The sequence below is a fragment of the Abrus precatorius genome, unplaced genomic scaffold (assembly GCF_003935025.1).
Source record: "Abrus precatorius isolate BTA unplaced genomic scaffold, Abrus_2018 Scaffold6, whole genome shotgun sequence".
In the NCBI taxonomy this organism is placed as follows: Eukaryota; Viridiplantae; Streptophyta; class Magnoliopsida; order Fabales; family Fabaceae; genus Abrus; species Abrus precatorius.
In genome coordinates this window covers 19,135,062-19,207,150 of record NW_020874406.1, presented here as the reverse complement: position 1 = coordinate 19,207,150, position 72,089 = coordinate 19,135,062, and the positions used below count along the sequence as shown (strand labels likewise).

Genomic DNA, 72,089 nt, shown 5'->3' with positions numbered 1-72,089 from the left:
AATGGCATCATGGAGTCCTATTTATAGTGTTTGCGAGACAAGGTAGTGAATATTGTTTATTCCGAGGAAAGGGGTCTGATATGACTATGCCACTCAACCATTCAATACCATGCAAGAATTCCACTCATCCCTTTGCCAAGGAAACCCACATGTAAGAAGTTCTTAGAAGTATAGGAATTATTTTTAAAACACAAATCATAAGATGGCTTTGAACCTAACCCTAAAAGGCCAATTATGGGTCATCAAATTTTGTTTGGACGTTAAGGTTAATGGATAAGAATCAAAATGTTAGTTTCAATCCATTAGTTTAGGTGCTTGGAAGATCAAGAGTCCCCCCCTTCTGATCCAGATTACTTGAGGATATTAACTTCCTATAACACTGGAGTGGAATGGCACCAAAGACAGTGACAACCACAACAGAGCAAAAGGAAGGGGCCAGAAAATGGTGTAACTTGTTTTCTTCATGCTAAAAATCCAAAGAAACATATAGCAAGAAGCCATCAATTCAAGTGTTCCGTATGCTATGCAACTGCAAGAGTTATTTCATTTAGAAAATATCTCCAATCTCCATATTTATCCTCCTTTTACTGTTTAATTGTTATTGTTATGAGGCTTCAAGAAATGAGTTCTTACACGCGTGATTATTTTTCTTGCAAAATTATCTATTTCATTTATGGTGAATTGGATTATTTACTTTGGCATGCTTAGTTTGTGATTTATTTTAAGGCTAGCCTTGTGATCAAATCAATTACGTGGAAACGGAATGGAGAACAAATTTGACAAGAAACTTCACATCCAAGAAGTCAAATAGTAATTTCCAAATTGGTGTTTAGCCAAGATGAAAAAAAATGCCAATTGCTCAAAATTTCATTTCATTCGGATGAATTCCAATTTCCAGCGTAGAAGATTTTTTTGGCTGCTAAGTGCTGTCACTTTCTTTGCAATTCTGTTCCATACAGTAACACCGACTATGGTTGTCAGTATTGTGTGATTGAAGGATATGTAGAATAAGAAGAATTCAAGGTTGAAAGTTGAAACCAAGAGATACTTGCTGAGTTCTCACACTCAGCAGCAGAACTGTCTTTTAGTCTTCCAAACGAGCACCAAATTATGAAAAAAGGAAGCCAAAAAGGAGAAATAAGAGAAATGCATGCATGATGAATAGATGTGCACCAAAAGTTCTTTCTTATAACTTAAATGTGAAATGTTTCAATTCTATCTTTAATACATTCAAACTGGGAAGCATTTTCGTAATGAAAAGGTATTGTTGACATACATTTCACCTGGTACTTGGCTTTTTTTATATTTCTTAAAGTCAAAATTTGGTGTCGAGGGAAAAAAGGAACCAGTCACCTAATACCGAAAAGAGTCCCGCAGTTTAGAGACAAAACGGTAAGATGTGTTCCTTTAGTCAACCAGGAGAAAATATAGACAATTTCAGTTTTGAGAAAGAGTAAAGTAAAAACAGAGACAATGATCTTTGAGCATTGATTGGGGTTTAGAGAACCAGATCATGGAAATATTTTGAACTAAAAAATCGTAGAAATGCTAGAGTGTTAGAATTAGGAAAAGAGAAATTTAAACAAGACAAAATTTTTATTATTTTCTCACTCTAAATATATGAGTATAATCTTTATTTATAACACTAATATAATAACATTTAACTTATATTGAAGAATAATTAATCTATAAGGTTATAAAGTAAAAAGTACTTGTCTTTAACTAAAGAATTATGACCTTTTAATTTATATTAACAGATATACATTTCACAATTTTTTATCTAATGTAATATTTTATTTTTTGTAATTATTATTTTTAACATCTTTTTAATCAAAAAAATTTTAAAATTCTTCTGCACTTCAAGTCTTCTTATCAATCTTCTAAAGGTTTCAAACTTAAGTGGCTTGGTAAAAATATATGAACTTGATTTTGAGTCTTCACATAAATTAGCTCCACTTCTTTTTTGGTAATGATTCTCTAATGAAGTGATATCTTATATCTATATGCTTATTTCCCTCATGAATCTCTGAGTTCTTAGTAAGCTCTTATGCAAATTTATTATCAATATGAATTTTACTATTCTCTTTCTAATTAAAGCAAATTTCTTTCAATAATCTTCTAAACTAAATAGCATGACATGTGCAAGAGGTTACAGCCACATACTTAACTTTACAAATAGAAAGTGTAACAATAAGTTACTTTTTAGAATTGCAAGAAAAAACACAATTACTCATTAATAACATAAATCCAGTACTATTTTTTTTGTCATCAATACCACTTGTAAAATCACTATCACAAAATCTTACAAGCTTGAAGTCATTACAAAGAGAATAAATAATATAAAATCATTTGTAACCTTTTAAATAACAAAAAATTCTATTTGCAAATTTTAAATGAGTAATGGTAGGAGCTTCTATGAAACGGTTCACAATTCCAACTATATATAAAATATAAAGCCTTGCCACTTTCTTCTACTTTCTCCTCTTGAATCCTTAGTCTCATGACTTTCAAGCTCCGAATTTTTTACATAAATTTATTCTAATAAGCAATTTATACCAAAAATTCATAAAATCTAAACTAACTAGACTATTTAAAAGAAATTGAACACTTTAGTATTTTTATGGGATTTTCAGCTTTCTCATTCAACTATTCTATTAAAAATCTATTAGAAATTGAACTAAAATACTTAAAAAATATGGATTTATCAGTATGTTCATAGAATTGCAATCAAACATCTCAAACTTATTTAACACTTCTTTTGCCTACCTCTCTTGTCAAACAAAAATAATATTCTCCATTTGCTTCACCTTTAATCCCAAATAGTAAGACATAAGTCTCATATCTATCATCTCAAATTCACAAGATATAACCTTCTTGAAATGTTCAAATAAAATAGCTTAAGTGAATTGATTTCGCTTATGTGAGAGCAAGTTGGCTTAAGCAATAATAGGACAAAAGCTAATGTTTATCGATTTATGTAAATAGATTAAGCAAATACATAATCACTTAAGAGAAATTAGTGCACTGCTCATCGGGTAAGTATACTCATCGAAAAGTAATAAAGAGTTTTAAAATGAGTCCAAAAATAATCGTCCCATAAGGATTAGTTTCTAATTACTAAGAATTTCTTCATCTAATTGTTTGAACTTAACATATGCAAAATTAAATATTATAATTCAAGATTCAAAAACAATTATCACCAGATCTCAAAGCAGGTATCACAATACACACCTTTAGTAGAAATTATAGAGGAGGAACCTAGGGCATAAGGGTTTTCTGATTCAATCTTTTATGTTCTTTTTCTAATTAACTCTAGATTCGATTTCCTTGTGACTACTAATTATTCATACAATTACTATTAATATTCAATGGTCATGCAATATTAATAATTTTTTTTAAATTAACATCCCCAATAGTTATGCAAGATATCAATTAAAAAAAGCATGAAAATAATAGTAAAAAAAATATATGAAAAATCTATGAACTTGTTAATCTAATAACGACTGGAAGAGAAAGATTTGTTTGGTCTACCTAATCATTTGTCTCATTTTATCCTATACAAATCCATTAACTAATCAAGATACGGTCATCTGACGATATAATTAATTAGAGTTATATTACAAGTGGGCAGTTCACAACATACAATCAAGCATAGTAGGATAAACGATATTCATAAATGAAAATCAAACCTAGATTTAATTATCAAAATCCTATAAAGTCATGAACAAGGATTCTCATAACCCTATCTATAGATTTAGCTACTCATGCCGAAGAAAGAAACTAAAGCAATTGTAAACAAAGATAAAAAAGTAAACTAGAAGGAGGTTCTTGTTCTTCAAGTCCAGTCGCTTGAAGATCAAAGTCTCCCAGAAATGCCATAGAGATCACGTGTAGAAGAGATGAAGGAGTCAAGTAGAAACTCATAAGTGAAGTTTAAAAATTGGATAATAAGTTGTTGCCCCTTGCCTTCTTTTATATGGTTTTAAGCCCCTAAATCATGTTAAGTGTATGATTTGTACAGATGAGCACGACCGTGCCATATGAATGCACCATTGTGCTTATACTGGAAACATGGACGTGCCTTATCATAGCACGACCGTGCATGCTAACAAAGCATGAGCGTGCTGATAAGAGAAGACTGGGCAAGCATGATGGTTAAGCATGAGCGTCCTAATAACTGGGGACTGGCGTGCATGATCCTTAATGGCCTCATTCTCTTGAAATTGTGTCCAGAATATCTATAAGTCCTTTGAAACTTCAAACATATTCATCTCTAATAATTAACAAGGTAATTAGTGTAAAAATTCATTCAAATCAATAATAAGTACACATGAACATGCTAGAAAAGTATGTAAAAATACAAACTTATTATGCGTTTAAGTGAATTATGGTTCACTTAAGCGAATAATGCAAAAATAACATTAGCCAACAAATGTTCTAGTACTATTCACTATTATTTATGCATGATTTGCTTATGCAAACTACAATTTGCTTAAGCGCACCAATTTTGTTTAAGTAACTATGTATTTGCTTAAGTCATTTTACATAAACTAACAAACATTAGCCTTTGACTTATTTTTACTTAACCAACTTGCTCTCGTATAAAGAAGTTAGATTCGCTTAAACAACTTCAAATGTTTGAAATGATATGCCTATTGTTCAATTTTCACTTCAAGCTGACTAATTTTTGCTTAAGTCAAAATTATTGACCCCTTTGAGTGATTTTCTTATAAGATTTGCTCTATACCCTTAGCCCTAGCTTAAGCGGGTGGTTCCTCACTTAGGCAAAAAATTAAAAATAAAGTGCTTAAACAAGAAAAAAGTCACTTAACTAAACTAAACTTCTAGTTTTCGCGCAAATTAGAGAAGATACATATGCTCCAATGTTCATGACACTTAAAAACGATAACTAAAATCTATATAGAATTTTCCTGTGTTCAGTATGGTCGACTTACTAAACCTCGAAAGAAAAATTGTTAGGCAATTGCAGTTTACAAGGTTGATTATCATTACGGGGCTTTTAGCATTGGTGGGGAGGTAAATGTTGAAGTGGAAATTTGAAAAAGATGTTTTCATACACTGATTCAATTCGTCGATCGTTTGCTAGTCAATGGGATTATCACTTATACAAGAGCATCTGCATTTCAGCTCGGTGTCTTTGGGATCTCATTTTGAATTGAGGAAATTTCGGCAGATACTGAATTAGGTATATGGCCATTTCTTCTTATAACTTCTAAAAGTTGCCAATCTCTTCTTGTTTGAAACTAAATGAAATTAAGACTATCAACTGCAAAAATTCCAAAGTTGACTCATGATGATCGACATAAACCTACTTAATCACTTCCAACTTCCAAGCATCTCTCCATCAAGAGTTATTAGCAAGTACGTAAAACCATTATTTGACTGTCAACTGTAAAGCTAAAATATTATTATCTTAAAATTTACACCTAATATAAAAATATACTGAAGACTAAATTAATATGATATCAACTGAGTCTCATAAATATTTAAAAATAAAAATTATTATACTATAGAATATTGTTAAATTATGTGATGAAATGCGAAGGAAAAGTTTATACAACTATAGTACAAAAATTATTAAATATTACATGGATATCATTATTATTATTATTAATAAATGTCATGCTTTTATAAAATTCCATCTCCTGCTGTGTGTGACATTCAACTACCATAGTATACACTTATTACTGCTGAATGTGATTTTTTATATTTTCATAAATAATTAAGTATCCTTTATATAAGATAATTCTACTCAAAAATCAATATACAGCTGGAGGCTTATTAAATTTAAATTTGATAAGCGGTAATTCACATATTATTCAACTACCATCACCATTTGTCTCAGTATACCATATATTTATTTCCCTCTTGGATTTTATCATATATAAACAATATATGATTTGCCCTCATGTGAAGGTACAATTAAAATATCATATCTGGGAATTTTGGAAGCTATATTATTTGCACCAAGTAGATATATAATGAAGAAATTTTATTGAATATGTGAGGTTCACTTAGTCTGTCAATTCTTGGGTATCGTATGGTTGAGAGAAGTAGAGAAGACTTTAAATTTTGTTTTTGTAACGTGGCATAAAAGCAATGTCACCTTACAGAGAAGCCCGCATTGAAAATTGAGCGAAGGAATCAGAGCCAATTGGTTCACTTTGGTTTGCTTATGTGATGTTGAGATCCTTATGACAAATATGCCTAAAATACTCCTTTCTGTTGGCCTCACAGTCCAAACTAAGCTAGAAATAAGGAAATTACACGTGCATGAGTCAAGGTTAATTAGCATATGGGTAACTAACGACTTCTATCTTAATTAATTATCATATTATTAACTATGCTTTTGAATCAGAAGTCAAAAAGATCACAGTATGATAGCATTTTCATTCCTTGGCGTACCTTCCAACTTGTTCAAACCCCGAAAGACATGAATTGCCCTTCTTCAATTCCAATGCTAACTATAAGATGGATTCTGGTGGTTTCCAAGTTAGTATCAAACCCAAGTGCACCATTAATTCTGATCCCCTATGGATAGAAGGGTGAAGTCTTTCTGCTTTGGTGCTCTTGTTTTACTTTTACTAAGCATTAATCTTGAGTTGATTAATGTGGTTGCAGCTCGGCCACTGGATGTTACAAATCCAAATTCAGTTGGAAGAACATCTCTGTGGACAATGAAGCATTGGGGGCCAAGTCCCGGTCGGAAAGGTCATAAATCCACCGAGGATCCCCGAATTCTTCTGCAGCTTAAGGACTCCGGTCCAAGCCCCGGCATAGGACATTAACTAATGATCATTTTGTTTAATTTGAACAAACAATCACATGTAGTTCTTTCCCTTTCTGTCTCTGTTGACCTGTACTGTGACAGGATATAGTTGTATTTTCTTTCTTTCTTTCTTTCTCCTATACTCATTTTTATTGTTTCATGTCAGAGACAAAATTTGGGAATGTCATGACACGATCGAGAATGAATGCAAGAGCATGCATTTGCATTAATATAAAACTTTGTTCTCCTGCACTTTGTTTTAAGAAGAGCCTTATAAAGTAGACAGTAACACAATTGTTGAACTTTTCATGAACGGCCCACTCCAAATTTTACACCACAGAGGGGAGTATTTAGTCTTTTTTGTTGAAGGATCGGGTTTAAGATTGTAATTTTACTAAAATACTTAGCGCGATTAGACTTTTATATCTCTTCGGTCATATTCCATTCAACGTGGAACTATGTTTATTTTTCCGCCATCGTTAACAATACTACGTTTACCGCATAATGTTTTTTGGTCAACGATGGACCGACTTGGTGCAACGCCCAACTAGTTTTTGTTGAGAATAATGTTGATGTCCATGGAAGGACTTGCATTGGGCCCATCTTAAAGTTTGGGCCATGAAATTGAAAGGCCTTATTATAATGAGTTGAGCAGTAACATTGACGGACATGGCGGTGGCGGCACAACGCATCCCCATGTTGGGAGCGTTGAGGAGTCGGCAGTTGTCGGTGACAAGACAGGAGTGGGACAAATGGCTTACGCTGCCACCAGTGACTGGCGCTGCTGCGACTCTGAAGGGGAAGGAGAAGCAGCTCTCCGCCACTTCCACCACCGCACTCAAATGGGTTCTTCGTTGCTGCCCCCACCTACCCAGAGCCCTTGTCCACAAGCTTTTCCGTCTCAGACATGTTCGAATTGTCTCTCCTGCCATTCATGATCATGCTTTCAAAAGGGTAATCATCAATTCCTTTTATTTTTTTAATGGTTTCTGCAAACTCAAATCCATGTCATTCTTGGAAGGTGGCAGCTAAGGACACCTTGAACTTGGGAGACCGGATCTTACTTCCTCGGTCTGTTAAAGAAACTCCGACACACAAACATGACTGTCATCTCACTCCCCGAGAAATCAACTTTATCCGTGGTCTTGTTATCTATAAGGTTTTCGAGTTTTAACCCTTTGTTTTTGCTGCACCTCATCCTATTAGCTCTGAATTTGTTATCTATGTGCGTGTCAAAGCTAGGATCCTGCTATTCTCGTTCTCAATAAACCTCCGGGAATGCCAGTGCAGGTAACTGTCTGATCTGATGATCCCATTGGTGTACTGTTCTTCAGTTTTACACGTGAATTTTATCTCTCTTTTATTAGGGTGGCATCAATATCAAGCGGAGTTTAGATGTAGTAGCTGCTGCATGTTTAAATTATGAATACTCTGAACCCCCTCGTCTGGTGAGCTCATTATTCAGTTCCTCAATGTCTATCTTTGCAATGTCTTTTTTTATGATTCAGTTTGTTATGCCTTCTCCCTTACTAAGCTATGTACAAATGCAATTATCGTTATTTCCTCCTGAAGCTGTTACTAAAAATAGGCTTCGTTCGGTTGCTTTGATTATAAAAAAGGGTTAAACATAGTATTTGGCAAATGAGAGCTGATATTCTTTAAATTGTTCTTTTGCTAATGATTTCACATCACAATCCACCACACCTAGCTGTTTGCACTAGAGTTCAATTACAGAGGTTTCTTTTTTGTGCCCATTTAGAGTTATCACTTCTAAAGGAAATGCTGGCAATTGCAAACAATGCATCAAATGAAAAGGGAAGAATATGAGTTCTTTTCTCATTTTTACATGTTTTTATTAGGTGCATAGACTAGACAGAGACTGTTCTGGCATTCTGGTGATGGGGAGGACACAGCCAAGTGCTACGCTTCTGCATTCCATCTTCCGGGAGAAAACTTTCAGGGCTTCTGAAGATGTGAGTGATAAACTGATAATTGGTCTTCTTTATCAAATAATGCTTCATGCATGCTGAAGCCTGAAGAGCATAATAACATTCAGAGCATTGGTCATGATCACAATCCCAAATTGCTATATCTGTTTCATTATTTTTCCTGACTTGGTGCCATTTTATCTTTAAATAGATCGGGAAAGAAAAGAGAATCCTACAAAGAAGGTACTGGGCGCTTGTCCTTGGATGTCCTAGACGTCCTAGTGGGGTGGTCACTGCTTCACTGGGTAAGGTTGTATCTGTGTTGGAACGAACTTCTTGACTATTTACCAGAAGCTTTAGTTGGTTAATGCTCCTAACTCCTGGCAGATTTCACGTGCTGCAGCCATTTCATGCTCAGAATTTTCGTAGTAGTTGCATGTATATAATGTCTGCACAAAGGAAAAAGTTTTGTACTGGATCATAGCTTCTTGAAACTAAACCATCTAATCTAGCATTTGAAGCATTCCATAGTATATGCTGTCTATAATCTCTAAATTTATCTAGTCCTTCACTATAAGAAAAAATGTCCAATAATATTTACTCAGATGGTGGAAAATGTTATGTAATTTCATTTAGTCTTTTAATGCCCTAGTGGGTAGCTGATCTTCTGATAAATCCTTTTTCTAGTCATTGTTTTAGTCATTGGCTTGTGAACCAATGAACAAATCCAAAACAAACTTATTAGTTTCCATAAGGTGTGTACGCATGGATTGCCACCAACCCTCTGACATAACATGGCATGAATTCTTAGGCCTTACAGTTACAATATATAATAGCCTATATAAATTAGCTTCCTGTACTAAAGTAAATGGGCATTGATGTGATGAGCTATAGAAAGCTCCTTATTTATTGCAAAAAAATGTTGTAATCCTTTATTTGATTTCAGGTGGTGGTTGACAATGGGGGATCTGATCGAATAACTATTGTTGACAATTCTACATTAATGTCGTCACAGCATGCAATTACAGAGTACCGAGTGATTGGATCATTGTCACGTGGTTAGTAATGAAACTCAGTTTAAATTCTAAGGTTATCAGCAAATCTCCTTTGAGAATGATGAAAATGAATTTAAATCCCCCCCCCTCTCCCTCCTCCTCCTCCTTTTGCATTTGATGTTTTGAACTTAAATTAGGACAATAGTTACATTCCTACGGGGTAATTAAATGTCATTAGTGATCTAAGAAACAATAATTAACATCACTGCTTATAAATTTATATTGCAATGGCAAAAAATGCATGCTTCCAAGGTTTATCTGCGGAGTTTATCTCCTCAGAGTTGGGAACCCCCTACTTATGCCACCTCAAATAATGCAGGTTACACATGGTTGGAGTTGTCCCCTTTAACTGGTAGAAAACACCAGGTAACAAGAACATGGGCAGAATCATAACCAGCTGACCTTGTTGTGACACCTTAAAATGTTCAATCAATTCATATGCCCCCTCGTAATTTCTATTCTAACTGTGCTTACTAATGCCACAGCTTCGAGTCCACTGTGCTGAGGTGTTAGGTACACCAATAGTTGGGGACTACAAGTATGGAAGGCAAGCACACAAGAAGTGGGGACATTTTGATTCGTCCAAGTCTAATGTGGAGGAGTCACGTGAAGAGCTTCTAAAGGAAGAAACACTCCCCTTTGGCCTTAATATGAACAAAGGGAGCATCTCTGAGGAGCATCCTCGTTTACATCTTCATTGCAAACAAATAGTGTTGCCCAATGTATCTCAAGCACTGCAAAATGTGCAATCAGCTTCTGATTACGATCTTTCAGTGGTGGAAGGACTTGAATTGGTGGTGGATTTTCCTCCATACATGCAAAGAAGTTGGGATGTCACAAATTATTAACATATAAATGCCACAGCTTTTCTAATTCACTTGATTCCATCAAAGCAATTTCTTAGTTTTTGAGGTTGTGCTCTCACTCTGGACAGTACCCTGCGAGAAATGTGGATTAATGGTTGTGATTCTTTACCGCTAGTGTATGAAATTTTGTGAGCATTGAGCAACCAATTTAAGTGCTCAGTGTGCCTCAAATGATATCTATGATCTAATATGAAGTTAGTCATGTGGAATACACACACAGTTTAACAAAAATTTACATAAGAAATTTATTATTTTTTATTAGGTACTATGATTTCAAGTTTTCTATATTTTTAAAACAACTGAGTATTGGTTTAATTATTAACTAATGAAAATTTCATGCTATACATAGATATTATGAAAATAAAAAAAATGATTTTAAATATAAAAATATTTTATTATTTTTCAAATTTCTAACTTTTAAAACATTTTTATCATTAAAAAATTAGATTCTATTATATTATATAAGACTAAATTTAAGAGATAAAATTTTTAAATTTTAAAAATATATTAAATTCAAATTTTAAATTGAGATTAAATTAAATTTTGAAGTTAACTGAAAATTAAATTTAAAAACGCTGAATGAAGGCATCTCAATTTTCTGGTTTTTTTATTTTTTTAAAAGTTATTTATTAAAGTATTATGATTTCAAAACAATTTTTCTTTTTGACTATTTTTTTTTAAGAAAAAGTAGTCTCAATGATCCTAACATGTGTTAAGAGTCTAACAAGTCTCACCTGGAGTGTAAGACTTAAGATCCCGAGTCTTGCATTACGAGTGGCGAAACTGTTTTAGGATTAAATCTTGTCATGTGTTACAGTTTGAACTAATGTCGTCTTTGACATAGGTAAAATTAGCATTACACTAGTGTAAAGTGTAAAATATAACAAGGAAGACGATCATTATTCCATATTTAAAATTTTTTAACCAGCATTTAAGTATAGTCGTTGATTGTAATAAGATGAAATATTTTATATTCTCCTAGTATCATTTTCATTGAAACTATAATCACAAACAACTATTATTAATATTTTTTGAATATTAAGCAATGCAATTATGAAGGTATTTGGATTGAAAAATAAAAAGAAAAATAAATACAAAGCTAATTTATATGAATGGCATATGTTATACAATTTTATTTTATTCAATTGCATTAAATTAATTACCAATCATATAATCAATTATTATTTTTATCCAATAATCATGTAATAATGACAATTTTCACATCTATATGTTATTCTTATGATAATAAAAAATAACAAGATAAATAAAAATATTAAAAACATTAAATTTATTAAACTTAATTAACTAATTGAAAGTATAAGTAATAAATTGATCATATTAACTTTTAAATTTAAATTATTTCTCAACTTCATTAACCTATTAATAGTTCAATTGTCTATCAACTGAGTAATTAGAATTTATCCTTGAGTGACAATTCAAAATAATAATAATAATAATAATATTTACATCATAATCATAATTAACAAATAATATCAATATTATAAAATTAAATTGAAGTTTAAAAAAAGTTACATCATAACAAAAATAAAATAAAATTCGTCTTTGATATACTATTAAGCATGATTTTATAATGGAAAAAGAGATAACGAGAGAAGGAAACAAAAGAAAGAATAAGTCAAGTGTGTGTAAGGCTATTCATATAATAATTAAAGAAAAATTAATTTAATTAAAAGTATTTTTTATTATATTTTAATTTTTTATATTATATAAAAATTATTTAATAAATAAAAGAAAGAAAAATCGTTACTTATAAAAATTTTAAAAAAATTAGTGAGTCTCACTTGTGTTAGCAAGTTAACACACCCACTTAACTTTAACTAAATTAAATAAAAAAGTTAAATAATAAACAAATTATTTTAAATGACACGTAAAATTGGTTGTATTAAATTATTAAAATCAAATAATGTTGATATACCCGTCTATGATGCATAATTAAAACATTATGTTTCATGTTTTACTTGTTACCAACGGGCTATGTAGGGGATACTAAGATTTGAGTGTTAACATAAAAAATTTTAAAGAACTCATTGAATTTTTCTATTTTTTTATGTTTCACTTTGTTAACAAGTATACATGGATACCAAGAATTAAGTGCCAATTTACAAAATTTTTAAAAATCTGTTTATAAACTTGTTGTTAATTTAAATAAAATAAATTAATTAAGCAATAGTAAGTTGATAATTTAAAGAAAAAATTTAAAATAAAATAGAAAAATACACGTCAATACGCATCAGTAAATTAAACAAAAAATCAAATAAAATTAAAATGTTAAATACCCATCGTTAAATTTTACGCATTATAAGACATATAGTAGTGAACAAATGCGATTATTTACTTTCTATGTACTGAGGGCCTATCAAACAAATTCATTATCATAAATTGAATGATATAGTAAGTGATAATTTGTCAAAAGTTACATCAATAATTATCGATGGATACACACCCGTTTGTATTTTTTGCGAATATCTCACGAATTTTTAGTAGTGTTTTTTCTTAGCAATAATTACATTTAACTATTAAGAAAATTTTAATTTTTAATTGGTATTTGTTTAATTCCTTTAAAAAATATTTTTTAGCCACATTTTCTATAACTACTAATACATTGAAGTAAAAAAATCTCTAATTATTGTAGTAATTTTATTAGTTATTTAGTTAACTTGAGATAAGATTATTTAAGTGTAGTATAATTTAGATAAACCCTAATTTTTAACATGATTTTCTGGATAACGTCAGAGAGTATAACGGGCGAAAGTATGTGAACCTACCTTGTTTTTAGGTGGTTCAATCTTTGGACGAGAAATGTGGCAGCTTTAGCAACCGTAGGATATAAAATGATTGCCTCACTCTAAATATATTATATTTGGCCAGAAAGATTGATAGAAAAGACTACCTATTCATTTTTAAACATTTTTATTAATTTATTCATTGTAATATTTGTATTTATTTCTTATTCAAATAAATAAACATATTTATTTATTTAATAAGTAAGATATTAATTTGACTATTTAATATTGTAAATATTTTTAAAATAAAATATAAATATATAACATAATTTTTTATTAATTTTAATAAATTACATATTCATCGGATTCAAAACCTTTAAGAAGACACTTAGTTTAACATATTAAAAATTTATAATTATTGCACTTGAATTTTTTATTAAGAACAGACTTAGATATGTGTAAAGTTTTATTGTTGCATAGTGATGGTAATGTATTTGCAATAGGCGCAGAGTGGACCTTTGTATTTTTTTAAAGAGGAAAACATGAAAAATATCATATATGTGACTCTATATAGGAAGAGTAAGTTTACAACTCCAACTTAGACAATGATTTAGAATGAACCAAAGTATCTGGGTAAGAGCTTGTGATGTTTGTGTTTCATAATCTTTAGTTGGTGATATGGTTGAAGGCAAAACCGTACCAAATCTTCAACAACAAAGGTCAACTTTCTATGCTGAGAATCATAAGTAGCTTTTATTCATCGTTGGGCCTAGCAAAGTTTAGTATGAGCATCATAGAACAATGCATCTCTTTCTAAGAGTGCTATATCAACTGCCTCAAGTTGAATAGACCCTATAGAGTATGACAATAGTTGAGGAAGTTCTCAACCATAGACTAGTTGGAAAGAGATTGTACAAGAGTAGTATGGTATGATATGTAATAGCAGTACTCAAACTAAGGGACCCAATCAATCCATTGGCGCAAACGATCATGACCATTAGGGAGGTAGAGAAAGTACATTTCAATGGTACGATTGACAATTTATGTTTGACCGTTAAATTTGAGGTGTTAAGTAAAAGAGAATGTCAACTTGGAGCCAGTAAGGGAAATAGTTCTTTCCAAAACAAACTAAAAGAAAATCTTGTCACAATCTGAAACTATAGTTTTAGGAAGACCATATAATTGAAACACCTTATCAAATAACATGGCAGCAACAAATATAGCACTAAATGGATGAATTATTGGAAAAAAAAAATGGGGTACTTGAAAGTCTGTCGACCACCACCATAAAGACTATTTAACTCTAAGCTCTATGAAGTCTTTCTACAAAGTCTATAGAGATACTGACCCAAATTTGGTGAGGAACATGAAGGGGTTGATGAAGGCTTGCAAGTTGTAAATTTTTTCCATTTGTGGCACTAACATATGGAACAATTCTATACAAATTCTAATGAAATGTGCTTCATTCCTTTCTAATAAAAATCCTAACGAAGTCATTATAATCTAGCTCCAATTCCCTTGCTTCAATATGTTTCTTTAGGTAGGATAATTTAGGGGAATTCATATTCTCTTGATGAAGAGTATCAAATATTGCAGCTTGAGAGAAAGAAACTAGCATGAGTTGAAGGAAATTCTCATCTCTTCTAGATAAGACACCAACAACTTTATTCAATTTTTTTCACTTTATATTCAACTCAGAAATCAAACCCATAAGCTTGCAATCCACTGTTGAGACATAATTAGATGTTATAAAAGGTATTCGAGGCTAAAATGATTCATGCAAATGACGTAGTGTTGACCTTATCGGTGGAGTATCCAATGAGTTACTATTTTGGCTAACCTAATCAATTCGCAATTGTATGCTACCAACTTGAGGTGTCCTTTTGCAATTTTAGTGCTAAAAAAAGGCAATGTAATGCCCTTTTTGTTGCAGTATAGTACCAAACCCACTACCACATACATCATATTCAACTACAAATTCTATTCAAAGTTTGGTAATTTAAGAATACAGGTTGTGGAAAAAGCTTTCTTTAAATGGTTAGAGGCAAGGTTAACTACAACATTCCATTGAAAATTTGTCCTTTTTAAAAAACTTGCTAGGGGGTAGTTATTTATCTATAATCTTTTATGAGTTTTTTTGTAATACCTTGCTAACCTAAGGAATCCAAAAAGAGTCTTAGTAGATGACATGTCCTAGATATGGTTCTTGAACTTCTTTAAAAACAATATATTAGTGCACAACAAATCAAAAATCAATCACACATGATACATTTGTTTAATCCATATTTTACTGTAAATTAATATCATAAAAAATAAACTAAATTTATATAAATAAAGTCAAAATATCCTGTTCATCAAATTTTGAAAAGTTAAAAAAGCATTAACAAAGTTAACGACATAAAAAAATTATAATCATATTAAATTATTTAAGAGACGATATTACATGTTAAAAATCTAAAGAATTTTAAAATTAACATTATTATCACATGACATGACACTTGTCTAGCCTTAAAAAAAAGGTATAATTTTGACTTATATCATAACTCATAATATCAAAAATATTTTTACTTACATCAATGAAATTATTTTTATTTTATAAATTAGTTTTACAAGAGATATTCTAAAATTTTGAAACATATCAAAATTTTAATATTATTATTTTTAAAATTTTATCCTGACGTGACAAAAAAATATTGGAGACACAGTCTAATTATTTTAAAATAATACTTTAATAAATAGTTTTTAAAAAATAAAAAAGCCCCAATTTTTATAATTTAGTTTTATTAGGCACAAGAGCAGTTTTTAAAGGCACCCGGCAAGCACCCAAATTACGTGGCATTTTACTGCGAAGTGACGATCTAAGGATCCGTCGTTTCAAAATCTGAAAAAGTTGGGCCTGAGGCGCCCTTCATATTTTCGCTTTCAACGCATGTCTTTGCATTTATTTAAAATAAAATAAATCGGAAACATAGAGAAGTGAGACTGTGAGAGGGAGACAATGGTGGATACGAAGTTTGCGTGGTTGTTGGAGAATTTGAAGGTACAGGATCCATGGCTTCCCCCAAGCACATGGGAATCGATACCTTGTGAAAGTGGACTTTGCTCTTCGCCTTCTTCTAAATTGAGCCAACCTCTCCATCACCTCTCCACTCTCTCTGTAAGTTCCACTCTCTCTGTGATTTACTTGTGCTAGTGCAATGCATTTTCGAGTATTTGCTCTCCTACTTATCTATGCATTTTGAACTGGCATCGGCGCATTTCATAAGGGACTGTGTGTTTATTTTGATAATTCGAAAATTTGGCCCCAGGAATCAAGTTTGGTGAGGTTGGTGATGAATGCTATGCAAGGGGCAAAATCATCCCTTGTTAGTATTCAAAAGCTATCTTCCATCTTTTGTTCTGATCCAGCTGACAGGACCTCCCTCCAGATTCCGAATCTCTGGAATCGAGCTTCCAGCACTCATTCTTTGGGAAATATACTTAAAGCTATAGGTTGCACCGGGTCTCTAGTTTTTCTTCTCCGTACATTTGTAGATTATTTTACAAATTTGAATGTCGACAACAGTTTTGGACTTGGTCATGATAAATCTGATGTTCGTCAAAGTGAAATTCATCAAGAGGACAGAGTAAGAGTGGAAGAGTTCCCTCCCTTCAGTCTTGTTAATCAAGCCTTTGCTGTTGCTGTGGGAAAAGTCTTGGAAGGGTACATCTGTGGATTGGACACAATTCATGCATCTGTATTTTTAAGGCGTTCATCAAAACATGTGGATTTGCCGGTATCTGGCTGTTTGAAGAATGTAGTGCATTCTGAAATTACACTGCTTGAATTTTACCTGCATACGAAAGAACTAAGGACTCAGATTGAGGCACTTGCAAGCATATGTAACGTACAAAAGTGGGCTCTTCGCTTTTCAGATACTGCCTTTGAGGACCTGATTACTGAAGCTACTTCTGAATTCCGTAACTTCTGCAGAGGGGGGAATTTATTAACATTTTTGTTTGCACAATTACAGGTCAGCTTATTTGAATGTGAACCTATTCTTAGAATATATGGAAAAATACTGCAATTTCTTCTAATCTATTCAGCTTTCTTGAATTTAGGTTGCTGATCCTGCTCACTGCACTCTGCTCAAGTTTCTCTTTCTTCAGTCATGTGAACCATATTGTGGGTTCATTAGGTCATGGATTTTCAAAGCAGAAATACATGACCCATATAAGGAGTTTATTGTGGAAAATGTGGAGTGTTTACTTCCTAAGTCACATGTTAAAGCTGGATATTCTGTTGAATTCCCATTGGCAAGTGTCAAGGTAATTCTTTCCTGTGCTGACCTGCACGCAATTTTTGTTTGTATTATAGCTTTGTATTGCCTTGTTTTGCTGAATTCTCATGGTGGGAACTTCCTAACAACAGGTGCGAGATGGAGTTCCCATTCCTGGATTTCTCAAAGACTTCTTGGTTCCTCTTGTGAGGGCTGGTCAGCAACTTCAAGTGCTGTTGAAATTGCTTGAACTGTGCATTCATGTTGCTGCTGGAGAACGTAGTTCTGATGAATTTCTACCCTGCTGGAGTGGCTTTTCAAGTAATAGTCTGTCTTATTCTTCTTCATTGACTTTCAGCAAAGATGTTATAGAAGCCACGGTGCTTGCAAGAAAAAAATATTATAAAAGGATGAATGAAAAAATTGAAAGCCTTTTGAGCAGCTTAGAAGTTAGATATCAGCAGGTAATCATATTCCATAGCTTTGGTTCCACATACACGTGCACTTTTTACTTCTGTTTACTTTCAGTTATTTTGCAATAACAGAATTATTAATTTAAAATGTTCTCTCGCAATCACTAATGTAGAACCAAGAATGCAAGAAGTAATGGAGAAAAGGCATTCAAGTTCTTCCAAAAGCCTGCTAGGAAACCCACTTAAAACAAAGATATTGGTGGAATGCCATAATTGTGGAAAAAGAATTCTTGGATTATTTTCTGACAAAATGCATCAAATTATTGATTTGTAATCACTCTTCTGGAAAGACATGTCCCTTCTTGTTTTGTATAAATTATCCCTACAATTTTCTGCTTCTAAATGTTAAGAAATATTAAAATCAATCTTGTACTTCCTCCTAATATCTCTTAACTCATAAGCATATAGGGAGTGTTGGGTCTTGACTGGTGGTATAAGGGTCTTTATGAACAATTGGTCAGAAATTTGATTCTTGTTGCCCTATTTCTTCTAAATAAAAGTTGAATTTCAGCATGCATGAAAATAGGTATATGCATTGTCCACTCTTCAAGCCTAAAGGGGTCTTTCATCTGGCTAATTTTCAGAGATGTAGTAAAGCCATTTGTGATCCTTCACCTAATATCTATAGCTTAAGCTTTTAGGAGACTTGGTCCTTGACATAATACAAACAAGTGGAATTGTACAAAATATTTTAACCAAATATTTTTAATATTTGAATCAGAGGTGGTATTTTTCTTTTTTACAATGCTATGATTTAGGAGACATTGAGAGTACAATATTTGTTCTTTCATATCAAACTTAGTATTGCTGGATTGCAGATATAGAAATCAAATTTTATATTTTTGTGTACTGTCATTTACTGTGTATTTCTTTAACCTTCTTGATGCCTTTATCTTACCATCTTGATGTTATGTAGTCTAAAGCTGAAATTGCAGTGCCATTTGCTTTATTTTAGATTATTATACAGTAATTGTTTCATCATAATCCCATCTGCACCAATGATCTTGTTATATCTTTATTTTGATCAACAATAAGTTTTTGGAAAGGCTGTTAAAGGAAAAAGGAGCATAGAAGTATACAATAAGATGGAGACAAGAAAGAAGACTACTTTTCCCACTGTGAGCATGTGCTTATTTTTTCTCTTTTTTCCTTCTTTCTTATGTATGAAGATTTTCCTTTTGCAGGTAGCTACGCATGCTTCAGTACCTTCCTTTGATAATGATGGAGGTACTTTAGACAAACTGGGCCAGATCATGTCAGAAGACAAATCCACTGGTTGCCCTGCAGCAGATAAAAAAAGTTTAAATATGTAATTTCTTACTCCTCTTATCCTTCAATTCCCACCACCCGTGAAATGTTATGAGCATAAAGATGCATGTACTGAGTTGACATGTTCCTCCTTATTTGCTGCTCACTATCTTTGTTTTTCCCCTGACAATGTTATTTCCCTTTGTTATTGCTTCATTGATGTTTTATAGATATTCTCAGGGTCATTGATAATTTGGGCTCTGATGTCTCAAGTACAATAGACGAGTTCACTTTGCTGGAAGATATGTGTGGTTTATCTGAAAGTTCATCCTCAAACAGCTCTGAGGAGCAATTGGACTGTGATCAGCTTAGTGGCTGGTCCTGTTCAGTAGTTGGGCAACAAAATCATTTATCTGCTTTAAGCTTCATGAAGAGTACAACCTTAAATAATTCAATTCAAAATTCCTGTCGTCATGAAAAGTCAGGCAGTGATTCACATGTAATCTGTGATAAAACAGATGCCATTGATCATTTGGTGGAGTCCTTCAATGATGAAGTGATATTGAGTCACATGTCTAATCCTCCAAGTCCAAGGAATTCAAGCTGCTCTAAACTCAGTATGCAGTATAGGGAGAGTTTGATTGACAGTTGTTCAGCAATGGGCCACTTATTGAGAAATTCATTTGGTAATGATGGAACTGTTGAGCATAAGGTGACTGAAAAGCACCTGGGATACCTGAGATATTCTATGTCATGCCATGATGTTATTAATATTAGCGACACTTCAAATGGGGAGGCCACAAGTGAGAATCAACTAGACAATATTACACTTGCTTCAAATTTGTATGGTTTTCAACCACAGATAAACAGCCATCAGTGTAATCAACCCAACATTAATCCCCTTAGTATGAACCCTATGTTGACAAGAATTTCATTTCTTCACTTGATGGGTAGAAATGAGGAAAAATACAAAGCAGATCGTGAACAACCCTTGCCTTACTTCAATTTTTCTGCTGTAGAGGACCCTTGTAAGGTTTATATGGACAAGTTACCCATCAACTCCAGATGTAGAAGTGCATCTTCATTTATACTAGACAGTAGGGCATCGGTTTGTGATGATAAGAATAATGAATATGGAGAATTTGTCCATGGTAGAGAGGATGGGTTGGCTGATGCTCCCAAATTATGTTCAGATGCTTCACTGGACTTGATGGACCATACACATAATGTTTTAACAGCTGTATCTGGTGGGAGCAGCTGGGAAAGATTGCTGGGTAGTTTTAGGAAAACTGTCAATTGTGATGGTACTCAAAAGAACATTTTGTTGTCAACATTTGAGATTCCGCTTGATATTATAATCGACAAGTGCTTACTGCAGGAAATCATGCTTCAGTATCCTTACGGCCTTACCTTTATGTTTATTCTCTTTTATGTTTATAACTGATTGATTAGTTCATGTATGGTGTTTCTTTTTCCATTGCTATTGCTTCTATTTTCTCTGGATGATACATAGATTAACTAGTATGATTTTATCATGAATACCCAGTTCAGTATTGAAATCTATGTCTGGTTTTTGAACCCCATCTTACTATTTGTCAGTACTGTAAATGGGTCAATGCTACCTCAATTGGCTTCTTTACCAATGAAGTTTACGCATGCCAAAGTACTGGAAGACAGGGGGGTTTAAAGAATTTTTAGTGTCTTGGTGATAGGAGCTGTTGGAATGGGTTGCAAAATTCTATGATCGGGAATCTAAATACCATAAAGGAAATCTAATGTTGCTAATTTATTTGAATATTTTAAAATCTGAGAATGCTTGATAATGTACTTCAGTAATTCTCCAACAGTAACAAACAGATCTTGTCTCATTAGGTGGGACATGCTACATGGATCACTTGATGCCATTTATAATTTCTGCCCTATAGTAATTAATGTGCTTCAAGTATTACTGTCCTAACAAGATTCAAGTTATGCAGCAATCCTGTATAAAATATGCTGTGGTGGATAATGCTAATTTAGTGGCCATGTTGAGTTATGTGTGAAAATTGATAGATGAAACAAGGTGGAATAATTATTATAATTTATACTGTTCTTGTAATTGCAGATTGTGATGGTAGATTGGGTTACATGATTTGAGCACATGATGAATTAGTTTGCAAGTCTTCAATGGCAGTCCTTTGTCTTTTGGATACAAGTTTGTAGGATCTCTTTAATTAACACATAACAACTTATCTCAATTTTATTAATAATTTCTCAGATGATATCTTTTCTGGATTCTAGGTGATTTTTTTGCATCTTTTTTCATTTTTATCTTAATCCACAATTGAAAGTTGAGAATTGAGGTGCTCAATATATTGCCTTTAGGAAAGTATTCTGTACTAGTGTTGCCCGTCCTTAGAGATCTCAGATACAATTACGTCAGCAAGCTAGCCATCAATGTGCTTGAGGAAGTATTTAAGTTGCGGGAGCATCTCTTGGCACTACGGCGGTACCATTTTATGGAGTTAGCAGATTGGGCAGATTTGTTTATCTTGTCTCTTTGGCATCATGTATTCCTAAATCCTGATTCCCAATGAGTTGTGTAATATTTTATAGCTATGAGTCTGACTATAGTCTTTAGTACTGCACATTTACTCATTCTTTGATTACTTGAAATCACAGAAGTGGTCTGTTACCGAAGCTAATGAGAGAGTTTCAGAAATTCAAGGTCTTCTTGAGTTGTCTATACAGAAGTCTTCTTGTGAACAAGACACTAACAAGGATAGATTGTTTGTGTACATGAAAGGACATGGAAAATTGCCTCTTTCTGCATCTGCAATTGGTACTTTCAAACTACTACAGAAAGGGGATTCCCCTAGTTGATACACATTTTTTACTCTTTCTAAAGGCCCAGTATTTTGTTTTCACTCCAACAAGAAGGAAAGAGAATATCATTATTTCAAATTAACTATTAGGCCAAATATACTCACTTCCTACTTTTAAGGATTTTTTTCATTTAAATATTATGAATTTTAAGTCAGTTTTCATTTAGTTCTTATATTTTAAAAAATTCAGGCCATTTATATAATTAAATGAAAATGGCTTCAGTTTCCATGTGAGTGTCTTTTCTAGAATGTTAATATACTCATTTCCTGTACAAATAACAACCATGAACCACCACAGCAATAATAAACTAATTAGTTCTTTTTCTTTATTAATATTGCAATTGCTGTTATTTATTCTTTTCAGTTTCATTTCAAGTTTGATAAGCTCCCCCCCTGCCAATTCTCCTCTCTTTGGAGGTGGTGGAAATGTAGATTATGAAATTATGTGTCTAATATTGAATTTTTATATAATGGCAGGGGTCCGTTCTTTTGATTTCTTAGGACTGGGTTACCGTGTGGATTGGCCACTCAGTATTGTTTTAACACCTGCTACATTGAAAATATATGCTGATATATTCAGCTTTTTGATACAAGTGAAGCTTGCCATTTTTTCATTGACTGATGTATGGTGCTCATTAAAGGTGTGATTTCTTGCAATTCTTTCCTTTGTTCTTTTCCTGGTGTTTATTATTACAGATCTGCTGTTATTATCCTATATCTTCCATAGTTGTCAATAACACACGATAGTGGCGGTGCGGCCTTGGAGTGTTTTTGATGGGTGCGGCCCAAAACACGGCCTGTCACGGCACAATAGTGGCACCATAGGGAAAGATACCAACTTTCCTTTTCTAACCTCAAAACAAAAGGAATTTTAGGATTTTTTAAGGGTAAAAAAAAAACTTTTAATCTTTTAGAAGTCTTGAGGTTATTTTGTAAGACTAAAATAGTCTTCTCAGTTTTCAGACCTAACCTCACTTTTCCCCACATTTTTTCTTCTTCCTTTCTCTCAACACTCTTTCCTCTCATCTCTATTGCTGTTCTGTTTTGCAACTAGAGACACATGACAAAACTCCACTTTTTTCTTCTCCCCTTCTTTGTTCAACCCTCCCTCCTGTCATCTCTGTCTCTGTTATGCTTTGCAACAATCTCAAATCCAGTAGAGTCACTAATCTCCAATTACTTCTCTGGCAAAATCTACTTCCTTCTCTCTATTCTATGATTCTAAAGTCCTGCCTCTGTTATGTTCTCCCGGAAAATCCACTCTTTCTTCTCTTTGTCTTTTGTTGATAATTATTTGTATGCTATTTATGCATTTTTTAGCATTATATACATAATTATCTGCATATATATATATATATATATATATATATATATATATTAATCCATATAAAAAACTTTAAAATAACAGTTATCCTGCTATGCACTATAGCGCTTTGAGGGTCATCTGTTATGCACCGCTATCTGAGATTAACAACTATGATATCTTCCAAATATGTGTCTGATTTTCTGCTTATATAATGGATGGGCTGACAGATTCTCAATAGAAGTCAGGAAATAATAGATTCATGTATAACATGATAAAATGAGTATTTATGGGAATTAGTATTTAGGAAGTTACTCTTATTTAGTCTTGGCCTGGATATTGTCCCAATTAAGTCTATTAAGAGTCTATATAAAGATATTTTGCATTCAGCATAAGAGATCATTATGATACAGAACTTCTATCTAAATTTTTCTCTTCATTGTTTCTAACTCAATTTCAGAATAATATTGATCACTTAATTGGTCAATGATAGTTCAAAGAGTTGTTGATGAGTAACTACTTATAGCTGTAATTTTTCAAAAATGGAAATATTTGTATCAACTATCTTTTTTTGTGTCCCCCCAACCCAACATATATATATATATATTCTGCTCTTGTTCTCTTTTGCCTTGCGTGTTTCTTCATATTTTATCACAGATAATTTTGTCACAATGTTTGAGAGCCTGCAATTTAAATAGTCTTGTTCAGAGTACAATCAAGACGAGGATTGAAGAAGAATGATGATTTTATTGACTACTAGAAAGAATAGGATTACAAAAGAATCCCCCAAAGCTTACAGCTCCTAAACAGAGAATGAAATTCTCCTCAAAACAATTAACAGAACCAATAATGCCTCAATCAAGAAACTAACTCTCTATTTATAGAATCTGTTAGCGATATTAACAAACTAACACACACTTGACTCTTTTCTACCCTTCCTCTAAAAATAAACCTTCCACACTTTAGGTCTTTTATTGACATCAATCATACGTTCCTCTGCCACGGTTTTAACAAGTCTGCACTGTGCATACATTCTAAACTATACAGTCTAATATCCCAATTTATTTGTGTTGCTTTGAATTGCACTTACATTCTGGATTTTCAAGGGAATCTAAGGGATTTAGGTCATGTGATGGAACTTATTTTCTTTCAAATTTGGTGAACAGGATTTAATGCATACAACCACTAAGAATTTGAATTCAGAGCTACACCAACGTGACATAGGGCATCTTAATATATTGATGAAGATGAGGTATACGCTCAGTGATTTCTTTTCTGAATGTCTGGGACGGGTGCATTGTTTCTATTTGGTATCATGGTGTTTCTCAGATTCTGCTATCAATTCATTCTCATGGATGGGAAGGACTTTGGATGTTCAGACCATGTGGTCTGGGTGAGGGCTTAGAGATACAGTAGTTAGCGGTTTTTTTTTTCCATGAACTAAAAAAGTGATACTTAATGAGCACGAAATTTAACTATTTTCTCAAAAAGATTTTAAATATTGAAGATGAACTTCTTTTGTATGCATGTTTTGTACTTCTAAGTATCCTTTGTTTCACTTTCAATGACAGGCACCAGATCAGCCATTTTGTAACTACTTTGCAGCAGTATGTAGAGTCACAATTATCTCATGTATCATGGTGCAGGTTTCTTCATTCCCTTCAGCATAAGGTTTGAGGCCAATGCTTATAATTGGTATAGCTATTTATTTAGTTATCATTCTCTGTGCATCTTTTACTTCGGACTTCAAAGTATAATTTGTTTTCAGTGGAAAACATTTGTTCTGTTACTGCTTATGCATTCCATGCAAGCATGTTATAAATCATGATTGCTTAGTTGAAATGAGAATATGACCTTCACTTGCTACCTTCTGGTTCTGGACAACTTTTCCAGCTACATGTATATGGACAATTTCCCATAAAAGCATTTCACTTTTGATTCCTTAAACCCCTAAGGCACTTGTTTGTATTCTCCCTCCATGTGTTGTGTGTGTGTGTGTGTGTCTATATTTGTGTAGAACTTTATATTGGACAAGAGAATAAGAGAAAAATGATGAAAACATCTTGCACATTATGTGTTAGGTTGCATTTGTATCATACCTGTCACTTCTAATGAAATTCATCATGAAATGAAAGAAGGGTTACATCCTTATCAATACAATTCTGATAAGGAATCTAGCAATGATCCTGTAACTTCCAGGCTTTATGCTTCCTACTACTTTGGTATAGTTCTGCTAGTTAGATTTAGGTTATGTTTGGTAAAAGTAGCTTGTAGCTTATTTAGGAGCTTGAAGCTTGGTCAATAAGCTTGTAGAGTTGTTTGGTATATATAAAATGAAAGGAGCTTGTAGCTTTTAAAGCTAACTTTTCAAAAAGTTATCTAGAGAAGCTTTTAGCTTTTGAAAAGGCAACTTATGTACATATGTTACTCTTATTGTCTTTTTATTTTCTTAACCTTCATGATAGTTCCATTCATTTTTCTTTTCTCTATTTTTTTCATTTGTTCGCTTGTCTCTTTTATCCAAACATATTTTATATTAAAAAAAAAATATTGCTTAAAATAGTTTATGTTCAAATATATGTGAAGAGAATTTTTTTTCTATATAATTATTTATTTAATTAATTGATTGATAGCAAATAAATAAAATAAGTTATATTTAATTTTAATATTATGTTAATATAATATTACGTGCCCTTTTAAGTCATTAAATACAAATCAATTTTTTACATAGTTAGTTTGACAAATAATTTTAATTCTATAAGTTACTTATACAACTATAAACTTTTAGTTACAAGTTCACAACTTTCAACTAGCTAACAGCTAGAAGCTAAAAGCTCGTAGCTTTCAACTCATTTTACCAAACATAGCCTTAAAGATTTCTGCAAAAAGACTTTGTAATTTGGTTTGAGAAGAATGCTCAGTTCTTTTAAAGGGTATCTCACTGCCTCTCTATCTTTAATTGGATAGGATCAAAGGAAGGCATCTTTGGCCTCTTAGTGGAGTTCTGCTAATAGTTACTCCAAGAGTTATATCTTCACAGAACTCCTTAGTCCGTTGAGATTGGGTTGTGGTTTTACTTTTTTTTTATTACCTCTTGTATTTTTCTATATCTGCTAATGGGGACATTTTATTCTGCTTGTGGTTGTATTCTGTTCTCTGTTCTAATTCTTTTTCTTTTAAAATAAGTAAATATAAGTAGTAACAAAAGAAATTGAAAAGTATTTTGTTCTCTGTTCTAATTCTTTTTCTTGTAAAATAAGTAAATATAAGCAGTAATAAAAGAAATTTAAAACATACTGAAACTACAACTTCCACCCCCGAGTTAGTAATGTAAAGAACCAAATAACTCAAATATCCAGGAACAGTTTTTATCTCTAACAAGTAGCTCATCAAATGAAAGACATATATAAAGCTCATATATCAAAAAATACTATTTTTCATTATTTCTTTACCCTTTCACCATGTGATTCTTTGATTTTTGTATTTGCTGTATGCTTGTATCACCGGACGGTTTGACTGCTCAAGACTGTCAAGCAGCTGCAGTTTGGTTAATGACTTTGTTTGGATATATAATGAAAGTTGAATAAGGGCAGCTATTAGTTAGTTAGTTAGTTAGTTGGAAGGGATTGGTTATACATTGGGGGAAATAGAGATTAGAAGGATTCATTCTGTGAATTTGGTAGATTGTTTGTTAAAGGGGAAATCATTTGATATTTTGTTTATTATGCAGGAAGCTTTTAAGATGCTTATGTAGGAACTTACACTCAAACAAAATTTAGGGTTATCTCAGCAGCATCTCCGCAATAGTTTTCAAATGTTATAGCAATACAAAAATTAGAACTGCATCAGGGTTAATCAAAGATGAACTTAATAGATCTGGATGTCCATATTTTTCCTTCTATCTCATTCAATTATCAGTTTCATAGCTTTCTAGTTTCTGGTAACCTAGATGGCTGGATGCCTTCATAATTTAATTGCTTTATAAATGTTTTAGAACTAGTGGGATAAGGCTTGGTTGTTGTATAAATGTTTTAGTTATTCCTGTCCTGCCATTTATTACGCAGGTGAAAGATATGATGGATCTTGAGTCAGTGCACATGGAATATCTTGCTGATTCCTTATGCATGTAAGTTTGCATTTATTTGTCGTTTACTAGTCATAGAATAGTTATTAGAAAGTCAATTTAGGGCCAACTTTTTTTTCTGGTGATAGTGAATACTATGGTTTATGTCAATTTTGCATGCACATTGATGACCAGTGTAAAAATGGTCTGTAAATTGTGGTAAATAGCATAACTGTTAGTGTAAGATTTCAAACTTGTATCCAGTTGGTGTTTTATGTGTTTGTGTATATATATTTGTGACAGATGTTTCCTGTCTGACGAAACAAAGGTAGTTGGCAGCATTATTGAGGGTATTTTGCAATGTGCACTCGATTTCCGGTCTTGTCTTACAGTTGGTGCTTGGAATGCTGGATTTGATCAGGAAGATTTGTTAGGAAAACTTTCTAGAATCAATATATCCCAGGTAAACTAGGCAAACTTAATAGAATCACTACACATTCTTGTTTGGTACATTTATGCTTTAGAAAATATAATTATATGAAAATACTATCCGTAGATTGTTCTTTGATATTTTAGAAAGATTTTGGGCATTTGGCATCTTCTGTACATAGATATTAAGTGATTATTCTTAACTACCTTGGTATCCCTGGGAGTGCGAATGTCTTTATGTAGTGTAAAGCAATATACATGCTCCCATATATTCGAGAGGGCCTTCTCAATGTTCTCATTAGTTTTGGAGTCCGATGCCCTCAAAATAACCTAAGTTTTGCCGAAAGGCCTCTTGGAAACATCCCCACGTTAGATAAGATCATAATGGAAAATTCTATCTGGAACATGTTATGTTAGGTATGCTCTCTTACAAATTTTCCTAGACTCATAGTAAAAAATATATTGACCTACTGTTTGAATTAACTTGCAGGTGCTTTCTATAAAGCAGAAGTTTGATAGAAGTCTAAAAGAATTGCAAATATGCTATATTAAGGAACCTAAACATGGGAATTTTGGGCTTTCTCGTTTCTGGGATTATCTAAACTATAATGAATATTATTCAAGTGTCCGCAATGAGATGGGGTACTATGTTGTCTGAAATTTGTAGCTTTGACGATGAATGATGGCATATTGCACGGTGAGGGCTAGGAAGTCAGCTTTGACATGTCAACATTGGTGTGGCCGGGTATTCTTGACTGTAACATATTAGTTTAGAAGAACAATTGAATTTGCGGAAGAAGTGTCTCTGGGAAGTTTTGCTAATTCATGGATGTTAGGAACATCTTAACCGATTGTATCATTGATAACGGAAAAAAAAACCAACAAAAAATAGGCGTTGTATATGTGTGTTTCCCATGGATTTGCTAACAGAAATAGAGTTTATGGAGAGTATAGGTGAATGTCTGCGATATTGTGCCTATGACAATGTTATTTACTTTATAAAAAGAAAAGAAAAAAAAATGCTTTGTGAGTGGCAGGTTCTCTCTACTTCATATTTATTATTCGCTTGGATTGTTCATAACTATTATGTTCCAAAAAAAGTAAAGAATATTATATGCCCTGGGAGGCACAATTTCTCCCACACAGCTGATGCAAAATTTTCTTGGGAAGTTGTTTCTAAAGTCTTCTTCATGGAAGACATTTCTTTTACGCTAGCTTTATTGCCACTGTAATAACAAAAGTTTATTTGTTTTTCTCATCCTTGCTAGTTTAAAAGCGAGCGATGATTACATGAATTGACAATTAAGCTAATATTAAGTCTAAAGCATTTTTGAGACTTCATTGAAGACGTATTCGTCTTCTTCACATCCAACGTTTTGAAATGTTTAAATAAATTGACCTTGAGATTGGAAATTCGAAATAACTTTTTTCTGTAAACAAAAAACACATAATTATTTCTTATATAAAAAAAGTTGATCAAAATGTTGGCTGTGCCTATGCTCTTGATTGTTAAAAAATTATTTTTGTACCATCAAAGTGGGACATCTTTTAGTGTCTTTTTTTATTGTGATAAGTATTTTTAAGGTGCATGTATATGCAAAAATTAAAATATATAAAACAAGAAAAATAAAATGATTATATTTAATGTTACATACAATGACAATTTTTAGGCATTTAATAAAAGAGTTGAATTATGTGCCCTTGTGCAAGGGAGGCACACTTTCTCCCCGCCCCGGTCATAATATCCATTAAGTATTATAATATTTGTTAAATACATTTCTTTCACGCTGTTATTATTTTCACCGAAGTAATAAAAATTTAATTTATTTCAACCTTGTTTGTGTAAAAAAATATAAAAATTAATTAAAGATTAGTTATATTAGATAAAAAAAAATTAGTTGAACTATATAAATCATGCTATTCCTCTTATAAATCTTTCTTTTATCATTCTAATTACGTTTTAATTCATTCAAGGCATTATTAGAACAGAGAAAAACCAATTTATTAAAGTAGGCACTAGGCAGCCAAAGTATGACTATTAGGGTTAATTGTACTTCTGTTAAGTAGGAGCTTTATTTTCCACTTAAATAGTTAGGTGTTTTGGATGGATTTAAAAACAATCAAAAGTCATAATTTTGAAATATTTTATAAAACATGGCGTTAGAATTTTGAATAAGGGGAAATTTAGAGATTTTTTTTTTATTTTAGGTAAAATATAATATAAATTTTTGGTCTTTATAGAAATAATATCCTTTGAAATAAGTCTTTAAAAAATTGTTAGAATTTAGTTCTTAAATTTTTTTATTTTTTATTTAATGTATTATATTAAATGATAACTCGAATAATGAAAATTTAACTCATCACTTTATATTATTAATATTTTTCATATTTTATTATAAAAAAATTAATATTATTTTTCTTCTCAATCCTTCCTTATTTTCTTTTGTTCACCCATGAAATCCCTAATTAAAAGGTTACTCTTGCAAGAAGGGTGATCTCGAAAGTGCAACTAGATTTCTTAAGGAATTGAAATAAAAGGGAGTTTTGCCAACGGTAAAAATTTATGAGACTTTAACTAATGCATTTTGCAAGGCTCGAGAGTTTGTAAATGACTGTAAGGGAATTCAACGTGAACATACATGTGTTTAATAATATTATGGATGTTAAACTCAAGCATGGTTTGATAGCAAAAAGCAGTTAAGACAATGAGAATGATGAATGAGATCGATTGTAAGCTAGATATTACAAATATTAATATTTAAATAATAAAATATTTAAAATAACTATAATATGATAATGATAAACTAAATTTTTGTTATATATCTCATTACTTTTTAGAACATAATTAATGATAAAGACTAAATTCTTACATTTTAAAAATATCAGAACTAAATTTTAACAATTTTTTTAAAGACTTATTTTAAATAGTGTTAATTTTTATAGGGATAAAAATATAATTAAACTTAATATTTTAATTGAAGGATATATATTAAATTAAAAAAATTAAAATAATTTTGATATGATGTCAAATAGTTGACTTTGCTCAAATTAGTGAATGAAACTCTCTCAAACTTATGTCCAACCTCGCCATCATATTGACCACTAAATCCATATCCATTGCAATCAAACCGCTATCTAGATTCATCTCAAATTTGGCTGTAACTAAAGTGGCTTAACCGACATAGACATGTATGCTCACTATGTGACATTTATAACAAATGACAACTTTATTGGACACGTTACAACATATTGTGCAGGCACCAAATGCATTAGATATCTAACAGTTACGACACTAAATGTAGAAAATGACAAACTTGCCATAGGACCATCGATGCCCATATAAAAAGGAAATTTCTTGGCTCAGACATGTAATCCTTACTCATAAAACCCTTAAATAGTTTGTACCTGAGTATTGGGCTAGAGCCAGATTGGGCTAACAGAATACTTCAGGGCTGGAGTGAAGAGCCACAAAAGCACCTGTTAGGAACTGTATAAAAAAGGAGCGTGAACTACATAGGGTCTGAGACTCACTTCCTTGAAAAGAGAGAGACAAGTTATGTGGGCTGTGGCCGTGAAAGAAATGTAGCGGTTGCTTGACCAAAGCCGGTCAAAGAATTCTATGCTTGGCCGAAAGGCCGATGAGCCTCACCAGAAGCCAGAAGTGAAGCAAAAAAGAGAAAATAAAGTAGCTCTTAGAAAGGTAACTTAATGCGTATCCGGTGTTCAAGTTAGAAGAGTAACTGCTCTGGTAGTCGTTTCCGCTCTGCGCTGTTTTGAAGCAAAGCAAGCAGCGGCAGTGGAAGTCACAGTAGTTGTAGCAGAGTAAGCTAGAGCCAGAAGCTTCCCACCTACTACCATCTTGCTAAGATAAAGAGCCAGTTCTCGTCATCCATTTATATAGGTGCCACCTTGCCTAGCATCTCTTACAGTTCGTATAGCAGCATACCGTCCATTTCGAGATCCAGAGCATCCACTTTCCATTCGGAGAGCCATTTCGTGAGCCATAGTTAGTTTTAGTTTCTATCTTTAAGGAACATAAAAATAGAAACATAATATGATCTATATCTCTATTAATAATATTTAATTTTTATTTTATCTGAAGGTTGTCTGTTAATTTTTTAATTAAATTTTATGATGAGCAAAATCTTATAAATATTTTACACTCTCATAATTTTAGGTCACTCGAATCTGCTTCTCTTTTAGAATAATACATACTATCATGACTAAGTGAGTGAAGATTTAGAAAGACCAAAAATTTTGATTGCGAATCAACTTGCAATGGCTAGAGATTAGTATTAATTAATTCATTCTTCACTTCCGCACAGCTTTGATAGCTTTTTATATTTGGTATTAGAGCTCCATATACTTCTACCTTGCTTGTTTTGCATATTCGAAATTTTGTTTTGGACATAAATGTTGTGTGTTTGACCCTTTTTTTTTTATTTATCAAAATTGAATATAAAAAATTATTTTCTATGTTTTCTGCATCTAAAAACATCTTTTTTCACGTTTAATGGAGACTGAGAATAAAATTTTGAAATCGAGTGCGCGGGTTGTAACCGAGTCAAGTTGATCCGGCTAGAGGTTAAAAATAACAAAAAAAAAAATGCAAGTTTTTTGTCGTTTTTCTGAATGTATGAACATATAATTTTGTACGTGCAATAATATTATTCTGTTGAAGAGGGCGTGGGTTCAAAACTCATCCTAACACTTTTGTTCAAATGTTTTTCGTCCCTAATAAATCTAAAACAAAAATTTTTCAGTCCTGTGAGGGTTTGAACCCAAAATCTTGGGATGATAATATAAAGAATAAAGGCAGAGAAAAATATATGACACAATAGAAATTTTATTGTGAATTTCTGTGTGTATTGACTTTAGCAAAAGATACAAATATATATACTACCTATGAAATTACAGCTCATATCAATCTAAGAGATATTTATAGGTCATATCAATCTAGGAGATATTCTAGGATCATAACAGAAATATTTATAATTGAAATCTGCACAATCAATTTTGGATACTATTCTATTAGCCTCCCTCAAGCTGGAGGTGTGTAGAGATCAATCAACTTCAGCTTGGATACATTAGAGAGAAAGAGGCGAGGTGGTAAGGCTTTAGTGAACATGTCAGCCAGTTGATGAAATGAAGGAACAGGCAGTAACCGCATTAAACCGACTTAAGCTTTTTCGCGAACAAGATGACAGTCTATTTCCAAGTGTTTCATTCTCTCGTGAAATACTGGATTAGCAGCAATATAAAGCGCACTTTGATTATCACAATAAAGTGTTGCGGGCTTGGAACAACTAATTTTCAAATCATTGAGAAGATATGTTAGCCATTGTAATTCACATGTGCTTGTAGCGAGTGCCCTATATTCTGCTTCCGAAGATGACCGAGACACCGTATTCTGTTTCTTGGTTTTCCATGACACTAGAGAATTTCCAATAAAGAAGCAATATCCTGTGATTGATCTTCGGGTGTCAACACAGGTTGCCCAATCTGCGTCACTAAACCCAATTAAATGTATAGGAGTATTTCTCTTGAATTGAAGACCTTTGCTCTGGCATCCCTTTAAGTATCTTAAGACCCTTCATGCAGCACCTAAATGGGATTTTGTTGGACGAGCCATGAATTGGCTAAGCTGTTGGGTTGCAAAAGTAATGTCAGGACGTGTTGTTGTTAGATAAATTAATCTGCCAACAAGACGCCTATAGGATAAAGGATCATCAAGCAGTGCACTAAAGTCATCTTGACGTAATCGTAACAAACTATTCATAGGAGTTGAACAAGGTTTGCAACCTAACATACCAGAATCAGCAAGTAGCTCAAGACAATATTTCCGCTAAGAGACATATATGCCATCGTCAGAATGATTTATTTCCATGCCCAAAAAGTACTTTAATGCTCCTAAATCCTTAATTCAAAAATTTGTTTGAAGGACACGTTTGATTCGTGCTATTTCAATGACATAATTTCCAGTTAAGACAATGTCATCCACGTATATTAACAAAGCAGTAAAATCATCTCCATGATGTTTGATGAACAAACTATGATCAGCATGAGATTGTTTGTAATCAAATGACAGGAGCAGATTAGAGAGCTTTTCGTACCATTTGCGACTGACATGTCTGAGCCTGTAGAGGGATTTTTTGAGTTTACAACATCGAGAAAAGCCATGACCACGCAACCCTTGAGAAATAGTCATATAAACTTCTTCAGACAAGTCCCCATGAAGAAAAGCATTACTCACATTAAATTGTTGAAGCTGCCATTTATAGGTTGAAGCTAAAGCAAGAATGACACGAATGGTGGTCATTTTCACCACTGGGGAAAATGTTTCAAAGAAGTCAATTCCTTCAACCTGAGAGAAGCCCTTTGCAACCAAACGCGCCTTGTACCGTTCTACACTTCCATCCGGTTTCCTCTTAATTTTGTAAACTCATTTGCAACCTATGGGTTTGATGTTTGCTGGAGTATCAACTATTTCCCAGGTGTTGTTGATCTTTAAAGCCTCAATTTCATCCTTCATGGCTTCAACCCAACAAGGACTCAAGACTGCTTCATTATAGCTTCGCGGCTCAACCTCAGAGGATAGGTTCATGATGTAACAACGCTCAGACTCAAACAAATCAGAATAAGACATAATAGATTGAATAAGATACAAGCATGTTGATGGTGATTGATTTGGTCGTGCTTGAATGTTGCAAATATAATCAATTATACGTACATTTGGCTGCCTGAAACGAGAGGAACGGCGAGGGACAAAAGGAATAGACGCAGGGCTATGGCTATGGTGCGTGATGGTGTCTAAAGGAGAGGAAGGTGAATCAGAAATCATGGGTGATGGAGTGATGGGCTGAGAAATTTGTGGAGGAGGTCGAAATTGTGTTGACAGAGATGAGGGAGAAGAAATCGTGGATGATGGAGAGAGAATAGGTGATGAGTGTTGGTTTGGAGATGGGATAAGGTTAGGTAATTGGATGGTGTTAGTAGGAATTGGCTCTAGATTGGTCATTTGTATAGGGCTTTCATTATCAAGAGATTGGACATTAGTAGGCTTAGGCAAAAAATCACGTTGGGCCTCCCTGTGAATCTGATTATGTTGAACTATGGAAAAATAATTTCATAAAATGTGACATTTCTTGACACAAATATTTCTTTTGATTGAAAATCCAAAATGATGTACCCTTTTGTTCCAGTTTGGTACCTAAGAAAAACACCTTGTCTAGATCTAGGATGAAATTTATGATAAGGACCATTAGTAGAGGCATAACACAAAGATCCAAATACTTTAAACATTGAAAAATCTGGTTTTTACAGAATAGTATCCAAAATTGATTGTGCAAAAATTCATAAGGAGTTTGTTTGTTAGTAATGGGAGATGGTATTCTATTAATGACGAAAACAAAATGCTTTATAGCATATGACCATAAATTCTTGGGTATTTGAGATTGAAACATAAGGGCACACGCAACATTAAGAATATGTTGGTGTTTTTTTTCAACGCATCCATTTTGTTGAGGTGTGTAAACACAACTAGTTTGATGGATGATACCCTTAGTAGCAAATAAATCTTTGAGAAAAAAATTCAGGTCCATTATTAGAACATATACATTTATTTTTTATTTTAATTGGTTTTCAATTAAAGCAATGAAATTTTGATATGCATCTTGACTTCGGATTTGGATTTTAACAAGACTATCCAAGTGTATCTACTAAAATCATCCACAATAGTTAAAAAATATTTTTCTCTATGAATTGATATTTTTGAAAAAGGGCCCCAAATATCCATATGAACCAACGCAAATATTTTTAAAACTCTATTATTACTAGGACTATAAGATAATTTTCTTTGTTTAGCAAAATGACAAATGTCACAATTTTCATTAACATGACTTGGAATAAAAGGAAATTGTTCATGCAACATATTTAAACGATTCCCTAAAAGGTGCCCTAGCCTAAAATGTCAAAGGTTGGAAGAAGAGATGGTGTGAACAATACAGTTGGTGAGGGGAAATTGCTCGGGTTAAAGAATTTTGGCTTCTTTATTGACGTCTAGATGATATAGAGCTTGTTTTAAATTAGCTAAACCAATCATCTCCAACGAACGCTTTTCCTGTATAGTGCAAACAAAATCATCAAAAATAAGAGCGTATTTACGAGTCTTGAGCAATTTAGATGTAGATAGAAGATTAAAATGAAAATCTGGAACAAAAAGAATATTATGAAGAATAAAATTTGGAGAAAAAATTATTGTTCTAGAAATATAGGCAGTGACAATGGAATTATTTGGCAAATTAATTTGAATAGGATTTATTTTGGAATAACTTGAATAATAATCTAAAGAGGAAGTAATATGGTCTGTGGCTCCTGAATCTATGATCCAGGGCACAATACGTGTATGAGTGGTGTGAAAAGTGTTGTGTATGAAGTGTTTTGTGTTGCACAAAAATAAAAGAGATACCGCTAGATTCTGAGTGTTTTGGGTTATTATAGGCTTGAGTGAAGTTCGCCCTATTAGGCTGGACAAGGTTGGACCCTTCATAATCAGAAGTAGACTTGGATTGTTAGAGCAAAGCCATTAGGGATTGTTATTGGGCTTGGGTCAAAGTGATAGGACCTTGGGAAGCTTGAGCTGTGTGTTCTACTGTGCCTCCCTCCACCGGGTCAATAGCTGCGACGTTGTGAACTAAAGTAGCAGAAGATTCACGGTTGTTGAACCGAGGGCGGCTAGGATATCACGGATGACCTGGAGGATAACCATGCTTTCCCCAGCACATGTCAATGGTGTGACCTGAACGATGACAATAGGAGCATTTTTTGTTGGAAGCATTCTTGTTGTTGGAGGAGGAACCAGGACCACCGCGACCTTTACCAAAATTATTGATGACATTGACAAAGTTGTTGAGCTCAGCAGGATGTGAAGAAATAGCAGTGAGTTGACGTTCTTGTCGAACGACCATGGAAAAGACATAGTTGATCGCCGGTAACGGCTCCTTAAGCAAGATTTGAGAACGCACAACAGAGAAGCGTTCATCCAGAACTTTTAAAAATCTGATGATGAAATCCTGCTGGTGGTATGTTTTAGCCTCACAAGAACAAGATGGAAAAGGGCGATAATTATCAAGTTCCTCCCATAAAGTTTTCAAGGCAGTATAAAACTCAGAAACAGGGCAATTACCTTGAGAAAGTCCATAAATTTCTTCTTCAAGCTCTCCAATACGAAGGAGATCTCCCTGAGAGAAACGTTCACGAAGATCGTCCCAAATATCAGTAGCACACTCAAGGAAAATGACACTTTGAGCGATGGAAGGAGATATGGAGTTTAATAGCTAGGACATGATGAGGGTGTTGCATCTCTCCCAAGCAGAATAAAGAGGTTCATCGACCTGAGGAGCAGGGAGAGTGCCAAGAAGAAAAGCCATTTTGTTCTTGGAGATGAGAGCCATCCGGACAGCGCAAGACCATGACTGATAGTTGGTGTCATCAAGCACGGGGATGATGGACACAGAAGAAGGGCCTTCGTTAGGATGGATAAAATACGGGCTGGAAGGATTGAGAGTGGGGTCAGAAGCATCGTTCTTCTTAGGACTGTCGTGTGGCTTTGGACTTGAGGGAGGTGAGGTAGACATGGGAGGACGAAATGTAGAGCTCCAGAAGGGAGCTCTGATACCATATAAAGAATAAAGGAAGAGAAAAATATACGACACAATAGGAATCTGATTGTGAATTTCTGTGTATTGACTTCAGCAAAAGATACAAATATATATACTACCTATGAAATTACAGCTCATATCAATCTAGGAGATATTTACAGGTCATATCAATCTCGGAGATATTCTAGGATCATAACAGAAATATTTACAATTGAAATCTGCACAATCAATTTTGGATACTATTCTGTTAGATAAACTAAAATGACTGCCATTAAACCAAATTCTTATCTTTGTCATATGTGTGATTCTGAAAGCTATATATATCCTTTCTTATGATTGTTTAGCACGATATTATTAATTTGTATGCCTAATTTCTTTTATAGTTTTATGTCATTTGATTAATGAATTAAAGCATGTTTGCATTGGTAAAACATGATATTTATTTTATCTTCAAATTATGATAAGCATATGGTATTTTGAACTCTGCAATTTCTCAATCTGTGAATATTTTTTATATCAAATATGGTATTCCCGAGTTAAGAGGTGACAATTATAATATCTGGAAGGAAAGAATTCTTCTCCATTTGGATTAGATGGACATTGATTATGCTATTAGGAAGGATGAATCACTGACAATTATTGAGACTAGCACTCCAAATGCAGTTGATCTTTATGAAAAGTAGGAGAGATCTAATCGTCTTTCCGTGACTTTCATAAAGACCAACATTTCTGCTGGTATTCGGAGTTCTATCGATCAGCATAATAAAGTCAAGGATTTATTGAAGGTCATTGATGAGCAATTTACTACTTCTGATAAATCTCTTGTTAGCACCCTTTTAATGCAATTTTCATCCATGAAGCTCACTGGAATTAGAGGAGTGCGTGATCACATCATGCGCTTAAGGGATATAGTGGCTCTACTGAAAGCTTCAGAGGTTACCATGTTAGATTCCTTCTTGGTACACTATATTTTATGCACCTTGCCTCATGAATATGCCCCCTTTAAGATCTCTTATAACACACATAAGGATAAGTGGTCTGTTAATGAATTGTTGACCATGTGTGCTCAAGAAAAGAAAATGTTACTGATGGAAGAATGGGAGAGTGTGAACTTGACCACTTTTGCGAAGAGTAAAAAAAATCAAGTTAATCATAAGGGAAAGATTTCTGTTCAGCTGGACATAAAGAAGGAGTCAAAGTGTTTCTTTTATAAAAAGAAATGATACATGAAGAAAGACTGCCTGAAATTCAAGACTTGGCTGGACAAGAAGGGTAATTTATTTGCTTTTATTTGTTATGAATCTAATATGGTTGATATTAATCATGACACATGGTAGATTGATTCTGGTTCTACAATCCATGTTTGTAATACCTTGCAGGTTATGCAAAACCCAAGGAGGCCAGTGGGAAGTGAGCGATGCATTTACTCAGGAAATAGGATGAGTTCACATGTGGAGGCCGTTGGGACGTGCAATTTGACTTTAAGTAGTGGGTTTGTTTTAAATTTAGAAAAGACATTTTATGTTCCTAGTTTTTCTAAGAATTTGATTTCAATTTCAAGACTTGCACCTTTGGATTTTTTCCTTAATTTTTTGCACTCTGGTTTTACTTTATTAAATAAATCCCAAATTGTTGCTTTTGGCAAACTATGTGATGGTCTTTATTCTATTACTTTGCAAAATAATGCCACTCATAATTCTATGCACGTTACTATTGGGGTGAAACAATTTGTTGTGAATGAGGAATCATCTATGTTGTGGCATCAGAGATTGGGACACATTTCCATTGAGAGAATTAAGCGATTAGTAAATGAAGGAGTACTTAGAGCTTTGGACTTTACTGATTTTGAGACTTGTGTGGATTGCATTAAGGGTAAGCAAACTAACAAGTCTAAAACTGGTGCCAAGAGGAATTCAAACCTGTTAGAGATCATTCATACATATATTTGTTGTCCAGACATGGACGCAAGTAGTCCGGGATATTTTATCACGTTCATAGATGATTACTCACGATATATGTATCTCTACTTGCTTCGTTCTAAAGATGATGCATTGAATGTCTTTAAAGTTTTCAAGGCTGAAGTAGAGCTACAATGTGGAAAGAAAATTAAGATTATGAGATTAGATTGAGATGGAGAATACTATGGTAGATACACAGAGAATGGACAAGCACTTGGTTCATTTATGAAATTTCTTCAAGAACATGGGATTGTTGTCCAGTACACTATGTCTGGTTCTCCATATCAAAATAGTGTGGCAAAAAGAAGGAATCGAACTTTGATGGACATGGTGAGAAGCATGAGGAGCAATGCAAGGCTTCCTCAATTCTTGTGGAAGCACTTAAGACAGTTGTGTATGTATTAAACAGTGTTCCAACTAAGGCTGTCTCAAAGACACCTTTTGAACTATTCAAAGGTTGGAAACCTAATTTGCGACATATACGCATTTTGGGATGTCCGTCTGAAGTGAGAATTTATAACCCACAAGAGAAGAAACTTGACCCTAGGACTGTTAGTGGGTATTTCATTAGATATGCTGCAAAATCCAAAGGGTATAAATTTTATTGTCCATCACGTAGCACTCGAATTGTGGAATCAAGAAATGCAAAGTTTCTTGAAAATGATTTGATTAGTGGGAGTGACCTGATTCAAGACACTACTCTTGAAACATATCATTATAAAGCTAAGCCCTTTGAGTCAAATGATAGATTGGTACTCATTCATGCTCCTCCAGTTCAAGAGCGTATTAGACAACCAGTTATCCAAGTTTCACAAGCTGTTAAATATGATTTGGTAGATCAAGTTATTAACAAGGAGCCACAAGTAAACGTTGATATTTGATTAGTGGGAGTGACCTGATTCAAGACACTACTCTTGAAATAGATCATTATAAAGCTAATCCCTCTAAGTCAAATGATAAATTGGTACTCATTCATGCTTCTCCAGTTCAAGAGCATATTAGACAACTAGTTATCCAAGTTCCACAGGCTGTTGAATATGATTTGGTAGATCAAGTTATTGATGAGGAGCCACAAGTAAACGTTGATATTTGATTAGTGGAAGTGACCTGATTCAAGACACTGCTATTGAAACAGATCATTATAAAGCTAAGCCCTCTGAGTCAAATGATAGATTGGTAGTCATTCATGCTCCTCCAGTTCAAGAGCGTATTAGACAACCAGTTATCCAAGTTCCACAAGCTGTTGAATATGATTTGGTAGATTAAGTTATTGACGAGGAGCCACAAGTAAACATTGATCAACTAGTTGAGGAAGTGGTTGAACAACAAGTTCCTCATCAAGATAATGAGATAACATTAAGAAGATCTACTAGAGTCAGAAAGTCGACAATTTTTCTAGTGACTATGTGGTGTATTTACAAGAATCAGATTATAACGTAGGAGTCAAAAATGATCCTGAAACGTTTTCACAAGCCATGAGTTCTAAGGAATCGGATTTATGGTACAATGCCATGAAAGATGAGATGGATTCTATAGAATCTAACAAAGTCTGGAATCTCGTTGAGTTGTCTGATGATGTAAAAGTCATTGGATCTGGGTGGGTCTTCAAAACCAAGAAAGATGCACAAGGCAACATTGAGAGACATAAGGCAAGACTTGTCACCAAAGGATTCACTCAAAGGGAAGGAATCGATTATAAGGAGACCATTTCTCCTGTGTCTAAAAAGGATTCTCTTCGAGTAATTATGACATTGGTAGCTCATTTTAACCTTGAGTTACATCAAATGAATGTGAAGACGACGTTCCTCAATGGTGATCTAGAAGAAGAGGTTTACATGAAACAACCTGAAGGATTCTTCTCTAGTAACAGTGAACATTTAGTCTGCAAGCTTAATAAATCTATATAAGGATTAAAACAAGCCTCCCGTCAATGATATCTAAAATTTTATGAAGTCGTGTCTTCATTTGGTTTTGAAGAAAACATCATGGATCAACGTATATATCTGAAGGTTAGTGAGAGTAAGATTTGTTTTCTTGTTTTATATGTGGATGATATTTTGCTTGCGACTAATGATAAGTTATGCTATATGAAATGAAACAATTTCTCTCAAAGTAATTTGATATGAAAGATATGGGTGAGGCTCCTCATGTCATAGGCATCAAAATCCATAGAGAAAGATCTCGAGGCATTTTGGGTTTGTCTCAAGAGACCTATATTAACAAGGTTTTAGAAATGTTTAACATGAAAGATTGTTCACCAAGTGTAGCTCCCATTGTGAAGAGTGACAGGCTTGAATTGAGTCAATCTGCAAAAAATGACCTTGAGCAGGAACACATGAAAAATATTTTGTATGCTTTAGCTGTTGGAAGTCTTATGTATGCTCAAGTTTGCACTAAACCTGACATTGCATTTGCGGTTGAAGTTTTAGGAAGATATCAGAGCAATCCAGGTGTTGATCATTGGAAAGCTGCAAAGAAAGTAATGAGATATCTTCAAGGAACAAAGGATTACATGCTTATGTACAGACGAACTGATGCTTTGGAAGTGATAGGCTATTCTGACTCAGACTTTGCTGGCTACATTGATACCAGGAAATCTACATCTAGTTACATTTTAATGCTAGCCTGTAAAGCTGTGTCTTGGAGTAGTGTGAAGGAGACCTTGACTGCTACTTCCACTATGGAGGCTGAATTCGTTTTTTGTTTTGAGGCTATCTCACATGGTGTATAGTTGAAGAGTTTTATATCTAGGCTTAGAGTTGTGGACTTTGTATCTAGGCTATTGAAGGCGTACTATGATAACTCTGCTGCAGTATTTGTAGCTAATAATAACAAGAGTGAAAGTTGAAGTAAACACATCGATATCAAATATTTAGCCATAAGAGAACGTGTTAAGGAAAAGAAAGTGGTCATTGAACACATTAGCACTGAGTTGATGATTGTCAATCCTTTGACTAAAGGCATGCCACCAAAGAATTTTAAGGATCATGTAACACGAATGGGACTTGGTTCCATGATGTGACAATCATTATGGGTACCTTTATTATTTTTTATAAGACTTTTTTTTCAGACTTGATGTTTTCCCTTTCGTTTTGTGCACACTTTTGTTTGTTTGAGAAATATCGTTTTAATTTAACCTTGAATGAACATGTGGTTTATTCATTAAGTTGAGAGCTAGTGTTGAGAAATTTAGTATACTGTGATACATGAGAGATAATACTCACTATTGGAGAAACTGTCACCATGATTCATATATTTGGTTTCTTGTTATGGTTGATAATGAGATTAATGGATCAAGTGGGAGAATGTTAGCAACCCATTTAGTTTTAGTTCCTATCTTTAAGGAACATAAAAATAGGAACATAATGTGATCAATATATCCATTAACAACATTCAGTTTTTATTTTATGCAGATGTTGCCTCTGTTAATTTTTGAATTGGGCTTTATGATGAGCAAAGTCCTATAAATATTTCACACTCTCATGGTTTTAGGTCACCTGAATCCTCTCCTCCTTTAAAATAATACACATCATCGTGATTAAGTGAGTGGAGATTTGAAAAGACCGAAAACTTTGATCGCGAATCAACTTGCAATGGCTGGAGATTAGTATTAATTGATCTATTATTCGCTTCCGCATAACTTTAACAGCTTTTTACAATCCTTACTCATAAAACCCTTAATGGTTCGTACCTGAGTATTGAGGGTAGCCTAAACACTTGATACTAGTGATTTTTGAAGGTTGATAAAGGTTGCTAGTGGTCTTTCATAATGCTCTAGTAAGTTTGGCGAGGGGTTGTTAGCGATCTCTCATAATGGTTTAGTCTCCTCAGTGAGGGATTTTCCTACAAAAAAACACTCCAATAATTTAGAAAAATTTGGTAGAGTTAGAGTTTTGTGAGTAAGGAAAACATATCTTAGTTTGGAAATTCCTGCTATATATTAGCTTTAATGGCCTTAAGGACAAATTTATTATTTTCTACACCTAGCGCTATATTGTCATGTATGAAATGCATTTAGCACTTGTATGATATGTCATGGTGCATCTAATAAAGTTACCATTTTTCATAAATATTAGATAGTAGGTGTACGTGTACGTGTACTATTGTAGTTAATTTTAATTAAGTGATGACAATTCCATTAATTTGATTAAAATTAAGTATTTGATGTAAGATCAAATTTAATAAATTTAGTTTAAATAGGTTTGTTTATATCCATTATAAAATTAAGAAAAATTGAAAATTATTTAGAGACTAAATTGTAATTTAACAACAATAGCAAAAAAATAAAATTATATTATTACTACAATTTTTAGTTTTAAACATTCACTCTCTTTTTTTATAAAAATAATGACAAAGAACTTATTAAGGCTATGTTTGATATATAAACTAAAAATTGTGAGCTTATAACTTCTAACTATGAAACTAATAGAAAGCTTATAGCTGCATAAATTATTTATAAAATTTAAATTATTTAACAAATTAGTTGTACCACTAATTGATTTGTGTTAAATGATTTAAAATAACACTTAATATTATATTAAAATTATACATAACTTATTTAATTTATTTACTATCAATTAATTAATTAAATAATTTATAAAAAATTTCTCTTTGTATATGTTTGTTAGTAAAATATTCCAGGTTATATATTTTTTAATAAGACTACTGTTAAGGTAAAGAAAATAAAAAATCAATAATGCTAGTGCATGCTTGGTTTTAATTATGTGATGAATAAGTTATTTTTAATTAAAAATATTAATAATTAACTTTTATGAATTAGATAGATATCAACCTTCCCTGAACTATGATTAATAACATAATCCAAGTGGGGAGACTAAAGAGGCCACTTCGTTGACTCGGGGATAAAGAGAGAAAGGGCGATTGTAATATTGATTGGGCGTTGGCGAGAATGGAAAATAATGATAACAACGTTGCTGGCAAAACGAAGAAGATGAAGATGAAGATGAAGCGACACTCCAATTCTCTGACAATTGTCTTGGCCTTCTCCTTCTGCGTTGGGTTAGCAGCTGATGAGTTCTGTGCAGCGGAGGGTAATCAGGAGCTTATCCCTGATAGGCGAGAAGAGTACGACAATGGAAGAATCATTGACATCAGTCACAGGTACCATGCGCAGATGCCAGCGTGGGAATCTAAGGAGAGTCTTGGGCAGTTCCTGTGGCTCAGAAGAAGCATGAAAAACGGTTCTGTGGCTAATTTCTCCGAATTCAAGCTTCCTGCTCACAGTGGCACCCATGTCGATGCTCCCGGACACGTTTTCGATCACTACTTCCATGCTGGTTTTGATGTCGACTCTCTCGACTTACTTCTCCTTAATGGTAAGTGACCCATTAAATGCCAACTCATCAATTCTTTATGCTTCCTCATGTTTCTCTTCTCTATCATCCACGTAGGCCCTGCACTGCTAGTCCATGTACCAAGACATCAAAACATTACAGGTATGTAATTGTAAGATGTTTTCTTTCTTCCACCTTAATTATTATTACATGCCGTTCAATGTTTTCTTTTCCAGCTCATGTTATGAAGTCACTGAATATTCCAAGGGGCGTACGTCGCGTGCTCTTCCGAACACTAAATACCGAGAGGTACTCTTTACAATATTTTTAAATATGTAGTTTGCTTGCTAGAAGTCGAATGTGGAACTAATCACTCTTAGAATTATTAGGCGGCTAATGTATCAGAAGGAATTTGACACAAGCTATGTGGGATTCACAGTGGATGGGGCAAAATGGTTAGTGGAGAACACTGACGTCAAGCTCGTAGGTAACGCATAAACACGATTTTCCGGGTTCGGGCTACTTTTCCCACGATTTCTCTGTCCCATGAGATTAGATAAATTTTGAAAAAAGATAAGAAATTGTCAACATTAAAATGAGACAATAAAAAGTTGTTTTCTTTGATTTTGAAGTGTATTTTTTTTTTTTTGTATGTGTATAGAAAAGAATTAAAAGTGAGGGAAAGAGATAATTGTATATTATACCATAATGTCATTTTTCCTTTTCCTAATTAACCCAGTATAATTATAAGAATGTAGTCAACTAGCAAGATATGCCCTAATATTTATGCTGTCTCTAGTATATTATTTCAATATAAGGGTGAGTTTGATATTGGTATTAGTTTACAGACAGAGGATTGTAAAAGGGTCATCCCAAATCCCAATGGTTAACTAGTTGCTTACCATTTCTTTTGTTGTGGATCTTTTTACGGGAAAAGATTACTCTGAATCTTGACCTTACTATGATTTTAACATCGGGACCACAGTGCTTCGCTAATTTTTCAAACATTTGTTTTCTTTTTCTTTCCCAACTGTGCTGCAATGACATACACATTTTATGCGATGCAATTGTAGGAATCGATTACATATCGATTGCTGCTTTTGATCACTTGATTCCAGCGCACCTTGTTTTTCTGGAAGGCAGGGTAAGAAAATTTTTAATTTCTGGTTGAGGAATTATAAGTGCCATGTTTCACTATTCGTTAGCTAGTTAATATCTATATTATCTTGAATGACACCGAGTCAAAGCATATTATTACACATGTTTGTTGCATAAATAAGAAGCATACACTAACAAGTCAATGTTTTAGGAAGTCATTATCGTGGAAGGCCTGAAGCTTGATGATGTGGAAGCAGGAATATATACAGTCCATTGCTTACCTCTTAGGTTAACTGGTGCTGAGGGATCGCCGATAAGATGCATTCTCATCAAATAACAAGGTACAATTTACGAGTGACTTTGAAGAGGGTTGGGACATCTATTACAAGTTGTTTCGTTGATGAATTGATTGCATTCTTATCATCACTTCGAATCAATGGTTCAACGGCTAACATTGAATTTCGAAACAGCTGGTTCAGGAAACAGCAACCCAAATGCTAGGATATCCTGTTATCAAAGGTTTATGCTTGAAAACGGGTGCAGCAATCGTCATAATTCCATTTGGTTGAATGTAGTTTTCTGAAAGTTGGAATGAAATAAATAGAGTGCCTGTATATATATACTGGCACTCTACGGTATTAAGTAACGTGGGCGCATAAACGCTCCAATAAATCATTTCAAGAATGAAGAAACGTACATGTCATGTAAAATATAAAATTCAAAAAAACGAAAAAACACGAAAATGATTGAAACATACTTCAAATAGACAAATGAATCGATGTTTGGATTTGTTTACATGGAAATTTCTGCAGTGAGAGTGTGGAGGAAAGTTATTTTTTGGCCTTTTGTAATTCATTTGATATTTACGGAAAATTCTTCTGATTGGAGCAAGTGTGAGGTGACAGGCAAAGGGATGTGGCCGAAGAGTTTTTTTGAGCTTCCTTGTCTTGCCAGCTTGTAATGTCTTAGAGAGCTTGTTTGAACGAAAATTGACTTTTGCATATCTTGATTAACAGCTGTAGTTTTACTTTCACAAGAACTAAAGTTGGACGCATTGATTAAACTATTACTTCCTACAAAATTGGCTCTGGAACTAACGGGCTAAGGGTAAATTTTAACGGTTGAACACCAATAATGCTTAAATTTACCTTTTTACATGGTCCCACTATGATAGAATATATATGTGTATTAAACTCAAACAACAACTCTTTCCAGTAATATAAACCTAAAATTGCTAAATAAGTCTTACAAATTCTCTCTTCGTTAACTTTTTTTTTTTAATTTTAACTTAAATTTAATTCTCATTTTTATTTGTATATGGTTTCTTATTTAAGGTACTTCCTTATGATAGTTGTTAATTAATACTACTTTACTGATTATATTATATATGAAGGTGTTTCTTATGTATAAATATATGTAATTGCCATCAAAATTGCTCTTACGCTCATTCGTGATGGCTGGGGAATTTTAGATGAAGGTTGAGGATAACTTGCTGAATAGAATAGTATCCCTTTCTTGATAGGGTAACCCAATTTCAGATTGTTTATTTAACACATAATAAACAATTTTTTGCGACCTCTGGACCCATTTAAATTCCAGAAAGCAATAAATCAATCGTTTCAAAGAATGTACAATGCTTGTCAAATTCGAGAGCATGGAGATGCATAGAGGTCAAGTGCATTAGTACCAATCACCGATATGAAATCGTCATCAAGTGATTCCCCTTTGGATCGGAATACCTCTAGTCCTCTGTTTATTCGATTTGCTGAAGTACATATATTGTTCGCATTGTTATTTCCTAATGTACTACAAGTTCCCTTTTTCAATTGAGATTGCGAAACTTTGCCCGACCTTGGAGCATGAATCTCTATAGTATAAAGCGTTGAATTAAAAGTTGAAAATACCTACTTAAAAAAAAGTAAGTTTAGGGAACCTATTACATTTCCCCCCTATTTTTAACGACAATCTTGCTTTAATGTAGCATTGATTGACATGCAATTGACAATAAGTCTATTCCTGATCAGCTTGACTTGGTTGAAATTTGACAAAAAAGGTAAACCAATGTATGTTGATCATTAAGGCTTTCCTCTCTCTTAAAATTGACACAAACCAACCTGTGGACACTACTAACCAGAATAACCTCGTATAATCTTTGAATATATGTTGTACATATGTAATGGACTCATGCATTGACCGTATCCCTGAAACATAATTTTGAATTTAGATGGTTTTGGTTCTTTTGGGTCATGGAATCAACATAGAGTAATCTGATGGACGCTCTTCAATCCTACTAGTTGAGTATCTTGATCCGCAATTCAAGTTTCACCCATACCGACGCAATTAAATGTCCAATTACCAAAGAAAATACGAACAAACACTACACAAGCTATGCGTCTAAAAACTCAAACTGATTTAGAGGGAGTTTAAACAATCAGTGAAAGGAACTCTGAAGTTCCTATTGGCAAACAAATTTCAAAGTGCCTGTTAAGTGTGGCATCAAAATTTCGTTCCACAAATCCATCTAATACACATGCTCTTCTTTTCACACTTGAAACAATCATTACCGTTAATTTTATATTAAAAGTGAGATATTAGAAGAATCAGGACTATAAATCTAGTGACAATCTCAGCTTTTTTAACAGAAGAAAGTCATGACTAGAAAATAAATATCTTACACAAATACTCCTTAAGTAAAATACATGAAACATTGAAAACCTTGGCACCTGATAACAACTAAAGCTGGGAGAAGATTATACAAGTCATCTACAAGCCATGTTGCTTCCTTGCTTGAGAACGTAGAAGATCCATGTCAGTATGGCGGTGGAGGGTATATTCCTGAAGAAGAATCTAATTAGGAAGGAGAAAAGAAGCAAAACAAAATAAATAGGTTGGGAAAGAGAGGGGAGAGGAAAAGCAATCAGGAAAAGAAGAATTACCGGGAGGATAACCTGCAGGTGGCGGATATGGAGGTGGAGGATAAGCAGAAGGTGGTGGATATGAAGGGGGAGGATAGGGAGATGATGCAGGGTATGATGGTGGTGGATAGGCAGGTGAATGTGAAGAATAGGGAGAGGGAGATGAAGAAGGGTAAGCAGTGGGAGGTGGTGGGTATGAAAGCGTGGATGGTGGTGGGTATGAACCTTGGTAAGCAGATACAGATCCAGTTGGAAGGTAAGGAGCTGCAGTGGGAGGTGGTGGGTAGGAAGTACCATACAAAGGGACTTGAGGGGTCGCATATTGAGGTGCTGAAGGAGGATGGACTGAGTTTGATTTCTGAAATCAAGTCATCCCAATACAGTGTCACTAATGACAAACTGTTCCACTCCAATTAATCATCTGAATAAACAAACAAATGAATGAAAATATAGTTTACCCTTTGATTTTGAGCAGCATAATGCAATATGAGTTTCACTTCACCTGCGTGTCTGGCAAAGTAAATGAATGAAAAGGGAGGTAATTATCCTTATTATCAACAGTAGAGAGATCAGAGGTTTTAGACATGAAACCTGCCAGTTTTGGTTTGAAGCGGCCAAGCAGAGTCATCAAAACCTTGAGAAAGAACCTTGTGCAGTTGAATCCTGAAGGAGGAAAGAGAAAAAGTGAGAAGAAAAAGGAAGAGGGATGAGAAGAGGGGTGGGTGAGGGCATGGGCATACCTTCCGCTCCCGATAAAATCGTCAAAGGTGAGGGTATTGCTGTTCCAAACGAAGACATTGAGCTCCCGAAGGCCTTCAATGAGGGGAAACACGAACTTCTCTTGAAACACGGGATTCTTTCCACCGTCTGAGAGAGAGGTCAACGCCGGTCAATGTCCATTTCAGTCCAAAAAAAAAAAACCATCCTCAAAGGAGTAGATAAGATGAAGCTGACCTGTGCAGGTTCTGGTTCGGAACTTGGTGCTTCCATATTCAACACAAACGTACGGATCTTGCCTTGAAATCCATTCTGTGTCCTTCAACTTGGAACACGACACCACTGCCTCCATTCATTCTTACTTCAGAATTACAAAACATTGAGAGTCACAATCACAATTACAAAGCATGCATTTGCTTACCCGTAACCTCAAGAGGTTGCCCCTGTATCCCTGTTATCGACATCATCACCAATTCAAAGGGCAACACGATCGTTCAACTTCTCTGCCGATCCACTTTTCAACTTCAATTTCAAACCGCCTATTGTCCTTTCCATCCCTTTTCTATTAGGTTATATAATTCGTTTTAAATAATTACAATAATTTTTTATATTAAAAGTATAAATATATAAGAAGACTTTTTCTATTTTAAGAGAAGACTCGTAATCAGTCTTATCAAAAACGTGAAAATTAACAAGTTGATTTGTTCCTCAACCGGATAATCGAATTGGTCTTACGCGCAAATAGACATTATTTGTTCATCAAGAATAAGTGAAGAGGATGAGAATTGACTTTCCAGTTCTTGTTTCTACAAGGAATCAAACGTAGAGCATTACATCTGTTTAAATTTTTTACATTTAAAAATAGTCTGGTGTAAATCATCATGTAAAGTAGGAATGACACTAGGTAAAGTACCGATGAGTAGCCGTAAAATTTATCTTCAACAGGTAAGGTATTTACCCGCTAAATGAGTACGGGTATAGGTATAGAAAAATACTCACAAATTTTCATGGGGATGGGGCGGGTATGGATACCTAAGTACCCACCCTACCCCATACTCGCATATATTATTATTATTATTATTATTATTATTATTATTATTATTATTATGCTACTTATGTGAAGAAGGTCTTAAACTAAAAGTCCATAACGAGAGAGAATTAGGGTTAATACTTTATATATTTGGCTAGGTCTCTTTTATAATCATTGACAATTATATAATCATATGAGTTGCTTCACAATTTGCCTATCGAGTACAACAAATTTTATACAAATACAAGTCTTCAACAAGTAAGCCTAAAACTCTATTATAATTATTATTGATATTTTTAATTATTTTTATTGTTTTAATTTCATATATTCTAGTTTGAATAATTTTTTACTTATAATTGAGGAACTAATAATTTAAGAAAACAAGAATCTAACTTACTTTTATTTTTTAGAAAGTTTTTGTGGATGCTTTTGTAAAATTTTGGTCAAGATAAAGATTTTACTATTTATTTTATGTAATTTCATATCTTATATTTTTTACTCAGTTCAGATTTTTTTTATAGGTCATATTTATTTTATTTTATACTACTATATTTTCAAAAAAATTTCTATGCAAAATAAAAGGTTGAGAAATTTAATATAAATATTTATGTTACTCAAATAAAAGAATGCATATTTAAATATATAAAAATCTATCTAATCGAATTTATTTTATAAGATTAACATAAAAATATATTTATCAATAAAGTAAACCATAAAAATAGTTTTTTTTTCATATTTTTAATAGAAAAATTTATTTACTATTTTATATCGTTTAACTAGACTAATATAATTTAATTATTATATAGTTGATATGAGATTGATTTTTTTTAAAAAAAATTATTTATATATGACACATACAAAATGTTTAGAAATTTAGTGATTAAAATTATGTGATATTATATTGACTTGGGTTAAATAAGATTTTTTATTTAAGTTCTTGCTTTTATATAGGTAATAACAAATGGAAAATATATGTGGAGTAACTCCTTCAAAGGAATCTGAAAGTAGCTCTTCTCCAATTATTTCCATTACTCCCACACAACCTGAAAATGTTCCTAAAAGTATACTTAATGATTCTAGACTGAGTAACAGTTCTGATATTAGAGGTCAATCTCAATCTCAGTCTGATACACTTCCTATTTCGGTGGATGGAGATAATTGTGATGCAACTCATGATGAAAAAAAAAAAGAAAGATGTCGATTGTATGAAATCACTTTAAGAAAAAAATTATTAATGGGGAAGAAAAAACTATATGCAATTATTGTAACAAGCAACTGACAGGTAGAAGATCAGATGGAACAAATCATTTGCATAAACACTTTCAAACTTGTAAGAGGAGGCCATATAAGGATATAAGACAATCAATCTTATTGAGAAAACAAAAGAAAGTAGACGGATCATCCACTTATTTAAGTAATTATCACTTTGATCCAGAACAATCTAGAAGAGATCTTGATTCTATGATAATAATTCATGAGTATCCGCTTTCTATAGTAGACCACTTGGGGTTTAGAGCATATTCTGAAGGCCTCCAACCTTTATTCAAGGTTCCTAGTCGGAACACAATAAAAGGTGACATTATCAAAATATATCAGAATGAAAAGTTGAAGACTATGGGACTCTTAGAGATGATTAGAAGTAGAATTGCTTTAACAACAGACATGTGGACAGCTAGCAATCAAAAGAAAGGGTTTATGGCTATCACAGCTCACTACATTACTGATGATTGGGATATGCAAAATCGCATATTAAGGTATAATTTTTATGATCATTATATGATATATTCATTTAGTAATTATTTGCATTATTTCAATATTTTTTTTATATATGTATATAATTTATTTTTACATTAATAGGTTTGTATATGTGGAATGTCCACATACGGCAGAAGCTCTATCTAAAGTGTTAGTTGAATGCATGCTAGATTGGAATATTGATAGAAAGTTATCTACCATCACTTTGGATAATTGTAGTACAAATGATTCTCTTGTTGGTTTGTTACTAAACAAACTTGATTGTTCTTCTCTTATGCTTGATGGTCAATTATTTCATATGAGGTGTTGTGCACATATTCTCAATTTAATTGCTCAAGATGGTTTAAATATTCTTGGAGATGGCATAGAGAAGGTTAGAAGTAGTATTGCTTTTTGGACAGCTACACCTAAAAGAGAACAAACCTTTAAGGAAGCAGCACGTCAAATCAAAGTTTCCATTACAAAGAAACTTGTACTTGATTGCAAAACAAGATGGAATTCTACTTATCACATGCTTGTTGTTGCATTGGCTTATAAAGATGTTTTTATTCATTTGAAAACAAGAAAGCATATGTATACATGTATCCCTACAACAAATGATTGGGAAATTACTAAAGAAATTTGTAGTAGGTTAGAAGTCTTTAATCGTGTGACTGAGATGTTTTCTGGAACACAATATCCTACAACAAATATTTTATTCCTATTAGTTTGTGAAATAAAGTTATCTCTGCAACAATGACAAATTTGTTCAATTGAGGCTATTAGAAATATGGCTACAAAAATGGTAACTAAATTTGAGAAATATTGGTCTGTTATACATGGAATCATGGGAATTGCCATTTTTTTGGATCCAAGATATAAATTAAAGTTGTTAGAGTACTTCTTTCCCAAGCTCTATGGAAGTTCATCTTCTTTTCAAATTAACAATGTGAAAAAATTATGCTACTTGTTGTTTGAAGATTATCAAGCTAAAGCCATGGGAATAGTAGAAAGTTCAGCTGAAAAGTCTAATAAGATGGAGATGAATTTGGATATACTTAATGTTAATAATTTTTTAAGTGATTATGATTCATTTGTTAAAGATACAAATGATATGTAATCAAAGTTTGAGTTGGATATCTACTTGGAAGGGAAGGTATTGCCTAGAAGTGCTAGTTTTGATATCCTTGGGTGGTGGAAATCAAATGGGATCAAATATCCAATATTGCAAAAAATTGCCAAGGATATTTTGGTCATCCCAATTTCAACCGTTGCTTTAGAGTCTACTTTTAGCACAGGAGGTAGATTGTTGAGTCCTCATCGTTCTCGACTTCATGAGGATACTTTGGAAGCACTCATGTGCGCCCAAAGTTAGTTGAAACATGAAAATGAAGGTATTGAATAGTCTATTAATATATTTATTTAATTAAATATTTTTGTTAATTTTAATTTGATAGCTTAATTATTGATTTTCTTATTATGTACTTGTATGTTTTAGTTTCTATTGGTATTACTAGATCAAAGCAATATGTAAACTTGAAAGATAAACATTTACAGTCATTTGGAGAGTCTGATTCTGATGAAGAGGTAAAATAGTCTAACTATACCATGTTGACTTTACAATAAATAATTAACTAATGTTATTTTTTTAGGTCTTACAGAGTGATAGTACAGGAATATAAAGTTTAGAAGTTGATTGTTTTACAAGATCTTGTAGATTATGTGTGCAATTTTGTTTTTAATTTTTAAGTACTTTAGTTTAGAAAGTTGATGTATTAAGATACACTTAACACTTATGATCTTTGAATATTTATTTTTTACTTATACTTGAACTTTGTTCGGTAATATTATATAAGTATATATTTTTTTATAACTGCTTTTTTTTTCTTAGACATGCGCGGGTAATAAGGGTGGGTATGGGTATGCGGGTACCCAGAGAGTACGAGGACAGGGACTAAAAGTACTACCCACGCGGGTATGGGACTGGATACGGGTATTTTTTTAAAATGCGAGTATGGGAATGGGTACTATAGTACCCTACCCATACCCTACCCATTGTCATCCCTAATATAAAGATGATAATAATAATAATAATAATAATTTGTTTTTATAATTATTTACAGAAGCAAAATACATGACATATTTATTTCCTTAAATTTAGATAACGTGTGATTTTAAGGCAATTAAGTTTTCAGCAATTAAATTCCTCTATTCTTGGAATTAAACAAATTTTGTGTAGTCATTTTTTTCTGGCCAATTTTTTTTAACTTAAAATTTTTATACATTAAATTAATTTAATTTATTCGAATATTCTTGTTTTCAAAATTCATCTACTAAAACATTAAATTTTACGCCCCCCCCCCCATATATTTTTTCTTCTTTAAATTCTAATCACATATCTTATACATTTATTTATTTATTTATTTAAGCTTTAAATATGTTTTCATTTTAAAAAAATTAGTTCCTTCAAACAACAAATTATTCTTAATTTTAAAAATATCAACATTTTTGAGACATTGTGATTCTTAAAAGATAACGACATATCATGTGTCAATATTTAATAATCATATCAATGAGATATTAAAATTTAAATTTTATAAAACATATGAAGAAAAAATGGAAAGATTAAAATCAAATACACAAACACATGCAAATATAAGTTAGTGAAAAATTAAAATTTAAAATTCAAAACAATATAAAAATAAAACTAATGACACGACTAAAATCAAACACAAAAAATAATTGTAGATATACATGATATATTTTTAAAAAAATATCTTATTGAGTTTTTATTAAATTTTTGAAAAATTTTAATATCCCAGTTTGTTCATTAAATACTAAATATTTAATTAAAAATCATAACTTGAATTTTATATTAGAAATGTGAGAACAAAATTATTATTTTTTTAGTTTTAAAATAAAAAAATGAATTTATGAGAAGAGATAAAATATATCAAAATCACTAAGTATATCAGTTACATAAATGGAAAATATAATTAGGTCAAAATAAATAATAAATTTCAAAATAAATAATAAATTTATCTAGTATACGTCTTTATATATAGAGAGAGAAACGCAATATATTAAATGAGAAATTTTTATATATAAAAGTAAATGAACTAAATATTTATCATTAAATTTTATTATAAATAATTAAAATTAAACTATAAAAATTAGGATACTTGATAAATATTTTAATCTTAATAATTTGTATATGATTATATGTTAAAATTTATTTCTCTCAAATTTATACAATTTTTTTCTCATTACATATATCTTCTCTCTCACACACTTGTGGGCACGTACATTACTCGTCCCTTATTTAGTGAGAGTATATATATATATATATATATATATATATATATATATATATAAGTGAGAGAAATAAATTTTAATAATTGAATTTTATTATAGATAACAAAAATTAAAACATATAATGTCATATAATTTTTTAAAAATTCACATAATTTTTCCATGTATAATTATATAAAATAAATTTATGTTTCTAAATCTTATGTAAAAAAGTTCATTTTACTAAATAATTTTTTTATGTTAATAAATAATTATACATTTTACTGTCTATAATTCACGACATATATATTGGCATGTAAATTTATCTAAATTTTAATTTTAAAAAAATATAAATTTTTGTCTATAATTTTCGTTTGTGTATCTTACGTGTCAAATGGGAGGTATGTACTGTAATAATTATAGGCGAATTTATTCAAATATTAAAAAAAATCCAATTTTAAGATTTGCTGTTTATAAATTCATCTATAATGTAATTAAATTATTTACTGTCCTTAGAATCCATCAGTATTATGAATGTTTTTAACTGTGAACAAATCATCTTTAGTTCAAATAGAATATTTGCCGGCTTAAAGTTTCATCGCAGAAATATATCATGAAGTCCGAGGAAAATAATTGTGCTGAAAACTTTGAAAGCAAAATATCTCGAAACTCTTATGCTTCATTAGAAGCTAGCAAAGATTATTCTTTAATTTATTGGTGTTAAAGTAAAATCAATTGCTAACATAAACTCAATAGAATCCTGATCTTTATAAAAATTAAAATAATTATTGGTTAGTAAAAACAATTGTTACTAGGAACAAATCTCTTATAGCCAAGTGGACAAACATGAAAATTTTGGTGAAAAGAAAATGCAATTGCCTTCCTCTAAAATATCATCGAAGCAGTCAAAATGCAAAATAGTACTTTACAAATAAACTATCAACATCCTCCCAATCACTTAGGTATCAAGAAAAATGGACATCTCAAGGTATATGTATGCTAAAAATAAATCAAGTTATTTAAATTTATAATTAGTAAAAGTATTTTTCTTGGAGCAAGGACATAACTCCTCAACTTATCAACAACTTTTGGAGTAATTCCTATGATAATTAAGTCCCTACAATTTTTTTAATCTAACATTTTCTTTTTATCATTAAGTAAAATTTTAAATTGACCCTTTTAAATAACTTGAACCTAGCTATGATGGTAAGATAAGGTCATTAACTTTAACTCAGTATAAAATATCATTAAATAAATATATTTTTTTAGGTATTTTTAGGTTTAAATGAATTTTTAGTCCTTGTACAAGACTTCTTTTTATAATTTAGTTTATATACATAAAAAAAAATTGTATATTAGTTTTTATATAAAAGTTTATTTCAATTTTGTTCCTACTATTATAAGATGTATAATCACATTAGTTTTCTCTCATACTTGATAAATGGTGGTTATTCAATGTGGCTTGTTATTTACAAGGTTTAAATTTAACTTTAATCTCTATACAAGACCCCTCCTTACTTTTGTAATTTAGTCTTTATAGATAAAAGAAATTTTTATATCAATTCCTATACAAAAATTTGTGTTTAATTTTGTGCCTATTATTACGATGATATTTTCATGTGAGTGTCAAGTGACATTTTCCATCATCTTTAAAGGAGTATTCTAAATTTTTTAAACAAGTTTCATATTTTATTTTATACATTTTTAATTTATAATATTCAACTTTATTATACAAGTTAACATATCTTTACTAAGAATCTTTCGAAGAAGACTTCATCATAATTCTTGTCTCTTCTTCTATTATCTTTATTTTAATATTTCAAATCTTGACTATGTCTTCCTGAGTTGTGTCTAAAGTTAAAAAAAAAATCTATGTATTTCTAATACATTTGTAAGAAAATCAATACTACTCTTTAAATTATCACTATCATTACGATTTTATTTATTTTTGAATTAAAAATATATGAAGCAGAATATGAATAACAAAAATGTTGCATCTGGAGACATCATACAATGTTTGACCTTAAAAAAATATTATCTTAAATTAAATGACATTAGAAAAATGCTAATTATATAATTTTTTTTTTTTGCAATGAATGAATCATCATTTTAAAAAGTAATTAATTTGACATGCAATCAAATTTTTTCACAATTAATTTAATAAATATAAATATTTAGTGAACATTATTATAATCAATGAGTTAATATTATATTGTTATTAAATCATTGAATATATAATTTATTATATTTTTAAAATGAAAAATACATTAGAAAGTTGTTATATAATTTTTAAAATTCAAATATATTTGTTATAATATTATAAATTTGTTCGGGTCAATATTTTAAATTTTTTTTTTATCAAATACTACATTTTTAAACATTTTGTATAAAGTTATCTTATTAATTTTTCAGCCAGTAAAATAAGTTTTTCATTAGTTAAAAAGTGTTACTGAATTCAATGTTGTATTAGTTTGAATGGATTATTTTAATAGTAATTATCACTTTTTTTAATCAAAATTTTATACACTTTATATTTACATTCTTACTAAATTTACAATTAAACATGAGATGTCAAATGTTACACTCTTATTTTTATTTCTCTTATTTTTAGAAAATAAAAATTTTGATGCAGAGTTTTTTGCTCAAGCGAGATATGTCTTGTTTAAGCGAGACTGAGTCCTTTTAAACTAAAATTTCTAAGGAATCATTATTCAAGCAAGGTGAGTCTCGCTCAAGTGAGAAGGAATAATATATCTCCAACTATTCCTTCGCCTTGGTGAGAAGGGTCTCGCCCAAGCAACCTTGTAGGAAAATTTGGAGATCTCTCTAGAATCATTCTCGCTCCGGTGAGAATACCTCTCAACTAAGCAATAGTATTAGAAAAAGGCTGAAAAATCATTATCTAGTTTTCTCTCTTAAGCAAGCTTCTTCTCGCTTAAGCGAGAATAAGTAAGTTTTGAAGGGTGTTTAAAGGAGTTTGTGTTAAGAAATTTCATTATTCGTCAAATCACCTCTTCCTCTCCATTTTCTTTATTCTCTCCCTCTCCTTTCTCAAGAAAAAACCTTCTTTAACCCTAAATCTCTTGTAGGTCTAAACCCGAATGTCTATTTTAATTTAATTCAAGTAAGTTTTTGGAGTTTAGCTCTTGAATATCGCTCCTATTTCTATGTTCTTTCTTTTCATAATAGTACTCTACTCTGTGATGTTAGGAAGAACTCTGGTCTTTGGGTGGTATCTCTAGTCAAAACCTTGAGCTTCTCTCTATATCTTATGAAGAACTTAGTCTCAGAGACTTATTTTCAGGTAAAGAAAGTCGATCCCAAGCCCTAACTCTCATTTAAGTATTTTGATTTGAAAGTACTAAGTTTTTTTTTTCTATTAGAACCATAGAATCCAAACATTTTCTTAAAATCTAAAATGTAAGAATGGATATTTTAGACATGAAAAACCCATAATTGTGTTTTTAGAACTATCTAAATACAATTTTACAGTAAAAGCTCTAAATAAAATCATTTTTAGAAGTTTTAGAATTTTATTATTGAATATTATGCATATATAGTTAAGATTCTTATTTATTATTTTGAATAGTATGTGTACTGCGAATATTGGATAATGCTAAACTTTAGAATAGAAGACTTTATTAAAATCGAGATAGTGTGATCTCCAACATTATACTTATGAATTGCGTGATTGGTCTAAGTCCAGATGTGTCTGACCTTTAGCGCATTGTATTGAATTATGTGATGATATTGATCGATGAATAGTATGATTTTGGTGTGTCCTTGTTTAGTTATAATATGCATAGTTTAGAAATACACTAGGAGTATAGGATTTGAAGTCGATTATGAAAATATGGAAGAAATGAAAGTGATAAATGTTATTCATTAATGTGTATATGATTAAAAGTGGGATGCATTTATAGGTCTCGCATCCATTTTTTAACTGAACTCCTAAATATATCTTTGTTATGAGGGCCATGAACGCACATGTTGTAATAGTATGTGGTTTGGCAAACCGACAATTATCCATGCTAGCATAAGTTTTTCATAACTAGGAAAAGTATGGTGATAGCAATTTAGGAGCCTATGAGTACCTAGAGTACTGTTATTTGGTGAATATTTTAAAATTGAAATGAATAAAGTGGCATGAGCACATAAATTGATTATGTTTGATTAAGAGAGAAATGAATTGTATTTGATTAAGTGATAAATGATGTGTATGAATGATTTTTGTCTGATTAAAATTGTTAAAAATGAAATATTTATTTTTGGATGCATGTTGTATTAGAAAATATTTTCTACATTACTATGACTATATTATAAAATAAGAATTTAGTGGGGTAAAGGATGCTCACCTTTACAAACATTTTCTAGGTAAAGAAGAAATAAATGAAGAGAACTACTCTATTAATATTAGTTTATTTTGAGGAATATAATAATATTAATTGAGTTTTTATTTATAATTTATAATATTTTGATACCCTATTATAAATGATGATTTAAGGTGTGTGTGTAATACTTAGTAGTCAATTGCTTTAAATTTTAAATTATATCAAGTTCTAATTAGAAATTTAATTTATTAAAAATAATATTATTTATATTTTGAATTTGAATTATATATAACATAAAATTTTAGTCTTCATTCAAATTGTAAATTTAAGTTATAAAAATGCATTTTTATTTTTATTATAAATGAGACTTTTATACAAAAAAAAGTTTTTTTTTTTAATTTGCTAACTTTTATTAGTTTATATTTATATATTTGTACAACTTTCTAAAACTATTCAAAACTTTTATAATTTTCATTAATTTTTATTCAAAATTTTATATATTATTAAGAAAAATTATTTAAATTATACTAAGGATGTTACATTAAATAATAAACTCAAGCTAACACGAGTTAGCAAGTAAATAGTGCATGAGTGAGTGAGTTGTTTTTAAAATCGTTAGTTATATTTTAAACAAAATAAACGGCTCAGATTTTTTTTACATGTAACTTAATAATACCAATTTTCATATATTTATGATTTAATCTTTCATAAAAGTTTGTAAAATTAGTTTTTGAATCTTCAAAACTTGTTATTTTATTTCTTCTTATGATTGTATTCATAGCCATTTTTTTATTTTTTGTTAAATAAATCTTGTATGTATCTCGTATCTAGGTAATGATTTCAAAAACCTTTACATTCACATGCACTAGTGCAATTTTAATTTATAATTAAAAATAAATTTTGAATTAATAGAATATTGAATATCATTTTAGATCTTTAGGATTTTCTGCAAACCTTATGTATGAAGTTCATGAATTTTAGAATTAAAACTTTCACATTCACTTATCATTTTCAATCTTTCTCATGCCTTATGTATATTGGTCGCATATGCTTCGTATAATTCTACAAATTTTGCTTACTGGATGGATATCATTTAAGCGATCAAGTCACACAAGATATTCTAATATTCACTTAAACAAATAAAGTTTGGTTTAAGCAAACTTGGGTATCATATTTTTGCTTAAGTTAAATTATTATGACTTAAGCGAAATTGAATTGACTTAAGCTAAAAATAATAGCTTAAGTGAATATTGATGAAATTTATATGTTTATCAATGCATAAAATTAGACTTAGCAAAAATTACAAAAAAAAAAAAAAGTCTTTTTGTATTTTTTTATTTTTTTTGTTTAACCACATCTCTTTTGTTATTATCCTTGTTCCGATCTAGCTAAGGGTATGCTATTTGGGAGGAGAAAATAGAGAGGAATTGAAGTTGGATAATGAGAAATTTGAACAAAGCATTTACGATAGTATTTCAAGTGAGATTACTTAATTCCATTCGATCTCTTATCTTGGACATCTTTGTTTGTGGGCAAGTGTACTGGTTGAAAACTAATAAAAGATTCTAAAATAAGTTTTCAAAATATCGTTTCATAAGAATTGTTTCTAATTACTAAGAATTTTGTAATTTAATTATTTGAACGTAAAGGATATGAAATCAAATAAAACAATAATTTAAATATAAAAGTAATAAAATTAAAAATAGTGCAACATCTGACAATAAACTAATCGAGAAGAATTTATGGTGTATAGTTTCACTTTTACAATTCTTTATATTATCTTTTAAATTAATTCTAATTTCATTTTTCTATAATTGTCAATCACTTATCCTAAATCTATTAACACATAATGGTTATATAATATTAACAGTCTTTTTCCTAAGCTATCACTCCTAATGGTCAAGCAAGTAAAGTAAAAAGAAGACAAAATATGAAGAAGCCATGAATTGTTAATTTAATAACGATTGAAAGAGAAAAATTAAGCTTGATCCACCTAATTGTTTGTCTTATTTTATCATATACATATATTAACTATATGTGGTATGGTCGCTTATGATATAATTAATTATTGATATGTTTAAAAGTTATCAATTTCAAATAATACAAATATAATGTAATAGGGTAAATACCAATGAAGAAAGGAAACATAAAATTATTATTAATCATAAAGATCCAATAAAGTCTTGTAAAAAATCTACCATAGCCCTAATTATAGAATTAGCTAAACATAATATAAAAGAAAATCAAAATAATACTAAACAAATTTATAGGTAATTGAAAAGTGAATACAAACTAGAGGAGACTCCTCTAGCAAATAGACGATGAGAACTCTTGATCACAAGATGCACTCTCAAAGCTTCAATAGTTGTTAGTGGTTGTACAACACCAAGATTGAAGAAGTAAAAGGTAAGAGAAAATTCTAAAATTTCTTCATAATTGGACGTCTCGCAGATAAGTATGGCCATGCAAGATCATAAGTATGGTCGTACTTTTGGCTTGAAGCCCTCTTGTGTCGACTATTAGGATATGCGTGTGTATTGACTGCTATGAAACTCTATTTTTCAACAAATTTGCCTCAAATTGTACCTAAAACTCCAACTATATTCTTTACTGTTAAATTAGACAATTAATATATAAATTATTGCGAAACTTAAACAAAATAATGACCATATATAAATATATAGGTTGTCAAAATATAAACTTATCAATCTGCTTTAAACTTTTATCACTTAAATTTTAAACATAGTCACTAAATCTATCAGACTAGTTGTTAAAAATATGAATGAAATGATTGAGTTAGCTTTAGAAACAAAGATGAAAGGAAGTAATTTTGAGATAATAGAGTTTAATTTTATGTAAATGAAAAAAATTACTTTCATAAATATTACAATTATACTTTTAAAAGATATTTACTTTAAAAATATATTTTTAAAAGACCTATTTTAAATATCTAATTCATAAAAAATTTTAATTTATAAAATTTATTAAAAATTAAATAATAAATATTTTAACTTATAAAACCAGTTCTAGTAAATTATGTTACAAATTTATTTATAAGTTATATAATACACTCTCGCATCACTTAAATTTTATATATATATATATATAGAGAGAGATATATAGATGTTTCTTAGAATTGAAAGAGGTATATGTACTAATAGAGGAGAAAGAAATGGATAAATATAAACTCAATAGTAATACGATAAGATTAAAGAAAAATATAAAATATTTTTTTATGTTTTTTTATGTGAACATTGTTAAGTATTTATAAATTAAAATCGTTTGTATAATTGATAAAAATGACACTTTGAGAATCCCCAAAATTGTGTTACTTGATCTGCCCACGTTGCTAAGAGAAGCCCTACTTTCAGTCGAAAACTGTGGAAGAAGTGGCTGTAACAGAACTAACTTTAATTCACCGGGGTAGAGTGGTAGACCAAATATCTGTACGTCACTTGTGTATGGTTGCCATTGTATGCCTTTCCCTTGTACTTGGGAGTTGAGACTGAAATTAAGAACTTGCGGACCTACCAAAAAGCAATCAACCCAAGTGAGATCTACGTGAGTGAAATAAAATAGTTATTTTATCGTAGACAAACATTCATAAGGACTCCAACAAAATTATTGAAAACTAAAAAGTAAAAAAGCTCTTTTCAAGATATAATATTAATAAGATTTTTCTTTTTCACATCATCCATTTATCATATACTTTTCTACTTTTAATACAAAATATTGAACAACAGTGAAAGGGTAAGCGCGCTGAAGCCCCTCATGGCTCTAACAAGCATGCAAAACCTTTCTCGTCCTAGTTATAGTTATAGGTAACATTTTTTAAAAATATTATATACTAATTATTTAACGAATATCTTTATATATTTATATTAATTAATTGACAAAATTCTTTTTATTAAATTACGATCGGATAATGTATTTATTTAAGGGTAGGTGTGAAATAATAGCTGTGTGCAATTAGTATAGGTGTGAAAGGGAAACAATCATTTTCCTATAGGTTCGAGGGTGGATATATATAGAGCACAAGAGTGAACGTTGAGTCTCAAAGAACAGGCTGTCAGAACTCAGAAAGATAGAAAGATGGGCAGCACGTACATGTGCGCGTTATTATTGTCATCTGCTTTATTACTTCACTCTTATTTGGTCATTGCCCAAGAGCAAAAGGTGGCCGTATCTGATAGACAAAAAACATCGCATTTCAAAGGCAGTGAAAGCGATTTTTATTGGTTCTGGCATTGGCATTGGCATTTCCCTCCACCGGCGGAGTGTCCTCCACCTCCGTCACCTCCACCTCCGTCACCTCCTCCTCCATCGCCTCCTCCTCCGTCGCCTCCACCTCCATCACCTCCACCTCCGTCCCCTCCACCTCCATCACCTCCGCCTCCGTCCCCCCCACCTCCGTCGCCTCCTCCTCGGCCGCCACCTCCACCTCCTCCCCCTCCACCGCCACCCGTGAACCTGCTGGAGAGAGCCCGCAAAGCGCTCCTAAATTTCACTCGTTTCGTGGATGACCCAACGGGATACACGCGAAACTGGAAGGCTGGGACGGACCCATGTAACTACAACGGGGTGCGATGTGCGCAGTTTCCAAAATCAAATCAGCGAGCAGTTGCGGGGCTGAGCCTGAACGGAGCAAGCCTGTCTGGGAAGAACGGTGCAGATCTGCCTCTCTCGGGCATCTTGGACAGGATACCAGAGCTCACATTCTTCCATGTCAACACCAACAACTTCACCGGTGCCATCCCAACTGAAATCACCAAATACAAATATTTCTACGAGTTAGACGTCAGCAACAACAAACTAGAGGGGGAGTTCCCAAAGCAAGTGCTTCAGTCCAAGCTGCTGGTGTTCTTGGACCTCAGGTTCAACCGTCTCTGCGGCCCAATTCCGCCACAGCTGTTTCAGTTGGATTTGGATATTATTTTCATCAACAACAATAAATTCAGTGGCAATCTCCCCGATAACTTGGGCTCCACGCCGGCCAGGTTCATCACTTTTGCCAACAACAAACTCACGGGTCCAATCCCGAGAAGCATTGGGCAGGCTTCCAAAACCCTCACCGAAGTGCTCTTCTTAGGCAACCAATTTAAGGGCTGCTTGCCCTACGAAATTGGGTACCTGAAAAAGGCAACGGTCTTTGATGTGAGCAAAAACTGGTTAACGGGTCCAATCCCACGCTCCTTTGGCTGCTTGGAAAGCATTCGGTTCCTGAACTTGGAACACAATCAGTTTTACGGAGAAGTTCCCGAGATGGTTTGTCAGCTTTCAGGGATACGCAACGATGGGAAACTCTCTTTATCGGGCAACTATTTCACTCAGGTTGGTCCTTCATGCAGGAAGCTCATAGAGGACAACATCCTTGACATCAGCTACAACTGCATCCTCGGACTTCCCAACCAAAGACCCCACGGAGAGTGCACTCGTTTTTTCTCCCACGTCAATCCCTGCCCGAATCACAAGTCTCTCTTTTACGTCCCTTGTAAGCAATACCGCTCTCACTACCATTCCAACTCGCTTCACCAAACCCCCTCTCCTCCGGTAACTTACAACTCTCTCATCCCTCATCATCGCTAGCTATCGCTCCTACGTACGTACACACTCTTCAACATCATCAACGTCCATGTTCCATCCTATCTTATGGATATAAACTGTACCATATATATATATATAGACACACACACACATGTTTGTCATGTTTGTTTTCTTAATTTGTATTAATTATGATTATTAATGAATAAGCAGTGTCACCCTAATCGTCATATCTTTGACTGGATGGCAACTTGGTGTAATTTTCATAAAATGCTTGAAATAGACTTTGGTTCTACCTTCTTACAACAGGTCTCACTCATCTTCAAATTTTGTTGTGCCCGATTATACCATTTCTTTTCTCGTGACCTTTTCAATTTCTCTTTTTTCGTTTCTATTCTTTTGCTATCTACTATATTTTAATTTTCATCTGGACGAATCCAATAAATATATTAAGCCTCTCTGTGCATGGAAGAAAACTAGGAAAACTAATAGTCACTTCTAGCTCCTCGTTAACACTCCTTTAAAGATTTTCGATGATTTTTAATAAAAGTTTCTGTTATAATTTTTTTAATTTTTTAAATATTTTTTATATTTATTCTTTATAAATATTAAGTTTTTTAGTTTTTAAATAATTAATTTGATTATCGAGTTCAATTTTGAATAAAATAAAATACTATAGTTAATTATAATTGATATTATAAATATGATTGTATACTTTGATCATATAAATAGAAAATGCTGTATAATGTAAAAGTACGTGAATATAAAGAAATAATTTATTTATTTTTAATCTTTCTTCTCATTCTCTCTCTTTGTGTGAGTTTTGATAATTTCTCCTCAACAATTTTAATAATTGTTTAATACGTATCTTTTGATTAAAAAGATCTCACAAATAAAATTGGAAGAATTATATATGTAAAAAAACGCAAAAGCCAGATGAAGTCTACTCTCTATACGTAAATTTTAAGTTACTTTGTCTGTAAATTAAGTTCTATAGACTTCTGGACGAATTCAACACTCATAATATTTAAGTTATTATCTGCGGGATAATATTATTTGAGTCAGATAATATTACAACAAGTGATAAAATTCTTTTTTTTAAGTATTTAATACATATATATATATATATATATATATATATATATATTGAAACTCAAATTTAAAATCATATATCATAAAATAACTTCTGCTAATTAATCCATGTGTTCTGGGATCTACGACTATTGTTTCTTCTCTATTATTTTGTTTCACGGTTAAATATAACAATACATACAGAAATAATAGCGTTAAAACAATTTACATAAATATAAATTAATTAACATTAAATTCATTATATGTGTGCATATTTATGGATCGAGTATTATTCCACTGTAAATATGAAGATATTACTTAAGAATTAATTTGACCTTTTAAAATAATTTTTCTTATGATCAAATTTATTAAATAACACATGCATTTTATTTGCGAAGCACAATAATCTTAGACAATTTGTCGAAATAATTATAACAATTATTTTACACAGTTTGAATTTAATGTTGTAATGATAAAAATATAAAGCTTACTTTAGAGTGTATTAATTTTAAAATTATAATTAATGATAAATAATTATGTCATGTAAACATGAAAAAATTATGCTAAAATATATTAATATACAATTGCGAGTGTGTGTGTGTGTGTGAAAACTTTATAAAAACTATAATATGTAAATTAAAATAAAAATATTTATATAAAAAAATACAAAATTTATTTTAAAGTGTATTAACTTCTCGTATAGAACATGTATTAATTTTTAAATTCACAGTAAATATTTGTATTGCACGGGTATGAAAAATAAACATAAAACAATGTTAATTTTAAATTAGGGAAAAATTAAAAATCTAAGTTGCTCTCATAAACTTTGGTCCATACGTGCACTTTGGTCATGTTATTTTAAAAAGATGCAAATCAATCCTTAGATGCAAGTAACTACATCTTTGTTATATCTATTAAAAAAAATGGATGGTAAACGGCGCGTGCTTCTCACGTAATTTTTTTTTCTTCCGAAATTTGTCAAACATAATTGTACTTTTTTAAAAATAAAATAAAATTTCTTCAATGTTGCCATAATCTTCCTCTTTTTCATTGAATGTGTGACTATTTTTGTAGCTATCATCAACTGTGAGCATGCCTTAATTTGTGATCTTCCTATGAAAGCTTAGCTATCATCCAAGCTGTTTTTCTTGTTCGTCCCATCAAAACTTTATTTCTCTGCAATTAATTGTAAATTAGAGTAACTAGATTTATTTAGTCTTTAAAATTATAAGGCGTCGGTCAATTTAATTTATAATTTTAGAAAAATTCACTTTTAATGTTTTTAAAAATTAGTTGTTTATTTTTTACTGTTATTATATATTAAAAATTAAAATGAATATTATTTAGTAAAGTTAAATATTAAATTAAATTTTTTTAAAATTTAATAATTAAAAAATTGACGCTCATAAGAGACTAGACTAAATATATATGAAAACTATTCCACCTTGTAGAATAAAACCTGGGGGAGAAAAAAAAATAATTTGATGGATAATTGTTTTTTAACTTGCCCAATATGATCTTAGCAAATTCAAACTCTTGTAGAATGGGAGAAGAGATGAGAAGCACCTCACTGAGAAGTGATTTTGGAGATTAATATTTCACTTAATGGTTTGAATAGACAACAATAATATAGGAGGGACAAAAAAAAATATTGAGAGGAGAGTCTTACCCAACATAACACTGACATATTTAATTTATTTTAAAGAATTTTGTTGACAGGATGAACTCGTTCAACCCAATCTAATTCAATTAAAAATTAATGAATTAGATTTAGATAAAAATATTAGAACACAATAAAAATATGAATTGTTTTAAGAGTTTATAATGTTAAAACTTAATTCAATTTAATTGATTCAATGACTCATCACACATGTCTTTTTTTAATTAACTTTGTGCTATTTTTTTTATTTTTTCTCAATTTATTTGAAGTGAAAAATTGAACATTGATAAATTATTTAATCTTTTAATTTTTAAATGTTATGTATTACTTTAAATTATGAGCTGAATATTAAATTTTACTTTGTAATTTATAAGAAGTTGTTGAAGTTTGTTTTTTATTTTTTATTTTTTAATTTCTTATTTTAAATAAATATTAAACTAAAAATTTTATATTATGTCTTAAAATGAATAATTTCAAATTTTATTTTAATATATTCGTTATTTAAGATATTAAAATTGAACTATATTAATTATACACATACTTTTAATTTCTTTTATAAAGTGTTATAAGTGTTTATCGAACATCTCAACTTATTCATGATTGGGTTGAGTGAATATTATACATTGACTCAACTTGACTAATAAAATTTTGATTGGAGTAAGTTATTTTTTATGTTAAAATCCACCCAACTTAACTCATAAATATCCTTAGTTTGTCCAACAAATATTCCTTCAACTATTTTATCTTTCCTTCATCACTTTAATTATTATTGTAAATATATCTTTTGTATGTATAAAAGATAATAGAATTTTTTTAAAATAATGTATAAATATTTTAAGCATATTATATTTAAAATAATATAAAATATATTATTATATAAAAATTATATTTTTCGTATAAAAAATATTATCATAAGTATTATAAAATAAATAACTAAAGAAAATAATAATAAATTTTAAATAAATGTATATTAATGAGTAAAAAAAATACCTCGTTGAAGTGCAAGGGTAAAAATCAGTTTACATGTAACTTATGTTTTTTATTCATTCAAATAAAAAATAATCTCACTTTTTTTATGTATTAAATATAAAAATACAAGTGTTTTTTTATTATTAATAAACATAAAGCATCTTGACTCTATACCACCGCGAGCACGACGACCTACGAGAAAGGGACAGGCTCTTTGGAGGCATCGGTGATTGGGCTAAGATAGAGAATGTGGGCCCAAATGAATAGTTATGGGTGGCCCAAGTTTGCTGGGTAACAACTACCGGATAACAGCTAACTATAATCCATCCTTTGTTTTGGGTCATTAACAGTAATCCGTGTGATTGCAAGTAATCTTTTGTGCTGGGAGCTTAAAGCGACGTTTACTTAACTGAATAGACACTCTTTTTTATTATTATTAATATGAATAGACACCCTTTGAATCATTGGTCAGGCACCATAAATGCATACTAGTCATTCACGTCTGTTTGATTAAGGAAAAATGGTACTCACACCCTATATAGGGTTGTACATTTAGTAGAAGAAAAAAAAAGATGTGATCAATAATGTAATTACAAAAAGTTATTTATTAATGATTGAATATCAAATTATGATAACTATATATAATATAAAGATGATAATCGATAGAGTTTGATGAAAATATTATAATATCTATTTTTTTTCTATGGTTTAAAAATATGAATTTTGTTATATATTGGCGCTTTTTGTGGTTTTTTATTTGAAATTATAAAATGTATTTTTTTTTTAAATTACAGAATTATGGTTTAATTTAATGGTATTTTTAATTGTCAAAAATTTAGTTAAACTCAAAAGTCACCATTGACAATTATATAAAAAAAAAAACTATTTTTTTATTCTAAAAATTGTTATTGACAAAATTTTAAAAAAATATTTTCTAACAAATAAAATCGTCATAGTTGACTTTTAAAGGTTCAAAATAATAAAAAAATTGTCAATCCACTAAAAAATTACCATTAACATGTTTTTTAAATTGTCATTAACAACTTTTGATTACTTAGTATTTAAATACTACATTCACCATTTGTAGCAAATTGCAAGGGAAGGAATGTGAAGATTTTTAGAAGTTGAGTTTATTCATTGAAAAAAAAAATTGTCAATATTGATATATTTTAACAATAATATTTATATAAATACTCGCGAAGATATGTTATTTAGATGCAAAAAATCAACATTTATGTATATAGTAGATAATGTCTTATTTGTATAACTGAAGTATTACCTTACTCAATATGTTGAAGTTGAGTTTTTAAAAATAGTAGAAAGTATTGCGTATAAGTGTCTAATATCGATATTTAGTAGTTTTATGCAATATCATACAATTTTAATAACAAACAATGATAATGTTTAACAAATATTTTAAATACATAAACAGTGTTGTCCCTTAACTCCTTCCATTGAGTTGTACGTTGTTTTCAAAACAGTTGTAATTGACGTTTATTTAGACGATGATGAGAACATACAATAAGCAATGACAATGATTTAAAGGAGAATATGGAAGGAGCAAAGACAGTGAAGATGAAGTTGTGGATGATAATGCTAATGATGAGAAGTCCTATTTGTCAAACACAACAGTTGGGCAACATCTATTTGGAGAGCTACCCTTCATGTGTGCGCTAGATCTTGATGTTATGCATGCATATGAGTTTTTAGAGTATGCAAGTTTGGGCATGTGTTGTTTTTAACTGTGTTGTTGTTTAATTAATTTCTATCTTTTAAATTAGTTTATGTTTGTGTTTGCCTTTGATAGGTCATTGCAATGTAGATGGAGCATTATATATTGGAAAGCAATTCATTGAGAAATTGTTATACGAGTAATTAAGCGTTACCGTATACCAAAATGAGAGAACTACATGTTCAAGTAAGAATTGTAACACCTTAAATTTAAATTCAAAATAATAAATTTCACAAAATTGAAATAATAAAAATTCTCAATTTAAATAGGCTTTCCCAAGCATAGTTTCAACAAGTATTTCAAAATAATAAGGGTTTACAAATTTTGATCAAGTAACTGCTACAAGACTAATCAAAATACATCACATTTTCAAAATAAAGTCTAAGTCCTATAGAAGTTTCATCCATACCTCACTGAGTCCAGTGCTGATCATTTTGGTCACCTGAAAAATAAATGTAAGGGTGAGTACTCTACACTATCCAACACACACAAACAAACATAAAGTTTCACCTCACACATTTCACATAATTTCTAACATATTCTACACAAGCATAATCAATCACAAACAACACTTTTCAGTCATTCCATTTCAGTTCACAACTGATGCACTCACTGCACCAACAATATTTAACACACACATTGCACTCACTGCACGTAGTCACGCTCACTGTGACACTGTGATCACAGTTTAACACCATGGATGGTCGCCGATTACTCCCACATCACAAATACTACGTTTGCAATCACGAGTCGGTTGACAAAGGTGTTGGTCAGAGGTCTAGTCAAAAGGAGAGTGTGTAGCATGTGGTGCACCCACGCTCACTATTGGTGTCACCACCACTCTCTCTTTCCCAATATATTTCTATCATCCCCATCTTCCACACTTCCAATGTATCGCTGAACCATTCATAGCATATTCACAACCGCATTTAACATGTCTCATTTACACACATTTCAATTGCATATGATATTCATACTCGCATTCATTCACAATACATGGCACACATGCCCATATTCATTCACATTACACTTAAACATTAAATTCTTACTAGACTTTACCACAATCA

General features: G+C 31.7%; 5 protein-coding genes across 7 annotated transcripts; 4 read left to right on the top strand and 1 right to left on the bottom strand.

The window, feature by feature from the left end:
• Positions 1-7,459: 7,459 nt before the first annotated feature.
• Positions 7,460-10,804, top strand: LOC113869406 (RNA pseudouridine synthase 4, mitochondrial). Its single transcript, XM_027505717.1, has 9 exons — positions 7,460-7,744; positions 7,812-7,949; positions 8,033-8,080; positions 8,158-8,238; positions 8,650-8,763; positions 8,930-9,028; positions 9,665-9,776; positions 10,093-10,139; positions 10,259-10,804. The coding sequence occupies exons 1-9, from the start codon at positions 7,460-7,462 to the stop codon at positions 10,619-10,621; spliced, it is 1,287 nt and encodes a 428-aa protein (XP_027361518.1). The 3' UTR covers positions 10,622-10,804.
• Positions 10,805-16,217: 5,413 nt separating this feature from the next.
• LOC113869026 lies at positions 16,218-28,987 on the top strand. 2 transcript variants are annotated; one of them, XM_027505125.1, is made up of 14 exons: positions 16,218-16,540; positions 16,692-17,396; positions 17,485-17,691; positions 17,795-18,106; positions 19,300-19,424; positions 19,604-20,755; positions 21,771-21,912; positions 22,025-22,184; positions 22,705-22,868; positions 24,697-24,782; positions 25,102-25,201; positions 27,595-27,656; positions 27,897-28,056; positions 28,513-28,987. In XM_027505125.1, the coding sequence occupies exons 1-14, from the start codon at positions 16,382-16,384 to the stop codon at positions 28,678-28,680; spliced, it is 3,702 nt and encodes a 1,233-aa protein (XP_027360926.1). In that variant the 5' UTR covers positions 16,218-16,381; the 3' UTR covers positions 28,681-28,987. The 2 variants fall into 2 exon arrangements, 1 of the variants encoding a protein (XP_027360926.1); XR_003505455.1 differs by lacking the exon at positions 28,513-28,987 and having other exon boundaries at positions 25,102-25,225; positions 27,897-27,909.
• A 15,561-nt stretch (positions 28,988-44,548) lies between these two features.
• On the top strand, positions 44,549-46,546 carry LOC113870334 (cyclase-like protein 2). The gene is made up of 7 exons (XM_027506928.1): positions 44,549-44,975; positions 45,051-45,095; positions 45,170-45,242; positions 45,323-45,420; positions 46,007-46,077; positions 46,243-46,372; positions 46,502-46,546. Exons 1-6 carry the CDS (start codon positions 44,549-44,551, stop codon positions 46,366-46,368), a joined length of 840 nt encoding a protein of 279 aa, XP_027362729.1. The 3' UTR covers positions 46,369-46,372; positions 46,502-46,546.
• Positions 46,547-48,246: 1,700 nt separating this feature from the next.
• LOC113868691 (extensin) lies at positions 48,247-50,487 on the bottom strand. Of its 2 annotated transcripts, XM_027504511.1 has the most exons (8): positions 50,085-50,378; positions 49,901-50,005; positions 49,687-49,813; positions 49,538-49,609; positions 49,405-49,456; positions 49,277-49,304; positions 48,968-49,228; positions 48,657-48,866 (listed from the first exon to the last, which is right to left on the bottom strand). In XM_027504511.1, exons 1-8 carry the CDS (start codon positions 50,128-50,130, stop codon positions 48,841-48,843), a joined length of 717 nt encoding a protein of 238 aa, XP_027360312.1. In that variant the 5' UTR covers positions 50,131-50,378; the 3' UTR covers positions 48,657-48,840. The 2 variants fall into 2 exon arrangements, with proteins under 2 accessions (XP_027360311.1, XP_027360312.1); XM_027504510.1 differs by having other exon boundaries at positions 48,247-48,866; positions 48,968-49,304; positions 50,085-50,487.
• A 13,624-nt stretch (positions 50,488-64,111) lies between these two features.
• Positions 64,112-65,885, top strand: LOC113868908 (leucine-rich repeat extensin-like protein 3). The gene has a single exon (XM_027504898.1). It carries the CDS (start codon positions 64,142-64,144, stop codon positions 65,633-65,635), a length of 1,494 nt encoding a protein of 497 aa, XP_027360699.1. The 5' UTR covers positions 64,112-64,141; the 3' UTR covers positions 65,636-65,885.
• Positions 65,886-72,089: the final 6,204 nt, after the last annotated feature.

What these genes read in the sequence shown, in the direction of transcription:
- LOC113869406 (XM_027505717.1), top strand. Translation starts at nt 7,460, where the DNA reads ATGGCGGTGGCGGCACAACGCATCCCCATGTTGGGAGCGTTGAGGAGT. An exon ending in TCACTGCTTCACTGGGTAAG is followed by an intron (nt 9,029 to 9,664) that starts GTTGTATCTGTG and finishes ATTTGATTTCAG; the next exon opens with GTGGTGGTTGACAATGGGGG. An exon ending in GATTGGATCATTGTCACGTG is followed by an intron (nt 9,777 to 10,092) that starts GTTAGTAATGAA and finishes CAAATAATGCAG; the next exon opens with GTTACACATGGTTGGAGTTG.
- LOC113869026 (XM_027505125.1), top strand. Translation starts at nt 16,382, where the DNA reads ATGGTGGATACGAAGTTTGCGTGGTTGTTGGAGAATTTGAAGGTACAG. An exon ending in CTGCAGGAAATCATGCTTCA is followed by an intron (nt 20,756 to 21,770) that starts GTATCCTTACGG and finishes TAGAGATCTCAG; the next exon opens with ATACAATTACGTCAGCAAGC. An exon ending in TTCATTCCCTTCAGCATAAG is followed by an intron (nt 25,202 to 27,594) that starts GTTTGAGGCCAA and finishes TTTATTACGCAG; the next exon opens with GTGAAAGATATGATGGATCT.
- LOC113870334 (XM_027506928.1), top strand. Translation starts at nt 44,549, where the DNA reads ATGGAAAATAATGATAACAACGTTGCTGGCAAAACGAAGAAGATGAAG. An exon ending in AAGACATCAAAACATTACAG is followed by an intron (nt 45,096 to 45,169) that starts GTATGTAATTGT and finishes TTTCTTTTCCAG; the next exon opens with CTCATGTTATGAAGTCACTG. An exon ending in CGAACACTAAATACCGAGAG is followed by an intron (nt 45,243 to 45,322) that starts GTACTCTTTACA and finishes TAGAATTATTAG; the next exon opens with GCGGCTAATGTATCAGAAGG.
- LOC113868691 (XM_027504510.1), bottom strand. Translation starts at nt 50,130, where the DNA reads ATGATGTCGATAACAGGGATACAGGGGCAACCTCTTGAGGTTACGG. An exon ending in CCGAACCAGAACCTGCACAG is followed by an intron (nt 49,814 to 49,900) that starts GTCAGCTTCATC and finishes CCTCTCTCTCAG; the next exon opens with ACGGTGGAAAGAATCCCGTG. An exon ending in ACCTGCAGGTTATCCTCCCG is followed by an intron (nt 48,867 to 48,967) that starts GTAATTCTTCTT and finishes ATTCTTCTTCAG; the next exon opens with GAATATACCCTCCACCGCCA.
- LOC113868908 (XM_027504898.1), top strand. Translation starts at nt 64,142, where the DNA reads ATGGGCAGCACGTACATGTGCGCGTTATTATTGTCATCTGCTTTATTA.